At 43.1% G+C, this 70,550-nt stretch overlaps 5 protein-coding genes across 7 annotated transcripts in view; 3 read left to right on the plus strand and 2 right to left on the minus strand.

Annotated features, from left to right (window-relative positions):
- LOC124003042 (ESF1 homolog) overlaps window positions 1-4,549 on the plus strand; it is a 7,930-nt gene extending 3,381 nt beyond the window's left edge. Inside the window, exons 7-14 of the mRNA XM_046311025.1 lie at window positions 248-362; window positions 1,797-1,962; window positions 2,191-2,358; window positions 2,573-2,700; window positions 2,790-2,880; window positions 3,006-3,091; window positions 3,265-3,411; window positions 3,762-4,549. Of these exons, the coding sequence (XP_046166981.1) occupies window positions 248-362; window positions 1,797-1,962; window positions 2,191-2,358; window positions 2,573-2,700; window positions 2,790-2,880; window positions 3,006-3,091; window positions 3,265-3,411; window positions 3,762-4,103 (1,243 nt within the window). The 3' untranslated portion in view covers window positions 4,104-4,549. The remainder of the gene's footprint in view (window positions 1-247; window positions 363-1,796; window positions 1,963-2,190; window positions 2,359-2,572; window positions 2,701-2,789; window positions 2,881-3,005; window positions 3,092-3,264; window positions 3,412-3,761) is intronic.
- A 138-nt stretch (window positions 4,550-4,687) lies between these two features.
- LOC124003043 (BTB/POZ domain-containing protein 3-like) lies at window positions 4,688-9,153 on the minus strand. Of its 2 annotated transcripts, none has more exons than XM_046311027.1 (5): window positions 8,098-9,153; window positions 7,498-7,747; window positions 7,223-7,313; window positions 6,804-6,922; window positions 4,688-6,463 (listed from the first exon to the last, which is right to left on the minus strand). In XM_046311027.1, exons 2-5 carry the CDS (start codon window positions 7,641-7,643, stop codon window positions 5,431-5,433), a joined length of 1,389 nt encoding a protein of 462 aa, XP_046166983.1. In that variant the 5' UTR covers window positions 7,644-7,747; window positions 8,098-9,153; the 3' UTR covers window positions 4,688-5,430. The 2 variants fall into 2 exon arrangements, with proteins under 2 accessions (XP_046166983.1, XP_046166984.1); XM_046311028.1 differs by lacking the exon at window positions 8,098-9,153 and adding an exon at window positions 7,970-8,038.
- Window positions 9,154-18,579: 9,426 nt separating this feature from the next.
- On the plus strand, window positions 18,580-39,865 carry LOC124002864 (ERO1-like protein beta). Of its 2 annotated transcripts, none has more exons than XM_046310623.1 (16): window positions 18,580-19,108; window positions 22,061-22,180; window positions 23,364-23,447; window positions 23,843-23,884; window positions 29,206-29,288; window positions 29,454-29,527; window positions 30,216-30,336; window positions 31,409-31,455; window positions 31,917-31,931; window positions 32,044-32,070; window positions 32,904-32,996; window positions 33,415-33,661; window positions 34,918-34,987; window positions 35,551-35,637; window positions 36,479-36,612; window positions 37,762-39,865. In XM_046310623.1, the coding sequence occupies exons 1-16, from the start codon at window positions 18,938-18,940 to the stop codon at window positions 37,820-37,822; spliced, it is 1,476 nt and encodes a 491-aa protein (XP_046166579.1). In that variant the 5' UTR covers window positions 18,580-18,937; the 3' UTR covers window positions 37,823-39,865. The 2 variants fall into 2 exon arrangements, with proteins under 2 accessions (XP_046166579.1, XP_046166580.1); XM_046310624.1 differs by lacking the exon at window positions 18,580-19,108 and adding an exon at window positions 19,826-20,284.
- Window positions 39,866-40,257: 392 nt separating this feature from the next.
- gpr137bb (G protein-coupled receptor 137Bb) lies at window positions 40,258-50,721 on the minus strand. Its single transcript, XM_046310625.1, has 7 exons — window positions 50,074-50,721; window positions 45,745-45,794; window positions 45,370-45,592; window positions 44,893-45,042; window positions 44,524-44,652; window positions 42,170-42,291; window positions 40,258-41,271 (listed from the first exon to the last, which is right to left on the minus strand). Exons 1-7 carry the CDS (start codon window positions 50,533-50,535, stop codon window positions 41,160-41,162), a joined length of 1,248 nt encoding a protein of 415 aa, XP_046166581.1. The 5' UTR covers window positions 50,536-50,721; the 3' UTR covers window positions 40,258-41,159.
- Window positions 50,722-64,932: 14,211 nt separating this feature from the next.
- On the plus strand, window positions 64,933-67,060 carry LOC124003761. The gene is made up of 2 exons (XM_046312314.1): window positions 64,933-66,335; window positions 66,465-67,060. The coding sequence occupies exons 1-2, from the start codon at window positions 65,685-65,687 to the stop codon at window positions 66,798-66,800; spliced, it is 987 nt and encodes a 328-aa protein (XP_046168270.1). The 5' UTR covers window positions 64,933-65,684; the 3' UTR covers window positions 66,801-67,060.
- The last annotated feature ends 3,490 nt before the right edge of the window (window positions 67,061-70,550 follow it).

The raw sequence follows: 70,550 nt of genomic DNA on the forward strand, positions 1-70,550 counted from the left end.
CATAACGTAAAGCATGGTAAGGAAGCTGTCCTCAAAAGAGAGGTGGTACACAACATCTTATCAATACATAGAATAACATAATGACACACATAGTGAGGAATCTTATCCTTGCTGTATTGCGTTTGTACATGCTAACTACTTATTAGCATGATACCATTATCTGTGCTGCTGGTTCATTCTAAACATTAGGATGTCGCTATACTCCCATGCTAACTGTTGTGGTGGTCCCTCTTTTCTGTGGGAACAGGTTTATCCCTGATGATGTGACGTTTGACGAGGAGCCAAAGGACTTAGCCACAGACGTGGACCTGTCTGCCTACACCCCCAAGCTCTTCACCTCCACAGCAGCAGCCACATCAAAGGTTAGACACACTCTGTCTAATAATCTCTTATGGTCATAGCAATATTTCCTCCATGGTCGGTCCCAGGCTTACCACCTGTGGAGCGATGGTCCTGCAGTACACTGAACAAAAATATAAACGCAACATGCAACAATTTCAAAGATTTTACGGAGTTACACTTCATATAAGGAAATCAGTCAATTTAAATAAATAAATTAGGCCCTCATCTATGGATTTCACATGACTGGGAATACAGATTTGCATCTGTTGGTGACAGATACCTTACAAAATAAAAGTAGTAGCGTGGATCAGATAAGCAGTCAGTATCTGGTTTGACCGCCATTTGCCTGATGGAGCGTGACACATCTACTTCACATAGAGTTGATCAGGCTGTTGATTGTGGCCTGTGGGATGTTGTCCCACTCCTCTTCAATGGCTGTGCGAAGTTACTGGATATTGGCGGGAACTGGAACACACTGTCGTACACATTGATCCAGAGCATCCCAAACAGGCTCAATAGGTGACATGTCTGGTGAGTATGCAGGCCATGGAATAACTGGGAGATTTTCATCTTCCAGGATTTGTGTACAGATCCTTGCGACATGGGGCTGTGCATTATCATGCTAAACATGATGTCATGGTGGCGGATGAATGGCATGACAATGGGCTCAGGATCTCATCATGTTATCTCTGTGTATTCAAATGACCTTCTATAAAATGCAATTGTGTTCATTGTCCGTAGCTTATGCCTGCCCATACCATAGTCCCACTGCCACCATGGGACACTCTGTTCACAACGTTGACATCCGTAAACTGTTCGCCCACACAACGCCATATACGCTGTCGGTCATCAGCCTGGGACAGTTGAAACCGGGATTAATCCGTGAACACACCCATAGTTTCATCAGCTGTCCGAGTTGCTGGTCTTAGACAGTCCTGCAGGTGAAGAAGCCGGATGTCAGTTATCTGGCAACAGCTCTACAAGAAGACCAAGGCCACCCAATTGCACGTTCCCTCAACTTGAGACCAAACTTGTCTGACAATTTTTTGTGTGGCCTTTTATTGTCCCCAGCACAGGGTGCACCTGTGTAATGGTTATGCTGTTTATTCAGCTTCTTGATATGTCACAACTGTTAGGTGGATGGATTATCTTGGCAAAGTAGAAATGCTCACTTACAAGGATATAAACAAATTTGTGCCTAAAATTTTTGTGAATTGAGTTTTGGGGAAATCTTTCATTTTAGCTCATGAAACATGGGACACTTTACATGTTTCATTTTTAAAAATGTTTTTGTTCAGAATAAATATGAATTGTTCAGGTTGAAAGTTTTTGCTGAATATTTGCATCTCGTACATTTCCCTCTAGTCCTATCGTCTTCTTTAGTTGAGAAAGGACTCTGTAGTGATATTTCAGGTTGTTTACATTTATGACCTATTGTGTGTTTTCCACCCCAGGTGGAGTTGACCTGGGACGAGACAGACCATGAGCGTGTCACTGCCATGAACAGGAAGTTCAACAAGGACGAGCTGCTACAGATGGATTTCAACGCCTACCTGGCCTCCTCCAGCGATGATGATGAGGATGGAGTGGAGATGGAGAAGGAAGAGGAGCTTCCAGAGGGTAAGAAGAAAACAACACTTGAAGTGATTTTGATTAGCTTTTATAAAATACCTTTCAAACCTGTATACTCGAAGGACAACCTCACTTTAAGGGTATTATTCTTTGTGCTGGTAGATTATTGCCAACGGGGACAAATCACTATTACTGTAATTTAAAGGAGAGATGTTATTTTATGTATATTGCTTATGTTTGTTGCATTGACTTTTATTTCCCCTTTTGCTCACCTAGTTAAACAGCCAGAAGAGGCCAGCAAGGAGGTGGAGAAGAAGGTCAGGAAAGGGAAGCAGAGCAGCGGTAAGCAGATAGAGAAATACAGAGAGATGCTGAAGAGCATCCAGGAGAAAGACCAGAAGAAGGAGGACAAGGGCATGGAGATGGAGATCACATGGGTGCCAGGTAGGGACAAATAAAAATTCCCCTGTGTCAGGCAGACTTTTTCATTGTCAGTAGTGCAACTTTTCATTATGTCAGTGCGACCTTTCCCCATATGTCAGACAGTGCAACTTTTTGTTGTCAGACTGTGACTTTGACTCTTCAATACAAATTGCATTTAGTTGGCACAACCAACCACTAAGCAGCCTCAATTACACTTCCATCTTCCTCACCTCAGGACTGAAGGAGACAACTGAACAGTTGGTGAAGGAGAAGCTAGAAGGAAAGGACAAGCTGACACCCTGGGAAGAGTTCATTGAGAAGAAGAAGGACAAGAAAAAGCAGAAAAAGACCAACGGAAAGCAGGTGAGATCACCAGATTAAAGAAGGTTGTTAAATGTCTCACACACATTGTATTGGAGGGTGACAGACTTTTTTTCCCCCCTTTCCTTCAGGAATCTGATGATTCGGACCTCAGTGGCGATGAGCTTCCTGCAGACGTCGACTTTGATGACCCGTTCTTTGCTGAAGAGCTTGGTTCTATGGGTGAGTCGCGTCGTGAATCATACTCAATCAGTTGCCACATTTACTCGAGTGCACTGGTAAAACGAATCACAATATGCTTTTATGCATGATTTGGCCATGACTTTGTTTTCTTCCTAATCTCCCAGATCTGAAAAAGAAAGCAAAGAGCAAGAAAAACAAAAAGGTGGAGGAGAGGACACCTGAAGAGGAGGAGGAGTTGGAGAAACAAAAGGTAGGTGTCAGTGACGTGGAGTTGAAAGCACTCGTATACACTAATGCAATGGACTTAATACTGTTACTGGTATTCAGGACGTTGCACATTACGTTTTGTGAGCAGATGCCTTGACACGGTTCGTGAGTAAGCTAAACAAAAGTAACCTATTTTATTTCTCCATAAACCCACAGGCTGAGATGGCCCTGCTCATGGATGACGATGACAAGCACAAACACTTCAACTACGACAAGATCGTAGAGGAGCAGAACCTGAGCAAAAAGAAGAGGAAGAAGCTTCTGAAGAAGGACAACACCAGCCTGGAGGAGGACGACTTCCAGGTCGGAGCAGCCTTTTGGTTTCTTTTCATGGCAAAGAAATAGCTTGTACTCAACAGGCAGTATTTTGAAGTGTTGTTTGTTTTTACCATCGTTTCCCATTGACATCAATGAATGATTTTGTAAAGTCTCAAATCAGAGGCTTCATGAATACACTTATTGATAGGGGAGTGTAGGTTACATTTCCTGGAATAAGGTGGAATTGGTTACACATACAACTTTGCCAAAGTTCATCAACATTAATTAAGGACCATTTTTCTGTTGCCTTAAGATGCACAATTTATTTTACTGTCGAGGATTTTTTTATAGACTTCAATTCACCCCCCCACCCCCCAATCTCTTCTCTCTGACAGGTGGATGTAAAGGACCCTCGTTTCCAGGCCATGTTCACCTCCCACCTCTACAACCTGGACCCGTCCGACCCGGGCTACAAGAAGACCAAGGCCACCCAGAGCATCCAGGTCGAGAAGCAGCGCCGCAGGGAGGAGCGCCAGCGCGACCAGGACGAGGCACTCAAGAGCTCACAGGCCCCGCCCGCACAGGAAGTGGGAGCAAAGAAACAGGAAACAGATGCCAGTGGCCAGGCGGTGGCTGAACCCACCAAGAAAATGGACCCAGGACTGTCCATGCTCATCAAGTCTATTAAGAACAAAACGGAGCAGTTTCAAGCACGAAAGAAACAGAAGACCATGTAGGTCTTTTTAATTGGACTATTGAGGACTATGTTTCTGGGTGAAAAGCTATGGACTGCTCTTAACCAGCAGCTATGTGCAGCGGCCTTACGCTACACTATCTCTTTGTGATGAAGATACTGTTGGTGTGTGTGAGGCCTGAGACAAAAGCCTTGCCCACTTTTATTGTGAACTATCACTCTACAAAAGAGGCCTAATCAGGAACACGAAGTTGAAGATAGAATAGTTTGTGTATTTGAATGTGAAAATATGCTACCGTAATTAACATTGAGACACTTGTATAAACCATGTTCTGAGGGACTGCCAACAGTAAATGGTGGTTTGATACATCTCTGAATAGTATTTTGTTTTACTCTTGATTTACATTATACAAACCTGCTCTATAGCCCCAGTCTGAGCCCTTTTAAAATACTTATTTTATATAAAAAGACACTTCACACAATTTTAAAGAACTGGTTAATTGTATTTTCTATATGCAACAACAGTACACATTCATTGGTCCATTGATACTGTCAACCTCACAGCATGGCAACATTCTCATTGGAATCTCATTCTTCAACAATTCATACTGATTCATTCATTTTTTAAAAAGCCCTAAATTAATGTAAGCGAGATACAAAAAGGCTGTCCCGTTTGAAAAGAGGACCAATAGTAGTGCAACAAAAAGTTAGCTATATGCTGAGATGGCAACATACTCATGTATCTTAAACCTCAGCACAGGTTTACATTGCGTTTTTGTCTGTTCTCAGTTTTATTAATCTCACAGAAAACCCAAGGGGATACTTGGATTGAGGTAACAATATTAACCATACAAAATCTTAGAAATTGCACCATCAAATTTTTTAACTATTTATCGAGTTACAAAGTACAAAAATATTTGATATACATTAAGTATTCTCTATATCAATGTTGAGTTTCTTGCACAGGTTGAAATATTTTGTTTTCAAGTTGTAGTGTTTTCTTTAAAAGGAAATAGGAATGTTTGAAGTTTTAAAAAGATACCTGCAACACACTAATAATCTTGTTAAATGAGAACTGTGCTTCATAAACATTAGAACAAAAATGTGTGAAGTGTTAAATGTGTTATGACCTATCCTTTATTAGAAAATATTTGGTAACTGCAACCCAGTCACACTAGGTTCGACATACTCATAAGGCAATTGTATAGTGAACTAAATAACCACCACAATAAATTGGATATGTTTGTTTTTTCCTAACCAGGTATACTTTTAAAGCCATAGTTAAGAGCTGATGCTTTCTGAACAGCCGGAGGGGTGAATTTACTGTGGCAGTAAAGATGGAGGGTTACGTTTCCCTCACAGTCGACACCTCAAGCGTAAAAGATGAGCTCAGGTATTTGCCCCCCCTGCACACCTGTCCCGTTGGTGCTGTCCGAGGAGCACTGGAACTGGAAGGTGACCTTGCCACACTGCACCTCAGTCATCCCCTCCTGGCCAAAGTAGCTGAGCTCGTTGCCGTCCAGCACAACGCTGGCCGTGTAGAATGTGTCGGGCTCGATCTGCACAGGGTATTCAAACCACACTGGTAATGTGCTGCTGGAGCCATCTGAAAAGTACTTGATGAGGCTCTGGCCCAGCGGCACGCCCTGCCTCTTGAGTTCAATCTTGGCGTTGTACTCTGCTGAGCCACAGCTGGAGCCATACAGGCCAAAGCCGGCAATGAACACTCGCTTGTCCACGGCGAACTGGATGCTGTCGCAGCGGCCCCGGTAGCGCCACTGGTTACTCCGGTAGGCACACGACTGGAAACGGTGGCAGCGCTGCGGCGCCAGGCCCTTGCGCAGCTTGCTGGCAAACAGCAGCTCAGGCTTCTTGGCAGCCGTGTACCACAGGAAGATGTCGTTGGTCTCGTTGAGCGTCAGCACGCCCGACTGTGCCGCACTGTTGGCGAAGTCATCCAGCGTCATGGTGGGAATGCGGATCAGGTAGATGGCCTTGCCTAGCGCCAGCCGTTTGTTCTCAATGGTGGGCGTCAGGTCCTGGCGCTGGCATTCGGCCTCAGCCCAGCTCAATGCCGCCTCGAACACCACCATCTCCTTGGCATTGAGCGTCTCGCGGCGAAGGATACTCTCCAGGGTCACCGAGTCGATGTCTGTGAAGCCCTCGGAGCGCAGCGCCAGCTCGGCTTGGGCGTCGATCACCTCCCAGCAGCGCAGTGTCAGGTCGGGCTCCTCAAACAGGCAGCTCTGGGAGAGCAGAACACAAGCATTCTTGGCGCTCAGGCTCGTCTCCAGGAAGTTGACGCATGCCCGAGCCAGGTGGGGCACGATGTACTTCTTGGCGGCATAGAGCGTAGCCAGGACAGTGTCAGCACACAGGTCGATCTCGTCACAGTAGATGTACCTGCCAGACCAGAGTGGGGAGAGTCAGATTAGAGCTCGACAAGTTCACTTCAACTTCTCATTCATGGGAAGGCTAACTTTATAATTTCACATGCAATTGCATTGTCAGCTGAACATTCAAAGGAACACATTCTAACCTGCATACGTACAAGTAAAACTTTTCATCTGGAAAAAAAACTTGATCCCATCATTCAGTCAGAGGCATTTTTCCTTTATAGCTTACTTGCAAATACCACGAATCAGCCTATATTTCAAATGAACTAAGGTCGCCCTCATTCTGAAATGTACAATGAACACTGGGACTGCATCTAATGAGATGTCAGGAGGAACCGGCCACGTACTTCAGCATGGCTAGGAACGAGGGAGGCTCCACATCAGGGATACGGATCTCTTCCTTGTTCTCTGCCAGTTCACCGTAAAACATGGCATGGAACACATTACTCCCCACAGCCAGCACATACTGAGGGACAACATGGAAGATAGGGAGTCACATGATAAAAGGAAGAGAAGCAAAGAGGGAGCAAGTTATGGTAGGAGGATGTATGAGGGATAGAAGGTGGAGAGAATATACATTTACACATATATAAATGTAGATATTTGCAAAAGGATTTTGCATAAAGAGACTGGTGTGGAGACATCTAATTGCATTTTATTTAACATTTTGGTAATTTAGTAGACTCATCTGTCTGTACATGTTGTGTTTTGTCTTGCGCAGTGAAGTACTCACATATGTTGGACAGGTTTAAAGGGGATTGATTACCTTGTGCCCAGGTACTCGCTGAGTCCCTCCTGGGGGGCCAACAACAAAGTGAACATCTGCCATCAACTCATTGTTGAACATGACTGAATTCCTGTGAAAGCACGAGTCATATGATTAATGGCATCACATTCTGACTTCAGTATCTGCATGTAAGAGCTAGTAGACCCAAGAAATGTGTTTTCTTTGTTCATTTTAAATATATTCAAATGTACACATCCCCCCCTTCAAAATGCAGTAGAATCCCAGTTTAACTACTGCTTACTGGGGTCACCTACCTCTCTCGGATGGTAGGATAGAGCCCTTGCCAGTTGCAGCTGTGAATGGTGTTGTTATTCAGGTTCTGCTGCTGGTATTGCTGCACAGCTGTTTTGGTTGAGGATACTGGGGCCAGCTTCTTGGTTGGAAAGAGCTCTGCAGCCATCTTTACCCCACTATTTTTTGTTAGGGTGATCTCATAGCAGGCGCGAGGCTGCGATTGTTGGGGCAATATTTTAAATTGGCTTTATTTGACGATCGTGGCTGACACTGGAAAGGACAAAGGAAATGTTAGCAACAAAAACAAAGTTCTAACGTTAGCTAACTACTGTAGCTGGCTAATGTTAGCTAGTGTAAAATAGTTCGCAATATAGTCAAACAATACATGCAAAAATACACACGATAAACATCTAACGTTAGCTAGCAAGATTCTAGAGCGTTGTTTAAATCCTCGCTTAATTTGAGACGTATTAGCTAACGTTAGAAATCTACCTTTAGCCAGTTTGCTAACTGCTAGACTGCGGCCAAGACTGGCCAGATGTGATACAGGAAGTGGCTAATAATGAACGCTTGTTTTTTATTTTATTTGGCAAAACTAAGAAAAGTAGCTATCCTCTTACCTGCCGCATTTGACGTCTTGTAGCTATCACCAATCGTAAAGTGGGCGCCCGACGATTGTATGAAACGTTTCCACATCCAAATAGCTTGCTACACAACTCAAGCGTACACAATACACATCTGCCAGGCACTATTGTTTAGGTGTCATACAAATATATATATACAAGTTCATACCACTACGAGTTAAGGAGGGCTGTACTCCTGTTTTTTTGTAGAATGCTGAACAGGAATCCTTTCAAAACGCGTTTGTTCATTTTTGTGACATTGATAAAGAAGAAAAATATTAAAGCAGATTGTCACTTAGATATATTTTTGTAGGTATTGAAGTTATTTCAAAATAAATGTAACACAGTATGTGTGAGTGTTTCTGCTGCCTCTGCCCAGTGTTGTCACGTTAGTACTCTGTCTCGAGACCACGTATTGACCGTCTCGGTGTCATTGACATTTGTACTCGGTCTTGACTCGGTCTCCGACAGTGAGAACTCATAATTTCTTCCCGAGACAAGCGGAGTAAAACAACGAATAATTACCGATTTCCATTCAGTCAACGCATAAAATCCCTTCGCCAGTCATAATCTATACACTCCTTTCTTGAAACATGATTATGTTATTAAGAGCCTGTATATATATTATAGGCATGATTGCGCAGAGACGAACCTATAGGCCTTCATTGTGTGACAGGTTCAAGATTCTGGAAGGACAACAACCGTAATACCAGCGCAATCATGTAGGAAAGTGCACTTTTTGTAAAACACAGGGCCAGTGGTGTAGTGGAGGGTATACGCAGGGTATACGCAACGTATGTATACGAATTTTTTGTCAGTGGTCAGTGCTCATATTAATTTCTTAGTCCCTATTGATGCGTATCAAAGTAGTGTAGTGGAGGTGTACAATTTATCAATGATGTAGTACAATAGAGAAATTATGCACAACATAGGCTACACAATCGCAAAGTACGTGAAATATATTCACATTCGCGCCGTACCTCCTGAGCTCCTGAGTTGGAAAATCTTGTGCAATACACCGACCCATGTCTTGTATTCAAGATCCTAAATGGCCTAGGCTCCCCCGCTACACAGAAAACCCAAACATATGGCAGCTGATCCACAAGGTCTGCCATGAGAGGTGACTGTATAGTTCCCTTAAGGAAAAGCACCTTTAGTCAAACTGCTTTCTCTGTGAGAGCTGCCCATGTTTGGAAGTCATTGCCATCAGACACACACAACTGCACTACCTATTACACTTTCACAAAAAAACATGAATACATCGCTAAAGGCCAATCAAATGTGTGAATATAATCCATAGTTGTGTATTGCCGATTTCAATGTTGTCTGTAGTTTGTGAGGTGTGGGAACACTATGTTGCTTTTATGGATTTTGTCGTGTTGCTTTTATGTGCTATGTTGCTTTGTCTGCATACTACGTCTTGCTTGTCCTGTGTTGCTCTGCGTGTGTTCACTGCTGATTGATTGTCTGTATTGTTTTTGTAATTGTTTTTAATAACCTGACCAGGGACTGCGGTTAAACATTAGCCGGCTGGCTAAAACCGGCACTTTTACTGAAACCTTGATTAATGTCCCAATAAAAATAAACTCAACTCACACAGCCTAGTTTCAACGGGATATAATCTGCAGGCAGCAAGAGTGTGCAGCTCTCAACTGGTTTTATCATTGGTAGGGTAAGAAAGACGTTTCAATTTATGATCTCTACCAGTAAATGCTAACTAAGAAACAATGGGTATGCAAACAAGGTATTGAAGAAGTTTAGTCCGAAGTGTTGGTCAGTGTTGGTTAGTCGGCTATTTGTGATGCGCAATTGTCATCATCCACTGTTTGCATCAGGGGCGTAGACATTGATAGGCCTTTGTGGACAGATGCCCAATCACTGGGAAGCCAGGCCCTGACAGGCCCATCAAATCACATTGATGTGGTTTAAGCATTGTTGTAGATTTAGACCATCACGTTCTATAAAAAATAATGTGTGATTTTGAGAGTGAATATCTTTAAAATGTTTTGGAAAACAAAAAACAACAACAGGAAAACATAGTATTTTTCACACATGGTGCTTTTCCTTCGCTGGGCGGGCCGTTTGGGAACGTTTTGGCAACGTTTGAGTATACCCACTTCTCTAGGCACCACTACACCACCGCATAGGGCCGATGGAAAGACAGCAGTCACACACAGCATGATGTTAAAGGATAAGCAGTCCATAAACTCGGACATAATAAGCCAGTAGGTTCCAATCATAAGTTTACAAAAACACAGCCATTAAGCATTTCACAATCAAAATGTACAACTATTACTTCCCATTGCAAAAAAACATTTCACATTTAGCACACAATAACCGGACCTAAAGTTTAAAGTGGAACATATAGCATTTGAACTACTTTGCAGAAACAAACAGACAATCATAATATCAGTCAAAAATATACAATTTCCAGTTTATTAAGCTACAAAACCAACTTTATACGTAATTTCCAAACATTCTAAGAATGTATGACAACGTGAAAATTACCACATCTAACTGGTTGCTTGTCAGATGATTGTTTTTTTTAAACGGTTTTACAAATAGGTTCTATTTGACTCAACGTTCCATGACTTACACTAAGGCATTGTAGGCTGAATAGATGGATGCCGTTCAATGCATGATTAATATAATTCACCAATACATTTCTTGGTAGTTCAAAAAATATTATTATCAGGTTGTAAATCACAGCTGGCCTGGTACATTGTTTGCTGCCTCCATTTGGGATGTACTGTTTCGGTTTCAATGACTCAATATTCTGGACAAAAACAAATGAATGTAACTGAGGCTGGAAAGGTCAATACAATCAAACTAGCAAGGGCAATGATCACAAGTCAGTCAACGTGGCTAATAGGTTAGAGTATCTATTTATGTAGCAAGCTAAAAACACAGAGCCTAACGTTAGCTAGAGTTGCCAGCTAGCTAGCTAGCTGCTAGGAGGATGTCCTCTCATGCCATTGGAGGAGTGGGTGAGTATGACTTTTTCTCCTCATATAATATTTCGGTGGCTATACACAGCGAGAGATGCAGGTGTTATTTTGTTAGCTAGCAAGAACTATTGTACTGTGATACAATCAACATATTTCTTGCATTCGTAAATTCACACTGACTATATACTCCGACATAGCACTGAACAACTGATGAATTTACAAACGCGCAACACCTGCTGAATATGACCGTGTCAGTAAACATAGGCAAAAAAAACGCTCTACTGTAGATAACATGAAAACAGCCCAACAAGCTCTGCTACGCTGAGTAAAATGGTCAGAGTGAGGTGTTCTCTCATTTGTGTCTGGAAGTAGCTAGTGTTGATAAAAAGGATATGTAGAAGGGTGAGCCGGTCAAGGATCGATTCAGACAAGGTGGTAAAATTGTACGACAAGCGACAGTTTATTCAGAGTGAAGATATCTGGTACAGCGTAATTACGGCCCTTCCGTTAGCCCATAAGACCAGCAGGAAAGAGAGAGTTAACCGTTACACACACAATTTATACAGAACAGAAAGTAGGTTGATTCTAGAAGATCGGTTCTTCGGATTGGTTCAGGCTGGAGGTAGTCTTCTTGCATTGGCTCAGCTGGGCCGTCCGTCACTCTAGAATCCCGCCGTCACACAATGTTCAGCTAAAGGGAGAGATTTGGTGTGTGCGCTGGCCTGGCAGTTAGTGTGTGTGTGTGTGGGAGCTATCCTGTAGGGGACCCAACATGCTTTACTGTGAAAATACGTTGCTATGTGTTGTCTCAGTTATAACAATGCAATAGCAGTAAGCTGGTCACCTGCATAAGAAATAGCACTTCCTTACACTAGCTATCAATTTAGCCGACTCTAGACCGTTAGCTTGGGTGCTTTGTTGGGGCAAGCATGCACTGGCAGGCAAGCTGCAGAAGGACGAGAACACTACAATTCTCCATCGTTTATCAGTGCAATTTTGACGACCAACTAGATTTTAAAAACGTTTCAGAGGGTTTATCTAGTGTTCCTTTGTTAGATTTTAGCTCATATTGTTCTGGCTTGCATTAGATGTTGACCTTGTTGTTGATGTGCATAATTGAGGGAGACAAGAGCCTACCTTGTCATGGTTGTTTGATCAATAGGACTGTAAAGTTCCCAAATGTAAGTGGACTCCCGTGGTGTTTACATTTTTGCAGAAATCCATTCATGTGTAATTTGTGGCTTTTGGTGAATGCATTCTAATGATCTAAAGTTGTGCTACTGCAACTGCCTGTAAAAACACATAGTCCCGTTCAAAGTGAATGATGGCAGGCCCGTGTGGCAAATGGCTTGTTTGTATAAAGGTCTACTGTAGATCTGATTGGCTATAGCGCACCGTCTGTGTAGATTCCAGTCCTGGACAAGATAGATGTTTTTTCCCCCGGTTTTATTTACTGGCGTGGTCTATTAATTCTCCAAATGTTTGGCCTCTTTCCCACTCTATATTGCTATAGAATTTTCACACATGCCTTAATATACGTAATTTCCAAACATTCTAAGAATGTATGACAACGTGAAAATTACCACATCTAACTGGTTGCTTGTCAGATGATTGTTTTTTTTAAACGGTCCTTTTCTTCATGGGGATGTATACAGCACATTCGGAAAGTATTCAGACCCCTTGACTTTGTCCACATTTTGTTACGTTACAGCCTTGTTCTAAATTTGATTAAGTCAACAAATGTCCTCATCAATCTACACACATTGACCCATAACGACAAAGCGGAAAAAGGGTTTTTAGAAATGTTGGCAAATGTATTCAAAATAAAAAACAGAAATACATTATTTACATATGTATTCAGATCCTTTGGTATTACTTGAAATTGAGCTCAGGTGTATCCTGTTTCATTTGATCATCCTTGAGATGTTTCTACAACTTGATTGGAGTCCACCTGTGGTAAATTCAATTGATTGGACATACCTGTCTATATAAGGTCATACCTGTCTATACAATTCCTTCAATCTCAAGGCACGGTTTTTGCTCTGATATGCACTGTCAACTGAGCAAAAACCGTGCCTTGAGGTTGAAGGAATTGTCCGTAAAGCTCCAAAACAGGATTGTGTTGAGACACCTATCTGGGTAAGGGTACCAAATAAATTCTGCAGCATTGAAGGTCTCTAAGAACACTGTGGCCTCCATAATTCTTAAATGGAAGAAGTTTGGAACCCCCAAGACTCTCCCTAGAGCTGGCCGCCCGGCCAACCTGAGCAATCGGAGGGAGAATGGTCTTGGTCAGGGAGGTGTCCAAGAACCCAATGGTCACTCTGACAGAGCCCCAGAGTTCCTCTGTGGAGATGGGAGAACCTTCCAGAAGGACAACCATCTCAGCAGCAATCCACCAATCAGGTCTTTATGGTAGTGGCCAGACGGAAGCCACTCCTCAGTAAAAAGCACATGACAGCCCGCTTGCAGTTTGCTTCCCTACGGTGAAGCATGGTTGTGACAGCATCATGCTGTGGGGATGTTTTTCAGCAGCAGGGACTGGAGACTAGTCAGGATCGAGAAAAAGATGAACAGAACAAAGAGTACAGAAAGATCCTCGATAAAAAACCTGCTCCAGAGCAGCTTAGGACCTCAAACTGGGGCGAGGGTTCACCTTCCAACAGGACAACAATCCTAAGCACACAGCCAGGACAACGCAGGAGTGACTTCGGGACAAGTCTACGAATTTCCTTGAGTGGCCCAGCAAGAGCCCGGATTTGAACCCGATCGAACATCTCTGTAGAGACCTGAAAATACCTGTGCAGCGATGCTCCCTATCCAACCTGACAGAGCTTGAGAGGGTCTGCAGAGAAGACTGAGAGAAACTCCACCAAACACAGGTGTACCAAGCTTGTAGCGGCTGTAATCGCTGCTTCAACAATGTACTGAGTAAATGGTCTGAATACTTACAGTACCAGTCAAAAGTATGGATACACCTTCTCATTCGAGGGTTTTGATTTATTTTTTATTACTTTCTACATTGTAGAATAATAGTGAAGACATGAAAACTATGAAATAACACATGGAATCATGTAGTAACCAAAAAAGTGTTAATAAAATCAAAATATATTTTATATTTGAGATTCTTCAAAGTTGTCACCCTTTGCCTCGATGACAGCATTGCACACTCTTGGCGCATCTCTCAACCAGCTTCATGAGGTAGTTACCTGGAATGCATTTCAATTAATAACAGGTGTGCCTTGTTAAAAGTTAATTTGTGGAATTTCTTTCCTTAATGCATTTGAGACAATCAGTTGTGTTGTTACAAGGTATGGGTGGTATTGAGAAGACAGCCCTATTTGGTAAAAGACCAAGTCCATATTATGGCAAGAACAGCTCAAATAAGCAAAGAGAGAGTCCATCATTAATTTAAGACATGAAGGTCAGTCAATCAGGAAAATTTCAACAACTTTGAAAGTCTCTTCAAATGCAGTCACAAAAAACATCTAGCGTTTTGATGAAACTGGCTCTCATGAGGACCGCCACAGGAAAGGAAGGCCCGGAGTTACCTGCGCTGCAGAGGATAAGTTCATTGGAGTTACCAGCCTCAGAAATTGCAGCCCAAATAAATGCTTCACAGAGTTCAAGTAACAGACACATCTCAACATAAACTGTTCAGGGGAGTCTGTGTGAATCAAATTAAAGCAAATGTTATGTCACATGCGCCGAATACACCATGTGTAGACCTTGCAGTGAAATGGTTACTTACAATCCCTTAACCAACAATGCAGTTTTAAGAAAAAAAAGACCATTTGAAATATAACAAGTAATTAAGGAGCAACAATAAAATGACAGTAGCGAGGCTATATACAGGTGGTTCCGGTACAGAGTCAATGTGGAGGCTATATACAGGGGGAACCGGTACAGAGTCAATGTGGAGGCTATATACAGGGGGAACCGGTACAGAGTCAATGTGGAGGCTATATACAGGGGGTTCCGGTACAGAGTCAATGTGGAGGCTATATACAGGGGGTTCCGGTACAGCGTTGACTTGCAGGGTCACCGGTTAGTCGAGGTAATTGAGGTAATATGTACATGTACAGTTGAAGTCGGAAGTTTACATACCTGACACAAATACATTTAAACTCAGTTTTTCACAATTCCTGACATTTAATCCTAGTAAAGATTCCCTGTTTTAGGTCAGTTAGGATCACCACTTTATTTTAAGAATGGGAAATGTCAGAATAATATTAGAGAAGATTTATTTCAGCTTTCAGTGGGTCTGAAGTTTCCATACACTCAATTTGTATTTGGTAGCGTTGCCTTGAAATAGTTTAACTTGGGTCAAACGTTTTGGGTAGCCTTCCACAAGCTTCCCACAATAAGTTGAATGAATTTTGGCCCATTCCTCCTGACAGAGCTGGTGTAACTGAGTTAGTTTTGTAGGCCTCCTTGCTCGCACATGCTTTTTCAGTTCTGCCCACAAATTTTATATTGGATTGAGGTCAGGGCTTTGTGATGGCCACTCCAATACCTTGACTTTGTTGTCCTTAAGCCATTTTTCCACAACTTTGGAAGTACGCTTGGGGTCATTGTCCATTTGGAAGACCTATTTGCGACCAAGCTTTAACTTCCTGACAGATGTCTTGAGATGTTGCTTCAATATATCCACAATTTTCCTTCTCATGACGCCATCTATTTTGTGAAGTGCACCAGTCACTCCTGCAGAAAAGCAGAAAAGCACATGATGCTGCCACACCCGTGCTTCACGTTTGGGATGGTGTTCTTCGGCTTGCAGGCCTCCCCTTTTTCCTCCAAACATAATGATGGTCATTATGGCCAAACAGTTCTATTTTTGTTTCATCAGACCAGAGGACATTTCTCCAAAAAGTATGATCTTTGTCCCCATGTTCAGTTACAAACCGTAGTCTGGCTTTTTCATGGTGGTTTTGGAGCAGTGGTTTCTTCCTTGCCGAGTGGCCTTTCAGGTTATGTTGATATAGGACTAGTTTTACTGTGGATATAGATACTTTTGTACCTGTTTACTCCAGCATCTTCACAAGGTCCTTTGCTGTTGTTCTGGGATTGATTTGCACTTTTCGCATCAAAGTATGTTCATCCCTAGGAGACAGAATGCATCTCCTTTCTGAGCAGTATGATGGCTGCGTGGTCCCATGGTGTTTATACTTGCGTACTATTGTTTGTACAGATGAATGTGGTACCTTCAGGCGTCTGGAAATTGCTCCCAAGGGTGAACCAGGCTTGTGGAGGTCCACAATTTGGTTTCTGAGGTCTTGGCTGATTTCTTTTGATTTTCCCATGATGTCAAGCAAAGAGGCACTGAGTTTGAAGGTAGGCCTTGAAATACATCCACAGGTACACCTCCAATTGACTCAAATTATGTCAAGTAGCCTATCAGAAGCTTCTAAAGCCATGACATTTTCCAAGCTGTTTATTAAAGGCACAGTCAACTTAGTGTATGTAGACTTCTGACCCACTGGAATTGTGATACAGTGAATTATTAGTGAAATAATCTGTCTGTAAACAATTTTTAGGACATCTACTTTGTGCATGACACAACTGAATTGCCAAAACTATAGTTTGTTAACAAGACATTTGTGGAGTGGTTGAAAAACAAGTTTTAATGACTCCAACCTAAGTGTATGTAAACTTCCGATTTCAACTGTAGGTAGAGGTAAAGTGACTATGCATGGATAATAAACAGAGAGTGGCAGCAGCGTAAAAATGGGGGGTGTGGTGGGGACAATGCAAATACTCCGGGTAGCCATTTGATTAGCTGTTCAAGAGTCTTATGGCGTGGAGGTAGAAGCTGTTAAGAAACCTTTTTTTGACCTAGACTTTGCGCTCCGGAACTTCTTGTGGTGCGGTAGCAGAGAGAACAGTCTATGACTAGGGTGGCTTGAGTCTTTGACAATTTTAGGTCCTTCCTCTGGCACCGCCTGGTATAGATGTCCTGGATGGCAGGAAGCTTGGTCCCAGTGATGTACCGGGCCATATGCACTACCCTCTGTAGTGTCTTGCGGTCAGACGCTGAGCAGTTGCCATACCAGGCAGTGATGCAACCAGGAGGATGCTCTTGATGGTGCAGCTGTATAATTTTTTGAGGATCTGAGGACCCATGCCAAATCTCTTCAGTCTCCTGAGAGGGAATAGACATTTTCAGTCTTGGTGTGTTTGGACCATGTTAGTTTGTTGGTGATGTGGACACCAAGGAATTTGAAGCTCTCAACCTGCTCCCCTACAGCCCCGTCGATGAGAAAAGGTGTGTGCTTGGTCCTCCTTTTTCTGTAGTCCACAATCATCTTCTTTGCCTTGATCACGTTGAGGGAGAGGTTGTTATCCTGTCACCACACTGCCAGGTCTCTGACCTCCTCCCTATAGGCTCTCTCATCATTGTGAGGGATCAGGCATCACTGTTGTGTCATCGGCAAACTTAATGATGGTGTTGGAGTCGTGCTTGGCCATGCAGTCATGTGTGAACAGGGAGTACAGGACGGAACTGAGCATGCACCCCTGAGGGGCCCCTGTGTTGAGAATCAGTGTGGCAGATGTGTTGTTACCTACCCTTACCACCTGGGGGCAGACCGTCAGGAAGTCCTGGATCCAGTTGCAGAGGGAGGTGTTTAGTCCCAGGGTCCTTAGCTTAGTGATGACCTTTGAGGGCACTATAGTGTTGAACGCTGAGCTGTAGTCAAAGAATAGCATTCCTACATAGATGTTCCTTTTGTCCAGGTGTGAAAGGGCACTTTTTTAAAATTATTATGTGCAAGGCAAAATAGAATGCCATTTTATTTTCTCTTGCAGAACAGTTCAAACAACTGCCAGTAGGGCATCCAGCAGCCTGTCCTGGTCCAGGTTCTCCATCCTGGGGGTCTGCTCTGAGGAAGATCTTGTCTTCTTCCTCAGGTAGTTGCGGAACCTCTTCCAGGCAGAGAACTTTGGCTTTGCAGTAGAGAAAGCCTGTTTCCTTGTCATCGGCATCATCATGGTCCTCCACTTCAGCCACTTCAAGCAGAGTGTCCTCTGTGACGAGCTGGTTGGAGAGGGGGAGGCTGACCTGGACTGGCTTCTGTTCTACAGGAACTCATTCCTCCTTCAGAGTGAGGACCTCTTACTCACACCTCGGAAAATTGGCAAAGGACCAGGAAGAGTCTCCATTCTCTGAGGAGGGATCAGCATCTTCCTCCTTTCACCAAACAGACTTGCAGTCAATTAGCCTTTCCCCAAGAGGGTCTGATGCAGAGATCTCAATATTGTCTCTTTGGCCAGCCTCTTCCAACTCAGTGCAAATCATCACTGACAATGTTTAAAGATTAGGGCCTAAGGAAAATCTAACTGGAGACTAGATATGAAAAAAAAATACAGCAGCTAGTGCTGCAAAAATGACACTGCCACAAATTACAGTATATTTTTCATTGGGCTATTATAACTAGTCACCTGAATGCGTTTCACATGTATATACACAGGATGTAAAACACGCAGTAACATTTTATTTTTACCGTACGTCCTTCACCTGTACCCATTTGCTTTCCGTAGCTGATTTTTTTTCAATCGTCTCGGGTCGACAACTGTTTTTTTTTAGATGGCAAAACTTGGGATTTTTGGATTTGTAAACATTATTTACAACGACTACTGGTCATACTAGGCATTATCACAAGTTACTTCTGAAGATACAGTCGTACAGCTGTCAGCTTTGGTTGGAGACTTTCATTTATCATTACGACAAGCGAAGAAGATTTTCTCCGCTGATAGGCAGTGCGCACTAGCAACAACAAACGACGTTAGCTAGCAGCACATCATCATTAGCTAGCCTGTCAACTATCCAGTTACATTTCAAAACTGTCCTTTGTTTTTGTCTTTCGTGGCGCGTTGCATTTGCATCAGTGATGATAAAAAACACGACACAATCCGCAGGACTTCTGGTTTTGTTGTGGTTGTTATTTGGGGACTTTGTCTTTGTTCTGGGTTGGTTTCACAACAGAGTCAAAACGTACAACAACCAATATTCTTCCAAAGAAGATGCTCCTGACAGTCAAGACCAGAGCTGTTTTTGTCACGTAAGTTCACCCAACTTGCAATATCAATGTCCGTTTGGAAAGGTTAAATGACTGCGTTGGAGGAACATTCTTCTAGCGTTTTCTACTGTCACGTTAATTTGACGTCACCATACCGAGATAGCTTACTGGCGCCTTAACACTGACTTATCCAACTTTATGGACAACCGGGCATAACATCGAACCATATGGTTTATTTCGACTTGCACATCGAAACACTACAATGGGTGGATAAAGATACTCTTAGCCAACTATTTGTTTTTGTAATTGCTTGTAATTACTGTACAGTGTAATTTGACACAACCGATATCTCGTGCTTGTGCGCATCTCAACTCAATAACGTTACCCCTGTCATAGTCGAACTTTCCCTTATCATGCGAATATCTGATTTTAATTCACCAAATCTGCCACTTCCAGTATCACGTGTGTGTTGTATGCCTATCTCGTGCAATGTTATATTGCGGTGTATGTTTTCTTGATGTTTGTCATTCATGCCGACGTTCGAAATTAGTCAGCTACTAAGATGAGTGGTTGTGTATGTGATCGACGGCTGATTTGACCCACATACTGCAATCCATTTGTTTTATACTATGGAACGTGCCTTTTATTATTTCTAACAAATTGCACTCACATGAGTAATATGAGAAGACCGAGACGTGGTGTCGTCTGATTGGCCATACTAAAGTTTCCTTCCAATGAGTTTGTGGGACATGTAGTCTTCTCTTCCGTGAGTAATAATTGTTTTAAATGTCCTTGAATCGAAGTAAAGACTACAAACGTCAGGTATAGAGGCGGGACTAAGTTTGACAGCTGCAGACACATCTTGTTTGGAGGCGAGGCCTGGTCAGGAGAATTATGCACGAGGAAAATAAGTGGTCTGAAATGACAGCTCATCCCCAGGTTAGGTCAGAGTCTTCCCATCAACTCTGGCAAACTCTCACCTGTCTGTTGAAGTAGGATACAGCAGTCCCTAAGGCTGTTCTTATTTTTGTAATTTAAAACTATTGTTAAAGATAGCAGCTCCTCAGAGAAATAGGCAAATTAAACTATATTTTTAATTAACAACAACCAGGGAAACCACTCAATGGTTTTGAATTCACCAGCATGCTCAGAGGACTTTGTTACTTATGGATGGCTTCACTACTTCCCATCACATTCTCTGGACAGCTACACTCAGAGGTCAGATATATGGTTATGTATCTTGCTGTGGGCTATATGATGATGATTGTATCAATGTGCAACTGTTAGTTACATTTCTGACATATTGTCACAATGACATAGAATAAATTGAAAGAGTAACTTCTTTCTGCTCTTTGTATAGTAGCCAGCTTGTGAAACTAGTTGTCAGTAACAGCTGGTGAGAGGCTAGTCGGTTTTCTCCTCATCATGACACACAACCACTGATGTGAAAGTGACTGAATAGTCTACACAGTGCTAAGATAACTTAATTTCATAGAATTCTTGCAACATGCAGTCTTGTGCAACTTGTTCTTCTAAAATAGTGTATGTCTCTGCTTTGGTGACAGTGACCCACATACCTTTCATACGACTGTAGTTAGAATGTACTCCTGAAATGAGTTTTTAACAAATATTTTCTGTAACACCATTTGCATTGATTGGCTCTAGACCTGAATACTTTATGATGAGAGAGAGAGAGAGAGAGAGGGAAGACTTAGGTGTCTTCTGGACCAGACCAACACAGTTGGTCTATTTCATTATGCATGGGGGAGTTAAGCCGGTTGTCTGCAGGTATCAAATGTATGAAAAGGTGGAGGGAGAATGGTACATGTTTTGGTAACCAAATTTTGGCCAACAACCTCAACCTGGCAGCTGGGACAAATGTCGTCATGCTGCTTAAGTGTTTTGTGGTGTTTGAGAGTATGGGGCAGTTTTAAAGTACCGGTAGGCTAAATGTGTGTAAGAGGAAGTTAACATTTGCAGGCCAGCTTTTGCCCTTGTTCTGTCCTTCTATCTCTGCCCCCCACCCCCACCCCCCCCTCCTTTGGCTGAATCCCATATCACCCACTTCCCATCGCCCCACGGCCCTCCATTTTCACCAAAGTGTCCCAAAGCTGAAGGGGGGGAATATTATGGAGGGTTTGGGGCCTAATTAGACCACTTTGACATGTCAACGCTGCTTCAGAGCGGAGTGTTATCCCATAACGCGCTGCATTATTTTATTTTCTGCAATTTCACCCCAACAAGGTGTAGCCTAAACAAATGGTTAACAGTCCGGTCTGCAAGTAGCCTAGTTTTAAAACAGCCCGTGGTGTGATTTATGAATGTAAAATACGGCCCGCCAATGCACGATTGAACATAATAGCGCGGCTATTATGGATCATTTATTTTGAGCGGTAATGGCTAGAAACAAGCTAGACTAGTTTTACTATTAAACTTAATGCTGCTATTGTTTTGTAAAGCAGCATGTGTTTCTTAACCAGGCAAAGGGTGTCTGGTGGTGACTGGTTAGCTACAGAGAAACAAAAGAGTCACCTGTGCAATGTGTTTAATTGGCAGTGGCGCTTGAGCAGAACCAGTCTGCCTAACCTGCCCACACTCATCGTTTTTTCCCCCTGCAGCTCACCAGCTGATGTAGGCTAGGCTGTGTGTGGCGGGTTCTTCGCACTGCTGAACAAAGCCGTGCTGCGCTTCTAATACTGTTAGTATTAATTGTGCTTATCACTGAAAAGCTCTCAATCTCTCCTAAAACGCTTGTCCAGCCCACCTAGTAGTCTGATTTTATCTACAGAGACAATTTAGTCCTGTCTCGTTTTAGTCAACTGAAATGAACTATCTTTTTTGTTTAGTTATTGTTTTTCCTGGGTCTATTTAGTCAGTTATGGTGTAGTCAATTGCCACTGAAAAATCGTTGTTTGACACACTATTTTTGTGACTAAAATGAACACGGGTGTACAACCTTCATTCTTAAGGCGTTCTCCGTGTTGTTTCCCTCAGTTGACAGGCGTCTTGGATGACTGCTTCTGTGACATCGAGAGCATCGATGTCTTCAACAACTTCAAGATCTACCCCCGCATTCAGAAGCTGACCGAGAGAGACTACTTCAGGTACTACAGGGTAAGTACTAAATAGACTTGCAGAGGTGACTAAACATCCCCCTCTGCATCTTGATCCTGGACTTACTGACGGGCCACCCCTAGGTGGTAAGGGTAGATAACAACACATCCGCCATGTGCCCCCTTCACGATTGTCTTGGTGTGCTTGGACCATGTTAGTTTGTTTGTGATGTGGACACCAAGGAACTTGAAGCTCTCAACCTGCTCCACTACAGCCCCGTCGATGAGAATGGGGGCGTGCTCGGTCCTCCTTTTCCTGTAGTCCACAATCATCTCCTTTGTCTTGATCATGTTGAAGGAGAGGTTGTTGCAGTAGGTCAAGTCCAGTGCTGACAAACCTTGTCATCCCTCTTTCCCAATCATCCTTTTGCTTCTCTAGACAGTGTTACGAGTTGCCCATATGTAGAACCTGATGCAAATATATAATTCTCTCTGATAACAGGGGACAGAGTGCTGGTACATTTGTATAACTGCTCAAATGCTTTCCCAACACCTAAGGAAGGAAACATTGAGGCCCATCGAGTCACTTAATCTTTTCACAAAGACAGTAAAAAAAAAAAAATCGCTGTGTGAGTCCAGCTGTTGCGTTCATACACACCAAGCCCCCTCATTCTAAAGGCAGAGTGTATTGCCCTTTTCCCACTGTGAACATCCCATCAGGAACTCTGAAAAGGAAGAATGGACTCATAGGAACATCCATTAATATTTTCAGAATACTCATCTGGCCCCTAGTGTGATAATCCGAATAATTTTCTGTCTGCCGCTGGTTAGTAATCTGCTCTACTAGTCACCATCCCATTGACCGAGCGATACTTTTGAACCCGCAGACAGCGTGCCACCTTTTTCTAATTATGAAGTATTCTCCTCACACTGTCGCCTTCGTATGAGGTTGACGTCTCCAATGACGAGCACAACTGGGGAAAAGGGTCACCAGCTGCGACTATTCCCTGTGGCGTTTACGACGAAGCTCGTCTCTGGAACGTGTCAACGGAAAGAGAATCTGAGTCATTTGGTAACATCATTATTTGAGACGCTTATGCTCATACATATAGGTCTAAATTGGGAAAACAGTGAATTTAGTCCAGCTGTTCTGTCTTGCCTGTCTCCAACACATCACATCTCTGTGTGACGCAGTCACTTTCATAGCATATACCATGCCATCCCAACTCTTCTCTTCTCCACAGGTCAACCTGAATAGGCCCTGTCCCTTCTGGGCTGATGATGGCCACTGCTCCATCAAGGACTGCCAAGTGGAGCCCTGTCCAGAGGTCAGTTCAACCAACCCACAATGATCTACTTTGGTCCCCAAATCGACTTCTAGTATTCATTACCCACAGGCACCTCCTGTAGGTCTGAAATGGTTAAATAAGTATTGGCAATGTGGTGAAAATTCCACGTAGGCTACAACAAGGTGGATCTATTATTAGTATATTGCTAATCACTCTAATTATTTTAGTTCTAGGCCTACAAGAAGAGACCGGGGCAAGGGCCCCTAACCCTTAGTGGGTTAATTTACAATTGTTAATATACTGTTTCCCGAGTCTTTGTATTCTAATCTGCGTTTTCTGTTAGTTATAGCTTAGCCTCTGTGACCTGCGTTCTGCGTTGTTGACAGTGATCTTCACCAGTCCCATCGGTTTTCTTTGTGTGTGTTTGTTTACAGAGCAAGATTCCAGTGGGAATTAAGTCTGGAAACTACAATAGGGTAAGGCGGTCACTCCCCAGACAGACAGGCAACGTTCACTCAGCCATTCAACTGTAATGAATACAAACACACTCTACAAACACGTTAAAATGAAAGGGAAAGAGAGTGTACCATACGCACTCTCTATTTTCATGCAATATGGCAAAGAAACAGGAGTGTGCTTAACTATGTTTTAAAGGGAATTAGGGCAAAGGAGTATGTTAAACAGATAATACTGTGTAAATTGATGGCTCGAAGGATTTCTAATAGTTGGATATGTTCTATTTTATATCTGATTTTACCTGAGCGTCTCTGGAGTGTTATGTACATGTAGGCTAGGCTACCTCTAGAGAGCAGACAGAAATAGGAAAGAGAAGCAAGCGTTTGTTTGCCTTGTCACGGTGTGGCCAGGTAAATAGTGTGTGCTTGTTCCAGCACTTTCTGACTAGGTTAGGTCCAAAATGGCACTCTATTCCTTATATAATACTCTACTTTTGACCAGAACCCTTTGGGCCTAGGTTATTTGGGACGCAGTCTCTGTCTGTCTTGGCTGCTGATTCCGTACTTGGTGGCCACTGAAATCGCTCATTACTCTCTGCTTGTTTTTGTTCTCTTCTGCAAAGTTTTTTTTTTACGTGCCCTAATGAACACAACTCTGGCGTAGGGCCTTCTGTTTATCTTTTATTGACCCACCAGTGTTTGTTGGACATCTGGACTGATTGCCAGTCAAGGTCAAATCCGGCTATAGCTTTAGTTAGTGGGAATAGTTGATGTTTGGACACATCGGTTGAGCTTTTCAATGGGCTCCTAGTTTGGTGTATTTAGTCCCATGGCTCTTTCACACATTCCACTCCAGCAGGGTCTGTACACATGATAGGGCTAGTAACATGGCTGTAGGCTACATTATGTACAGGGCAAGGTTTATTGTTTTTCACCTTTTAATGAAATCAAACCCATCTCATATATTTTCGACCAACAGCGTTAAGCCAGACAGCTCTTCAAAACTTACAGTAGTTTATTAGCTACATCTGGTTTGACCTCCTGAGGTCTCTGGTCTCTTATTGTGTGGTCTGTTGTATGAGGATTTCTGCCACATCACCCCCAGTGTTAGGGGTTAGCGTTAAGTGTGCTACTGGAGACGTGTGAGGAAAAAGGCTGATTAAATTCACAGTTAGAGCTGTGGTGGTGCTCTCCCACAGCTGAAGGCACAGAGGGAGAACTGTCTAGCATATTCTAGGCAGCGTTGTCTAGAGACGCTATGTGGCTGTCGACGTGGCCATGCCGCAGGTTGTGACGAAACATTAGCTGACTGTGCACATTAGAGTTGTTTATTTAGCTTTTAATGCTTCGTTGCTAGTGGCATTAGCTTAACTTATTTGTTTAGCCCCTCAGACATTTATTTTCTTAATTGACTTTCTATTTGAAAAGTGTAGTCCTATTGCAGACAGTGTGTGAAGAACTCAAGTTGAAGTCTGCAGAGTCGGGAGCCCTATATGAAGGATTTAGCCTAGCCTAATTGATATGAAAGACTGGTCGTTCCATTTGATTTCAATCACCGTTTGACTGCACCCCTTTTGATTTTAACGAAATGTTTAATACATATTTATGGTAGTGGTCAAAAAGTAGCTTTTTGGGCTTGAATGCCAAAACATTTAGGAGATAGAGGTGCTCAAAGATGACCCATTTTGCATACCCCTCCCTACCATGAGACATCCATGTCTTCATCACTGGAAAAGATAGGTTGAGTTTGATATAAGCTTTTAAATTATGCAAACATTTACTACTAGGACAGACAACCCAGCTCAAAGTTATGCAAGCATCGCAAAACACAGTTTGTAGCACACACAAAACAAATATTAGGCAGCAGTGATCTTAATACAAGAGGTGATGTTCTCTGCTGCTCCAAGAAGCTTGATCTTGCAAGCTAACATTAGCAAGTTATCAAAATGAACAAGTTAGTAAAAACCCAGCTGGAGAGAATTTATTTATAGATAACTTAATAGTAATAGGATATATAGCTGGCAAACAGTAGTGAATTTCATACAAGTGTAACTTGATCACCTCACTTAAGTTGTGCTGCAGGAGTGACTCACCCATGTTGCTCGTTGTGCTTCTTTGTAAATAAACATGATTGGCTCAAACTGCTGTTTTTGGGGAACTAGTACCGGTAAGCTTCATAATGAATAAATCATTTTTTAATGGCCGAAATGATGAACGCAATCTGGCTTATCTGTTACCTAGTGGACAAGTGTGTGTGTATATATATATATATATATATATATATATATATATATAACATCACTTACCAGTATGCTAACAAGTATTAAGGGATCAAATGTATTTATATAGCCCTTCGTACATCAGCTGAGATCTCAAAAATGCTGTACAGAAACCCAGCCTAAAACCCCAAACAGCAAGCAATGCCTCCCTAGAAAGGCCAAAACCTAAGAAGAAACCTAGAGAGGAACCAGGCTATGAGGGGTGGCCAGTCCTCTTCTGACTGTGCCGGGTGGAGATTATAACAGAACATGGCCAAGATGTTCAAATGTTCATAAATGACCAGCATGGTCAAATAATAGGTCTGGGACAGGTAGCACGTCCGGTGAACAGGTCAGAATTCCATAGCCGCAGGCAGAACAGTTGAAACTGGAGCAGCAGCATGGCCAGGTGGACTGGGGACAGCAAGGAGTCATCATGCCAGGTAGTCCTGAGTCATGGTACTAGGGCTCAGGTCCTCCTCCTCCGAGAGAGAGAATTAGAGAGAGCATACTTAAATTCACACAGGACACCGGATAAGACAGGAGAAGTACTCCAGATATAACAAACTGGCCCTAGCCTCTCGACACATAAACTACTGCAGCATAAATACTGGAGGCTGAGACAGGAGGGGTCAGGAGACACTGTGGCCCCATCTGACGATACCCCCCGGACGGGGCCAAACAGGAAGGATATAAACCCACCCACTTTGGGCACAACCCAAGGGGGATCCTCATAAAGAATGCTAACGAGCATATTTTGTACAGTTTCCTACCTAAACTATACAAGTAACTCGAAAATGTTACTCTGTTTGTTGCATGCAGGGCCAACACTTTAGTTTTAGAAGTGGGGGGGTGGGGGGCATAACCTGGTGAATTTGTTTGGGGCATCTAAAGCTAAATGCCTGCATTTTTACACAATTCAATGTCATTTCCATTTAGAACAAAAAGTCAGCATAAATGCCCACAGTCGTCAAGCTAGGTAGGAGATCATAATTACATTTAAGTGAATAATAAGACTGGAGCGAAATAACAACACAATGTCAAATACAGGTAGCCTAGTCAAATCATTTACATCCAATCACATTACTCTCTCGGGGGAATTCGACATACGTATGTAGCCAAACGTAGCTGCTGCTCATGTTGGTATCTGTACTGATGGCGCAAAAGCCATGACAGGGAGACATAGTGGAGTGGTAATGCAGTTGCTCCTGATGCCACTTGGGTATACTGCAGCATCCACCGAGAGGCTCTTGCTTCCAAGGGAATGCCTGAAAGCTTGAAAGACGTTTTGGACACTATAGTGAAAATGCTTAACTTTGTTAAAGCAAGGCCCCTTAACTCTCGTGTATTTTCTGCACTATGCAATGATATGGGCAGCGACCATGTAACGCTTTTACAACATACATAAGTGTGCTGGTTATCAAGGGCAAAGTATTGACACGTTTTTTAAAATTAAGTGACGAGCTTAAAGTTTCCTTTACTGACCATTTCCACTTGTCTAACCGCTTGCATGATGACGAGTTTCTCACATGACTGGCCTATCTGGGTGATTGATTTTTCTCGCCTGAATGATCTGAATCTAGGATTACAGGGACTCTCCGCAACTATATTCAATGTGCGGGACAAAATTGAGGCCATGATTAAGAAGTTGGAGCTCTTCTCTGTCTGCATTAAGGACAACACACAGGTCTTCCCATCATTGTATGATTTCTTTGTGTGCAAATGAACTCAAGCTTACGGACAATGTCAAATGTGATATAGTGAAGTTCCAAAAACCATGGGGGAAAAAAAGTTCCTGTGGCCTTCTTTTCAAATTGTCATGTTTTGTTTCTAAATGTCTGCGCAAGAGTGACTGTTTCCTGTGAGAGAGGTTAATGTGATGGTCAATGTGATTGGATGTACATTTTTTGACTAGGCTACCTGTATTTGACATCTTGTTGTTATTTCGTTGGACACTAGATGGTTTGATTTTATTTTTCGGCAGTGAAACGAGACAACTCGGGTGAGGGGGGGGGGACTTCACCCAAATGTATAGCCGTGTTGGAAAATATAAATGTACTGTTTGAAAATGTGAAGTTTTTTTAAAAATTAAATGTGAATCACATTTTTATTTGGTGTACCCTTGACGGCATTGCACATATCCCAGTTTGGGAATACCTGTCCTAACGTATTGCACAAGTTGACTACAGGTATTTACTCAAAACGTAGCCAAAGTCTACGGAGGAGTGGGGTGATATGGGAGAACTTGGGAAGGTTGAACACCAGACAGGCTGCAGTGTTCTGGATAAGTTGCATGGGTTTGATGGCATAAGCCGGGATCCCAACTGACAATTGCAGTAGTCCAGACGGGATAGGACGATGGCCTGGATTAGGACTTGCACTGCTTCCTGTGTGAGGAAGGGTTGTACTCTACAGATGTTGCAGAGCATGAACCTGCAGGAGCGAGTCACTATTTTGATGTTTGCAGAGAAAGGCAGGGTGTTGTCCAGGGTAATGCCAAAGTTCTGTGCACTCTAGGAGGGGGACACTGTGGAGTTGTCGACCATGATTGAGTCGTCTTGGAGCGGGCAGGTTTTCCCCGAAAGTAAGAGCAGCTCTGTCTTGTCAAAGTTGAGTTTGAGGCGGTGGGCTAACATCCAAACTGAGATATCTGCCAAGCAGGCAGAGATGCGTGTCGCCACCTGGGTGTCAGAAGGGAGGAATGAGAAAAGTAGTTAAGTGTTATCTGCATAGCAATGATAGAAGAGGCCATAAGAGGATATGATGGAGCCGAGTGACTTGGTGTATGGAGAGAAAAGAGGATGGGGCCTAGAACCGAGCCCTGGGTGTCACCAGTAGTGAGAGCATGCAAAGTGGTTCAACATTGAGCATGTCTATCTGTTTTGGCATTCAGGTCCAAAAAGTAACCATGGGCAAATATGTATGGAAGGTTTGGTTCAAATCAGAAGGGGTGCCATCAAAAAGTGATATAAATCCAATTAAACGACCCAGCTGGAGTATTTTTCTTAGGCTACAGATTTTTTCTTTAAAGTTCTCTTATTTCTTCTAGTTAATGCTATTTTCTCTTTCTATCCTTGTGGCCAGTACTCCCAGGTGACCAACGCCAACACAGACATAGTAGATTGTGAACAAGCCCAAGACCTGGGGGCCATTAACAGCACCCTGAGGTAAGAGCACACGCATGCTACTTCCCTAAAAGGCCTCATACATACATGGGCATCTGTTTTGATAAGAAATTACTAAACCAACACTGCAAAACATGGTGGTTATTTCCGATGAATGAAAGCATTGTCCGAGAGTGGTTTTCTGTACTACTTTTCCTCCTCCTATAGTAACTATCGTAAAGAGGCCTTTGAGGACTGGGCTCGGCACGATGACGCACAGGACCACTTCTGTGAGCTAGATGGTAAGGCCCACTCTTCTTCCACTTCAATTCTCCACCTAGGAGACTTATTGACTTTTTAGACGGTGCCTATCTTTTCCATTTGTATGGGATCGAGGTTGGTGTATTTCTTCTAAGACTGGAAGGGGAACTTTTGGCCAATGTGTGAGAACCGCTTTTATCAATTGTTCTTGGGCGTGAGCTACGCTACAAATCTTGGAAATAGTACCAGAACTTAATTATATGCTCAGTAATCTTTGATGGCAAACGCATGTAACTGTTTGAGAGTATCTGTTTAGAGAGGTGGAGACTTCTCTAGTCTCGTTAGAATACTTTCTAACACCTCTCCCCCCCAGAACATAATCAAGCATCTGATGAAATTACGGAAGTATTTAGTTCTGGGTGTCTGAGATTATACGCTCAGCAACGCGAGCCTCTCGTGAAGCCGTGCGTCTTAGATCCAGGTTTCATTCAAATTAGTAGGAGCGTCTCATGATCTGCAAATAGTGTGCATTTAGTGTAACAGTCACTTTTTGAGGTGTGAAAACATCGGACACATTTTGTTATTGGTGTCAAATACCCCTTTAACATTGACAAGAGATTTGACAAGAGATTTTATAAGGTGTATCTCAATAGTGAAAGTGATTTATCTATCCATCCATCCATCCATCCCAATGTTGTCTCATTCTTCCTCATACCTTTCTTCTGTCAGATGAGACGTCACCAGATGCAGACTATGTGGACCTGCTCCTAAACCCAGAGCGCTACACTGGCTACAAGGGCCCCTCAGCCTGGAGAGTGTGGAACAGCATCTACGAGGAAAACTGCTTCAAGTGAGACACACACACACACACACACACACACACACACACACACACACACACACACACACACAAAAAAACTTGTGCACATGCCTCCGAATGCAGCTTTACACACACATTAACTCAATCTCTCACATGCCTACTTGCGCACGGTCCACTCACACACACCACAAGGGACATGTTCCCTAATCTGTAGCTATCTGAAATATTTCAGCTTCCCTCTTTTCGATGGGCTGATGTACAGTCAGGTCCATAATTATTGGCATGTGTGCATCAAAGATCCACCACCATATTTTACTGCAGTTCTGTTTTCATGTCATCTGACCATAGCACAGGTTCCTATCAAACTCTAGGGGGCGCTATGGTCAGATGACATGAAAATAGAGTTTGTTTGCCACACACACCAGTGCTGGGTTTGGCATCAAAAAAGGGAAGCATATGCAATGAAGTACCTCATACCTATGGTAAAATATGGTGGTGCATCTTTGTTGTTATGGGGCTGTTTTGCTTCGACTTGTCCTGGGGCCCTTGTTAAGGTCAACGGCATCATGAACTTTACCAAGTACCAGGACATTTTTGCCTAAAATCCTGTTTGCCTCTGCCTTGGCTTCAAGTGGACTTTCCAGCAAGACAATAACCCGAAGCACTAATCAAAATCCGCAAGGTAATGGTTAGCCACAGAATCAACATTTTGCAATGGTCATCGGTCTCCAGACTTGAACCCCATTGAAAACATGGGGTTTGAATTGAAGAGGGCAAGTCCATAAGCACAGGAGAATGATATGGAATGGTCTAATATCCCTGCTACTGTGTTATCTAATCTCAAAGAATTTTAGAAGGGGATGGTGCTATAGTATTAAAAACAGGGGTGCCAATCATCAATTGTATTAGTGTAAAATAATATAATTTCCCAATTACTTTGAAGATACAATATATCTCACTATTTGTATAATTTATTTTATAGTATTTTATTTCCTATTTTTTTGCTCGTCTTTGTCAAGTGTACCAATAATCATGGACCTGACTGTATGTCTTGTGATTAATCCAGTATAGGGTCTGATTGCACATTGTTTGTGGTTTGCAGGCCCAGATCAGTGTACCGGCCCCTTAACCCACTGGTTCCGGCCAGAGGTAAGGGATGCTCTTCTTGGACTGTCTTGTCTCCATTGTCCTTGTCAGGGTGGCTTGTATTTTACACACTTAAACCGACAGCTATTTTTGATTTACATTTGCCCTGTGTATTCACATGCTTTCACTTCGCTATTAGGTTATAATAATAGTTTTTATACTGTTTCCAGAATCCTTTCTAGAAATGTGTGTGTGCATATTCAGCTTCTGTGTAATAGATGATGTCCTCTCTCTATCAGCTTACCTGCTGGTAATAGATTGTTGATGGTGATAATTAAAGCAGGGTTTTTGTTCGTTTGCCTTGTAGTGTTACTTGAGTTATTTATAAGTAACTGTAGAGTTTTCTCCTCCAGATGTCTGTGTGTGAACGCGTGTCCTCATGCATGTGTAATATTAATAGCCCACAGTACGTGTGTAACATGCCTTTGTCCTCCTCTCTCTTTTGTATGTTTTCATTCCCATAGGAGGAGATGATGACGGTAAGTTGTAATTTATGCATGTTAATCTATGCATATTGAATTGTGCTGTTTATAATATGCTTTAATGAATGCAAAATGACACAAGGCCTATTGTCGTCTTGTATCCATGCAGGCGAAGGTTTCTACAACTGGCTGGAAGGTAACTTTAAAAATGTATTTTTATCTCATCAAATTATTTTAAAAATTAGCTTCAAATTAGCATTATTTTCACTTCAAACACACAATATATTTTGGAATGAAGCAGTGGTACAACCTACAATCATTTCCCTGTAATTTACACCACAGGACAGGTAGAAACTTCTAAATGAATTCCACTAGAATGGGGTTATTTGTAATTTAGTCCGTTTCAGAATCAATTGAATGTTACGTGTCATCATCGAATGCCCCTTAACCACACCACTCGAACAGCCACTCGCATCCAAACGAATTCAGCCGAGACTCTCCCACTTTTTCTCTTGACAATGGGTTTTCAACATCTCTCAGGTTGCATCCCAAATGTCATATTTTCACTATGTCATGCTGCACTACATTTGAGGTCTCTGGTCAAAAGTAGTGCACAATATAGGGAAAAGGGTGCCAAAAAAGAAAGTTCCCACTTTGTATGCCTTCATTAAGTTTTTTTTTTTTTTTACCAGGCAGACAGTAGTGATGGAAACCTATTGGGGTGGGCTACAAAGAAACCAAACACAGTTCTATTCCTTGGCTCTAGTATAGCGAAGACTATGAAATAAGCCTTTGTTGTGAATGTCCTGTGACGTGCAGACACACTTACTGGACCAAGAGAGGGGACTCTAGTCACTCAAATGCGATGAGTCGACAACACACATACAGTGATGGCAGAATTTTTCTGAACTAGGGGTGTGTGCATGTCTCAAGCTTTCTTTTTTTTCTCCTCTTTCTCCCACCCCACCCCCCTCTCTCTTCCCATCACCCCTCTACACACTCTCTCTCTCACCCCATCCTCCCTTCTAGGTCTGTGTTTGGAGAAGAGGGTGTTCTACCGGCTCATCTCTGGTCTCCACAGCAGCATCAACATCCACCTGTGTGCAGAGTACCTATTGGACGGTAGGAAAAACAAACCACTCCCTCTCCATAGATGTCAAAACAGTCACCAGCTTTATATGGTCATAGAATTATAATTCTTAGACTCAAGGTGCTTCTTCTATTCTATGGCAATTTTGATGATGAACCGTGGCAATTTGGGTGGCGGATTCTATCTCTGGTTGTAGTAATGTGTGTGTTTGTGTGAAACCAATTGAGCATTTTCTGTATATTTACTCTACTTTTGTATGTGTTCTTGTATTGGGATACCTTCATATGGGTCTGTTTTATCCTTGTATAACTGATTCACTGTGTTTACTTCTTCGTAACGTCACTGCATAAAGGTTTGAAAATCAGTGGTCCCAATTGTTCACCCTTACATCATAACGTTGCGCCAACGGCAATGTAACCCTCACTATTCACTCACTCCTGCTCTCGTCAGAGGGCTGGGGCAAGTCCCTGTGGGGCCCCAATGTGCAGGAGTTCCGCCAGCGCTTCGACCCGGCCGAGACCAAGGGCGAGGGTACGCGGCGCCTCAAGAACCTCTACTTTCTCTACCTGATCGAGCTACGCGCCCTCTCCAAGGTGGCGCCCTACTTTGATCGAGCCTTCGTCAACCTGTACACTGGTGACCGTCAAGAGGACCGAGCTACCAAAGAGTTACTGCTGCAGTTCTTCAACGAGACCAAGTTAGTTTTTTGTTATTTATTTATGTATTTATTATTCATTTATACGCTACTGTTGAAAAGTTTGGGGTCACTTTGAAATGTCCTTGTTTTTGAGAGAAAAGCAATTTTTTAAACTTAACATCAAATTGATCAGAAATACAGTGTAGACATGGTTAATGTTGTAAATGACTATTGTAGCTGGAAACAGCAGCAGAAGGCCAGCATCCCGGACTCTTCGCTGTTGACGTTGAAACTAGTGTTTTGCGGGTACTATTTAATGAGGCTGCCAGTTGAGGACTTGTGAGGCGTCTTTCTCAAACTAGACACTCTAATGTACTTGTCCTCTTGCTCAGTTGTGCACCGGGACCTCCCACTCCTCTTTCTATTCTGGTTAGGGCCAGTTTGTGCTGTTCTGTGAAGGGAGTAGTACACAGCGTTGTATGAGATCTTCAGTTTCTTGGCAATTTCTGGCATGGAATAGCCTTCACTTCTCAGAACAAGAATAGACTGACGAGTTTCAGAAGAAAGTTCTTTGTTTCTGGCCATTTGGAGCCTGTATTCAAACCTACAAATGCTGATGCTCCAGATACTCAACTAGTCTAGAGGCCAGTTTTTTTGCTTCTTTAATCAGATCAGCAGTTTTCAGCTGTGCTAACATAATTGCAAAAGGATTTCTAATCATCAATTAGCCTTTTAAAATTATAAACTTGGATTAGCTAGCACAACGTGCCATTGGAACACAGGAGTGATTGTTGCTGATAATGGGCCTCTGTACGCCTATGTAGATATTCCATTAAATATCTGGCATTTCCAGCTACAATAGTACTTTACAACATTAACAATGTCTACACTGTATTTCTGATCAATTTGATTATATTTTAATGTACAAAAAATGAGCTTTTCTTTCAAAAACAAGGACATTTAAGTGACCCCAAACTTTTGAACAGTAGTGTATATTTTATAAAGGAATTAAAAATATATATTTATAGAAGAGATAGTGAGAGAGGAGGGTGACAGTGAAGAGATCGAGAAATGGTGGATACATTTGCAGTAGGCTTGGATTCAAACCCATGCCAACACTGTAGACATATGCCAGAGGCTGCAGCATTACAGCTAGACCAACCAGGCCACAAGACTAATTGAGTCTTAAGGATCTTTCGCCCTACTGAACTCCAGGGTTTCAATGAGACCATGAGTTTCAGTTCAAGTGGTTGGATTTGACTGTGAATTAGGATATTGTCTTGGCTTTGAAATAACCATCTATTCTCGTCTCCCAGAGCTTTCCCAATGCACTTTGACGAGAAGTCCATGTTTGCTGGGCAGAAGATCGAAGCAAAAACGTTGAAGGTGAGTCTACGCATCTCACTTTCATTTCACTATTAGTAACATGCTTAACTAACATGCTTATATTTGCCATAAGCAAATCGTAGAATAGTTTTGACCCCGTATCTCAATGGTTTGGTCCCTACCATAGTGTTGTACAGTGGGACTTAATTTGGACTGTGGAGAGCAGATGTGTCTATACAGACGTTTGTGCTATCTCACTGCGCAAGCAGCTAACTAAATGAGCCTGTATTCGGTCAGACAGTTTTTTTTAATGCACTGTATAATGATTTTGACGCGTCCATTGAACTTGATTTTACACATTCATGATACGGCCTAGTAGACCTACATAATGTACATTTAGGCTGACATGAAGTCATAATAGCTAGGCTAATGACAACTGACTTGTGTGTGTGTGTGTGTGTGTGTTTAATTCCTCAGCCTCACTGATTATGACTAAATCTGTTCAAATTACACTGAATTAATGCAGGTGTTTGCAGGCTATTTATCCACATTGAGCCTAGCTCATACCCCCACAGGACGCAAAGCCTGAAACATTCCTGTCTCTCTCGCCCCATTTTTACCAGGAGGAATTCCGGCTACATTTTAAAAACATCTCCCGGATCATGGACTGTGTGGGCTGCAGTAAATGTCGACTGTGGGGGAAGCTACAGGTACGCCATTTTGTCACCTGTGGACACATGGTTATTTGTTAGCGGTAGTTACCCATTATCCATTGTGCTGGGCTGTAGTTGGCTGTTATGCAATGAGTGCTATTTGTAGATGCGATCAGACAATTTTTCCTTTATTTCTCTTCATATCAGGGTTATTTAGTTACTTTGCAAATTACAGTGCAACTTGCTTCAGTTTAATACATACTGTGGAAAATACATCTTAAATTGTTGATGTATGAAGGCTTAATTAAAAGGATACTTTTCTGAATTCAAACTGATCCCGGCACATAACATGGGCACAAATTATAAGCAGTAACAATACCCTTAGGACAATAACCAAAACCAATGAATTTTGAGTAAAGTCCAGAGGAAGAAGCCATATGGAATTGTACCCTATATCGTGGGACAGTGTTAGATCTGATTATGTATAGGAAAATATTACACACCAGTATCCACATCCAACGTTTGAGCAATTTACTGGATATCAAATATGTTCATATGGTAAAAAGAGACTCTGAACATTGAAATCTACGCTCCCATTGTGGTTCATGGGCGACAACGTTTCAACCCTTTTGGCAGTGTCTCAATCCTGGTCCTGGGGGGCCCAGGGTACATTTTAGTTTTTGCCTTAATAAGATAAGATGACTTGGGTTCCACTAATCATATACATGATGATTATTTGAATCAAAAGTGTGCAGGACCAGGATTGAGAAACGTTAAAATAATTATACGCTCATGAAACCTTATCACCAGTAAACCACGTGGGATCATGGATTGGCGTGTGTGAGATCTCAGGCTTTCTCACATGATAAACCCATTGCTCCCCAACACCCCATTGCAGACCCAAGGGCTGGGCACAGCGTTGAAGATCCTCTTCTCTGAGAAGGAGATCAAGAACCTACCGGAACACAGCCCCTCTAAGGGCTTCCAGCTGACACGCCAGGAGATAGTGGCCTTGCTCAACGGCTTTGGGAGGTTGATACCACTTTTATACACGTAGTGTCTTTATGGCTGGTACTACTGCCTTGGAAACTGGGTGGTGTTCATTAGGGCACACAATGGAAAATGTTTTAAAATGGAAAACAAAAATGATAATTTCATGCTGGAAAAATACAGATAGTCCTTTGGTTTGTCTGTTTTGTTCCCTTTGGTGCGTAATGAACACAGTTGGCCTCATGACAGGGGATTCATATTATTTTCCACTAATCCTACCACCCCTCCCCTAATTGGATTAAACTAAAACAATAACACTTAGGCTTCTACTTCCATCTTATACACACTATATACATTTTACGGACACAATCCATTTTACAATAGTTATATTTAGTTTGTTTTTAGTCCTGTCCTTTACCCTCAACCTCATCTATTTTAGATTTCTATTTGCCATATTTTTAACTGTGCTGTTTCACAACAGTTCTGAACCTATATACATTTTACAGACACAGAATATTTAGCATTTGTTGTGTTATTATTAGTCCCACCCTTCTGCTCCATTCAACTCCTCCGTCTATCTCTTAACACCATCCATATTGGATTTCTATTTGTCATATTTTTCAACTGTGCTGTGATGCTTCACAAAAGTTTTGAACCTTTCTATTCTTATAGTTTCTACAGATTGTAAATTTAAAGAAACGTTTTTGCTAAAAGTATAATATAATACTTTTTGCAAAAAATGTTTATTTTTTTTTATTATTATTATTATTATAGAATTATTATTGATTGATTGACTATGACTTTTCAAATCACTAAGTATTGCTATCTGCAGCGTTAGTGCCAGGTAAATGTTGCAATTCTTCAACCATTACTGGACCTGTGACCAAAAACAAGCTACATATGGACAGTCCCCCATATATTACATTCTATTGGTTGCAAGAATTTAAAAATTAGAAGTTTTGATTCCAATATCGTTTTGTGTATCAGTTCATAAACCATGTGCTGTGGAATTGGTACATTCAAGTAGTGTTAGCATCTCTCTTTCTCGCGCTTTCTCTGTCTTGCCATTTCAAATTACTATTAGCATGACATACATTTAGTAAATATTGCCAAATATTGCATACATTATCATAAATAGTTTCTTAATCTATTTCTCTCCCCATCTCCTCCCCCCTTCTGTTTTCTCTCTAGGCTCTCCACAAGCATCCACCAGCTCCATAGTTTCCGTGCCTTGCTGAAGGAGAAGAGGTAACACCCTTCAACAGCACTACCACCTCCTAGCCACTAGGTGGAGCAAGCCCAGAGGGAACTGCAATAGTCTTATTCCTCCCCAGAATAAGATCAAGTTCAGGGACTTCAGGATAGACACTGAACACCCATCCACTCCTCCCTCTGTATAACTCTCCTTCTCTCCCCTTCCTTCTAAATCTAGGTCTCGTCTTTCCATAGAGCATAGCGCTCAATGTGAGAAATCTGTACCTCCATTTCGTTGTTTTTAAATGTTTGTTTTTACTATTGTGGGTGAAAGTGTTCACCATTTCAGGCATACTAGTTGTGAGCTAGACCCATCAGTGTGTGTGTTTTTGGTGTTTTGTGTGTGTTTGTGAGAGGGAGTACTTGTTTGTTGGTGATCGCCAGTTGCAGCTAAATGATACCGAAAATTAGGATTCATTCCATACTTTTACGACCACAAACTTGATAAGCATACTGCGTTTTGCTATCCTAGAGGTGTAACCTTTTCCCCGTGTGAGTGAGTGCATGTATTGATTGAACGTCTATGTGAGCAACTGTGTCTGCTGTTGCTTTTGTCTGCGCATTTAGCTGTTTAGGGGTGTTAACATCTCCACGTGGCAATCCAGTCTTTCTGCACATCACAAATGTATTATATAAAGCCTCGTTTAAATGTGAAAAAGGAACAATTTGCGGATTGTGCATCTGTTGACAACGATAAGCTTGCGTCACTTCTCTCATACCTATTCTATTTGGTGGCAGAACGGTTCCTGGTGTTTTTATTCTTATCCTATTATTTTATTGGTTTTATGAAAGATGAGACTTGCCAGGGTGACTGCAATCCCAAATGTGTAAGAGGTGTTTTCATGGCAATTTAAAAGCGAAACCAGTATTTGTTTCATAGTTCACTTAAATAAGCTGTCATCCTGTGAAACTGCCATGTTGGAGAAGAGTACTGTTAAAGTATAATGGAGAATGCAGCCAATGGTGTGAAAAGAAGCAAATCGAAACGAGCGGTGGGATTTGTTCTCCCATGATGGTCAAGTTCACTGTGGTGTCTTGGTGAGCTTGCCGTGTAAATCAATTCAAAATGCATACGCGTAATGGCATTTAACGTCGCGCAACCTTTTTAAACCGTCATACCCTTTAGGGCTGGGACGATACCAGTATCGTGATACTCGTTAGTATCGTGGCGAGGAAACAAAACACAAAGCGGAATTAACTTCTTTAGGAAAACAGCCCTAATGTTCCACACACTATACGTGTTTTATTTCTGTCTGAAGTAGGTATTTCACCATGTGGACCAAAGATTTTACGTTGCCTTTTTTTCTTTATGTCAAAGCACCTTGAGTTTTTCCACCATATATGTTTTTAGTTTGTGCATCCTCGTCCCCTTGAGTAACATTAGTTAGAAAATGTCACAAGCAAAGATTGCCTTATGTGCAAAGATCAAACAATCGGTAGCCAGACAATACCTGTGTAATACTTTGTTTGATTGAATAGAGATCTTTCTTTTACAAAGGTAGACATGGGGTCCAGTAAGTAGGAATTGAGTCAGTGGTAGCTGTCGGATGCTTATGCTAACATAAACAGCAACGCTAATGTCGCCTTGAATGTGAACGCTATGGAGATTGAACAAGCTGTTCCTTCTTTGCTTAAAATGAAGGAAATAGACTAGATAAAATATTATCTTTGAGGAAAAGCGTGCGTGTCTGTCTGAGCCTTGCATGCTTTCAAAAACACCAGAACGTCCTGTGCAATCCACTTGTCTGCCTTAAGTTCCAAAAAAGTGTTTAAAAATAATAATGATTAAAAAAAGCTTGAGCCTGCTTTCTTGGATGAAATCCACCATTTTGTCTCCAATGATCTCTACGCTCTTCTGCTAGCTCTGCCTTTGTAACATATTCAGATGACCCAGGAAGTTGTACTATTTGTAAAAGGAAAATTACTGAACTTTTTTCAAATCTATATGAATATATATATAGTTGCACCTGTATTGATGTGTATTCTTATTTGATTATATTTATTTGAACAGAGGAATAAAAATGTCTGGTTGTCACTCAAACCTTTTGTGCATCTTTTCAGATTTGTACCATGATCTATTATGTACAAGCACTTTCGGAACAATACTATTTGACCTCGCCGTAACAGAAAGGTATACTTTATACCCCTCAAAGCAAGTTCCACTGTGTTGTTTTGTCATTGTTCCCCTTTAATCAGGGACATATTTAGACCTTGGTCACTAGGTGGGTGCAATTGAATTATCAGGTAGAACAAAAACCAGCAGGTTTTACCCCTGCTCTATACGCTTAAATATTAAATGAAGTCATTTTTAGCAATAAACCCTGAAAAGGATTCTGTTGTGTTATTTGGACTTGTTCTGACCTCAAATGAAATTGTAGACAATGTTGCGGTCAATTCTGTTTCAGTTAGTGACTAAATCAAGAACTGTAAGTAGGCTGTCAACACAAATGTCCTTTTATTCATGTTTGTGTCAATACCGACCACGATACAGACAGAAAAGCGGACACAAAATAGAGCGTCTGATCAGTGAAACTTTCTTCATTACAAATTACATTAAAAAAACAACTTCCTGTTAGAAATATAGAATCCAATTTTTTTTCACCATTACATCACCAATAAATTAATGTATGTTCATAGTCATATTTACTGCAGATATAGATATGACATGATTTTGTTTCTGTATTTGTATCATTGTTATATACAGGCTTTTGAATATTGATATTGTCTAAGGTCAACTACCTTGATGTATATGTTTGTGCATGACTTAGTGCTAGCTTATAGTATGGGTTTATTTCACACGTTTTCTAGATGACTTTCTAAAATGTCTATCAGTGGTTCCCAAACTGTGGGGCGGTCGATAGGGGGACACAGAGTTGTTGTTGTTGAGGAACTCAGTCAGGCTTACAACTTACTCTTGAAAGTTGTAATAGTAGAATGCACAAGGCACAATTATGTGTAGTGTATCATCCGTTTTCCTCTTGTCATTAATTGCATACCTTAGAGCTATTTAAAACTCGTCAGAAATGTCCAGATCAATGAGCCCATGTCAGCTAACGGGAGGTTCCCCAATGATGGAACGGGGCCCCGAGTGAAATAGTTTTGGAACCACTGGTCTACATTATCACTAAGTGACTAATGCAGTACGTTGGCTGATGGACAAAATACGGATGCTGTCAAAGTTTACAAAGTGCATTGCGGTGCTGTACAGTGCAGTGGACTGGTTCAAAGTTGGTCAATTCCATTTTTTTTTTGCTTTTCAATTAGGAGAATTTGAATTTTTGCTTCCTGCTTTGAATGAATTGAAATGGAATTGACCCCGACCCTGGACTTATGTCTCAGTATGGACGAAGCTCTCCGGTCACTGGTGCCAACCGTTGTTCGTCCGTCCCTGTTTGGACAGTGAAACTGCTGTTGTGGCTGCCCCAGTCGTAGCAGTCTGTAATTAGGCTATAGAAACCAAAAGATAAACATACTTTAGTTTAAAAATAAAAACCAAACAATTAAATTGATTTTACTGCGTTACAGTTCATATGAGAATCAGTCAATTTAAATAAATTCATTAGGCCCTAATCTAACGATATCATATGACTGAGAATACAGATATGCATCTGTTGGTCACTGATAACTTTAAAAAAAAATGGGCCTCACAATGGGCCTCAATATCTGTTTTTTTGTCCATTCAAATTGCCATCTATAAAATGCAATTGTGTTCGTTATCCGTAGCTTATGCCTGCCCGTACCATAACCCCACTGCCATTATGGTGCACTGTTTACAATGTTGACATCAGCAAACCGCTCACCCACACAACGCCATACACGTGGTCTGCGGTTGTGAGGCCTGTTGGACATACTGACACATTTTCAAAAATTACGTTGGGTGTGGCTTATGGTAGAGAAATGAACATTCATTCTCTGGCAACAGTTCTGGTGGATGTTCCTGCAGTCAGCATGCCAATTGCATGCTCCCTCAACTTGAGACATCTGTGGCATAGTGTTGTGTGAGTAAACGCCACATTTTAGAGTGCATTTTATTGTCCCCAGCAAAAGGTGCACCTGTGTAATGATCATGCTGTTTAGTCATATTCTTGATATGCCACACCTGTCAGTTGGATGGATTATCTTGGCAATGGGGAAATGCTCACTAACAGGCATGTAAACAAATTTGTGCACAACATTTGAAATAAGTATGGAACATTTCTGGGATATTTTAGTTCAGCTCATGAAACATTGAACTAACACTTTACCTGTTGTGTTTATATTTTTGTTCAGTGTAGTTATTTCAGTATATCTTTTAAATCTATAAAATACTGAAAAGTAGCCTATCCCTGTCTTAACTGTACTGTACCTTGTGGAGTTGTTCTGAGGAGGGATGCTCCACGCCAGGTCATCGTCGCTATCGTACCGACGGGGGTTGTCAAAGAAGTAACCTCTGGACGAGAGCACGTGGTTTGGGATCCCTGATCCACTCTGCAAAGACAGCATACCGAATAAGCTAAAGAAATCGGTAACGCTTTGTTTAAGAGTCCAGTTTAAGCTGGTACTTCCCTCAGAATTTAACACAATTAGTAACTACCTGGCATCAAATGGTATTGGCTTACAGTGACATTAGCGTCAATGAATCCGAGTCAAACCGATGTGTAGAAGGTTCCTGGTTTGGGGCGGCAGATATCCTAGTGGTTAGAGCATTGGGCCAGTAACCCAAAGGTTGCTGGATCGAATCCCTGAGCTGACAAGGTAAATAAAATCTTGCCGTTCTGCCCCTGAACAAGGCAGTTAACCCGCTGTTCCCCGGTAGGCCGCCATTGTATCCTGGAAGAATATTGACCTCATCCCATCGGTTGAGGATGCCTGGTCATTCTTTAAAAGTAATTTCCTCACCATATTAGATAAGCATGCCCTGTTCAATGCAGAACTAAGAACAGATATAGTCATTGGTTCACTCCAGACCTGACTGCCCTTGACCAGCACAAAAACATCCTGTGGCGGACTGCCATAGCATCGAATAGTCCCCACGATATGCAACTGTTCAGGAAAGTCATGAACCAACACACGCAGTCATTCAGGAAAGCAAAGGCTAGCTTTTTCAAGCAGAAATTCGCATCCTGTAGCTCTAACTCCCAAAAGTTTTGGGACACTAAAGTCCACGGAGAACAAAAGCACCTCCTCCCAGCAGCCCACTGCACTGAGGCTAGGTAACACGGTCACCACTGATAAATCTGTGATTATAGAAAATTTCAATAAGCATTTCAACGGCTGGCCATGCCTTCCTGGCTACTCCAACCCCGGCCAACAGCTCCACCCCCCCGCAGCTTCTCGCCGAAGCCTCCCCAGCTTCTCCTTCACCCATATCCAGACAGCAGATGTTCTGAAGGAGCTGCAAAACCTGGACCAGTACAAATCAGCTGGGCTAGACAATCTGGACCCTCTCTTTCTAAAACTATCCACCTGCCCAACTAGCATCCCCACCCTGGGCGGTTCCGACCTAGAATATGTGGACTACTAGGTGCCTGGCTAGACTGTAAACTCTCCTTCCAGACTCATATTAAACATCTCCAATCCAAAATCAAATCTAGAATTGGCGTTCTATTTCGCAACAAAACCTCCTTCACTCACGCCGCCAAACTTACCCTAGTAAAACTGACTATCTTACCGATCCTCGACTTCGGCAATGTCATCTACAAAATAGCTTCCAACACTCTACTCTGCAAACTGGATGCAGTCTATCACAGTGCCATCCGTTTTGTTACCAAATCACCTTATACCACCCACCACTGCGACCTGTATGCTCTAGTAGGCTGGACCTCGCTACATATTCGTTGCCAGACCACTGGCTCCAGGTCATCTATAAATCAAGGCGGAGCTTTACCTAGCATAATCTCAGTTCACTGGTCACGATAACAACACCCACCCGTAGCACACGTTCCAATAGGTATATCTCACTGATCCTCCCCAAAGCCAACACCTCATTTGGCTGCCTTTCCTTCCAGTTCTCTGCTACCAGTGACTGGAATGAATTGCAAAATTCGCTGAAGTTGGAGACTCTTATTTCCCTCACCAACTTTAAACATTAACTATCTGAGCAGCTTGGCGTCCTGCAGCTGCAGCTGTACATAGTCCATCTGTAAATAGCCCACCCAATTTACCTACCTCATCCCCATACTGTTTTTATTTTATTTACTTTTCTGCTCTTTTACACACCAGTATCTCTACTTGCACATCATCATCTGCTCATTTATCACTCCAGTGTTAATCTTCTAAATTGTAATTATTCACTCCTATGGCCTATTTATTGCCTACCTCCTCATGCCTTTTCCACACACTGTATATAGACTTTCTTTTCTCTACTGTGTCATTGACTTGTTTATGTTATTGGCTTGTTTATTGTTTACTCCATGTGTAACTCTGTGTTGTTGTCTGTGTCACACTGCTTTGCTTTATCTTGGCCAGGTCGCAGTTGCAAATGAGAACTTGTTCTCGGCTAGTCTACCTGGTTAAATAAAGGTGGGGGAAAAAATGGTAAATAAGAATGTTCTTAACTTACTTGCCAGGCTAAATAAAGGTTCAAATGATAAGTGCGAAACAATTATTAGGTATTTACTGTTTAAACAACTAACTAGCTGGTTAAATTAAAGAGTTTTACAAATCAGACATTTCCAAGCTTCTCTTTCCTTGTGATTTGAATTCTGGACACACACTCACCCTGTCCTGTGGCAGCCTGCGGACCCTGAAGAAGAAGACCACCAGGGAGGTTGGCAGCAGTTCCCAGACAAAAAGGATCACCCCGAACACGATGTAGCCAGCGTCTCCCAGAGTGGACCTCAAGTCAGCCTGCACACAGAGAGAGAGAGAGAGAGAGAGTGCATTTGTGTTTATCCCTCCAGAGGGTCTTCATTTGTGGCTTGTTGGTGTTAGGCTGTGTTTGAGTGTGTTTGTCTGGCGAAATGTATTTGACTTGTCCCACATATACTGTGTTTGTGTCTGCCTGTCTCGGTGTGTCTGTCACATTCTTTTTTTCTCTGTCGCTCTCTTCTCCCTCATTCTGTGTCTGGGATAGCGTGTCATCCTTACCTGGTCGGACACATTGTACCAGTCGTAGTCGAAAGAGTTGATGGACTCAATGTCGGTCAGAGCAAGCACCACCAGGTTGTAGCAGGCCCGTGATGCGTACAGCAGAACCACCAGGACGCCAATCAAAGTCACCTGACACACCGACGTTCCCTGCAACCAATGTTGAGGGAGGTCATGAACTACCAATCAGCATTAGTATTTCCGAGGGCTCACAATTTCCCACCTCCAAAATAAATAAAGACGTTCAATTAAATTGAATTTACCTTCTTAAGTTGACCTTAAATCTCATACGTCGTGTCCTACTTTCAGAAAACCATGGAGCAGACAATCTTAAGTATGTAGCTGTATGTATCAAGTGTCTCAGAGAAGGAGTGCCGATTTAGGATCACATGGACAGGCAAGACCTGATCCTGGATCAGCAATCCTACTCTGAGATGCTTGATACAGCCCTGTATCTACAAGTCCTGAAGGTCCTACCTTGGACTCGAGGTATATGCTGGCCAGGGACATCTTAGCCACTTTGTAAAGGCAGATGGACAGTGAGACGGCGCAGAGCACGAAGAGCGTATCGTTGATGGTGACTCTGACCAGGACAATGGTCTTGACATCGGTGGCGGTCATCTTAACCAGCAGGGCACAGGCCAGGTTGACCACCAGGAAGAGAAGACTGACCGCCAAGAAGACCAGGTAGAGAGGGAGCCTGCAGAAGGAAAGATATGGGAGGGGGTCTAAAACACTGCCAATACATACCACATGAAATGTATAAAATGTCTGGGCCCTAGTGATAGCCTTTGAGCTATGTGAGGGTCCTGTATATGGAGAGGAAGAGAGAGGAAAACTCAGCCTACTTACTTGTATTTAAGGAGCTCTGGGGTATACTTGGACTTTGCCTTGAAGTAAACCTGTTTTGGGTGACATCAGAAAACAAGTTATAATATAATATAATAAATATAAACAAGCTTTTATACTTACAGTTTTGCATACATTCTACGTATGGGTGGTCCCGGGATTTTGCCAATGCTCTACCAACTGAGCTACAGATATTTTGGATATTTTGCCAATGTTCTTTTAAGAATTTGCTCCCAAGAAAACAACAAACAATCAACAATGTGGCCTCTCAGCTGAAGAACCAGGTAATTAACTGATTCTGTCTCCAGATCAGATATATTTCAATGGGATCCCGAAGAAATCCAAATAAATTGGACCCCTGTAGACTGAGCTCTTATCAGTTACTGTAAATAGCGCCAAAAGAAACCCATGACGTGATGTCAACAGCAGACAAACAAGGCCCTATATTATATTTAATAGTCATGTGTGAAGGGAAACAAATGCTGCGAATAGATGTAGCATTGTGTCTAACTGGCTATACAGAACAGTGGGCATGAGAATGTCAAGCAAGTGTGTGATTGCTGGTGTCTGCAGACAAGGGCTGTGTTAAGTCTCTATTGTGGGCCACCCCTCTGAGCCGGGTTCCTCTTTAGGTTTCCTTCCTCCTAGGGAGTTTTTCCTGCCCTGTGCTTTCGCTTCTGCTTTGCTTGCTCTTTGGGGTTTAAGCCGAGTAAATGGAAAGCACTTTGTGATAACTGCTGATGTGAAGAATCTATATGAAATTATTTATAAAACACTAGATCCTCTATTTAAGTCTATTACAATTTAATGACGTGCTTCTGATAATGATTCATCATCTACACTGAACATGTAAAGTGTTGGTCCCATGTTTCATCAGCTGAAATAAAATATCCCAGAAATGTTTAGCACATAATGCATATTTGTCTTAGATTTTGTGCACAAATTTGTTTACTTTCATGTTAGTGAGAATTTCTCCTTTGCCAAGATGATCCATCCAACTGACAGGTGTGGCATATCAAGAAGCTGATTAAACAGCATCATCATTACACAGGTGCACCTTGTGCTGTGGGGGGGGGGCAATAATAAGGTAACTAAAATGTGCAGTTTTGTCAAACCCCACAATGCCATAGATGTCTCAAGTTGAGAGAGAGTGTGCAATTGGCATGCTGACAGCAGTAATGTCCACCAGAGCTGTTGCCAGAAAATTCAATGATAATTTCTCTACAATAAGCCACCTCCAATGTCGTTTTCGAGAATTTGGCCGTACGTCCAAACGGCCTCACAACTACAGACCACATGTAATCACGCCAGCCCAGGTCTTCCACATCTGGCTTCTTCAGCTGCGGGATGGTCTCAAAAGCTCATCTGCGTGCTCATCGTCAACACCGGGGTCTTGACCTGACTGCAGTTCGAAGTCGTAACCGACTCCAGTGTGAAAGCTCTCACCTTCGATGGCCACTGGCACACTGGGTAAGTGTGCTCTTCACGGATGAATCCCGGTTTCAACTGTACCGGGCAGATGGCGTCTTATGGGCGAGCGGTTTGCTGTTGTCAACGTTGTGAACAGAGTGCCCCATGGTGGCAGTGGAGTTATTATATGGGCAGGCAAAAACATCAAACACAATGGAATGTTATCGATGGCAATTTGAATGCACAGAGATAACGGGACGAGATCCTGAGGCACATTGTTGTGCCATTCATTCATCATCACCTCCGGTTTCAGCATGATAATGCTTGGATGGCCCCATGTCGCAATGATCTGTACACAATTCCTGGAAGCTTAAAATGTCCCAGTTCTTCCATGGCCTGCATACTCAACAGACATGCCACCCACTGAGCATGTTTAGGATGCGTTGGATCGATGTGTACAACAGCGTTTCCAGTTCCCACCAATATCCAGCATCTTCACACAGCCATTGAAGAGGAGTGAGACATAATCCACAGGCCACAATCAACAGCCTGATCAACTCTGTGCAAAGGGGGTGTGTCTCACTGCATGAGGCAAACGGTGGTTACACCAGACATTGACTGGTTCTCTCATCCACGCCCCTACCTTTTTTTTAAAGGAATTTGTGACCAACGGATGGATATATACTCCCAGCCATGTGAAATCCATAGATTAGGGCCTAATGAATTTATTTAAATTGACTGATTTCCTGTAACTCAGTCAAATATTTGAAATTGTTGCATGTTGCGTTCACTGCTCAAAAAAATAAAGGAAACACTAAAATAACACATCCTAGATCTGAATGAATTAAATATTCTTATTGAATACTTTTTTCTTTACATAGTTGAATGTGCTGACAACAAAATCATGCAAAAAGTATCAATGGAAATCAAATTTATCAACCCATGGAGGTCTGGATTTGGAGTCACAAAACTCAAAATTAAAGTGGAAAACCATACTACAGGCTGATCCAACTTTGATGTAATGTCCTTAAAACAAGTCAAAATGAGGCTCAGTAGTGTGTGTTGCCTCCATGTGCCTGTATGACCTCCCTACAACGCCTGGGCATGCTCCTGATGAGGTGGCGGATGGTCTCCTGAGGGATCTCCTCCCAGACCTGGACTAAAGCATCCGACAACTCCTGGACAGTCTGTGGTGCAACGTGGCATTGGTGGATGGAGCGAGACATGATGTCCCAGATGCGCTCAATTGGATTCAGGTCTGGGGAACGGGCGGGCCAGTCCATAGCATCAATGCCTTCCTCTTGCAGGAACTGCTGACACACTCCAGCCACATGAGGTCTAGCATTGTCTTGCATTAGGAGGAACCCAGGGCCAACCACACCAGCATATGGTCTCACAAGGGGTCTGAGGATCTCATCTCGGTACCTAATGGCAGTCAGGCTACCTCTGGCGAGCACATGGAGGGCTGTGCGGCCCCCCAAAGAAATGCCACCCCATACCATGACTGATCCACCTCCAAACCGGTCATGCTGGAGGATGTTGCAGGCAGCAGAACATTCTCCACGGCGTCTCCAGACTGTCACGTGCTCAGTGTGAACCTGCTTTCATCTGTGAAGAGCACAGGGCGCCAGTGGCGAATTTGCCAATCTTGGTGTTCTCTGGCAAATGCCAAATGTCCTGCACGGTGTTGAGCTGTAAGCACAACCCCCACCTGTGGACGTCGGGCCCTCATACCACCCTCATGGAGTCGGTTTCTGACCGTTTGAGCAGACACATGCACATTTGTGGCCTGCTAGAGGTAATTTTGCAGGGCTCTGGCAGTGCTCCTCCTGCTCCTCCTTGCACAAAAGCGGAGGTAGCCGCCCTGCTGCTGGGTTGTTGCCCTCCTACGGCCTCCTCCACGTCTCCTGATGTACTGGCCTGTCTCCTGGTAGCGCCTCCATGCTCTGGACACTACGCTGACAGACACAGCAAACCTTCTTGGCACATCTCGCATTGATGTGCCATCCTGGATGAGCTGCACTACCTGAGCCACTTGTGTGAGTTGTAGACTCAGTCTCATGCTACCACTAGAGTGAAAGCACCGCCAGCATTCAAAAGTGACCAAAACATCAGCCAGGAAGCATAGGAACTAAGAAGTGGTCTGTGGTCACCACCTGCAGAACCACTCCTTTATTGGGGGTGTCTTGATAAATGCCTATAATTTCCACCTGTTGTCTATTCCATTTGCACAGCAGCATGTGCAATGTATTGTCAATCAGTGTTGCTTCCTAAGTGGACAGTTTGATTTCACAGAAGTGTGATTGACTTGGAGTTACATTGTGTTGTTTAAGTGTTCCCTTTATTTTTTTTGAGCAGTGTATATTTTTGTTCAGTGCATCTAAAAGCAGCATGACTGCCCACACCTCACCACGACACCCGCTATGATATATTGTAAATAACTAGCTGTATGACTATATAATTGCCAAATGCTGTGTGCACATTGCACAATGAGGTGGCTGTGCTAAGCCACTAAATAAGGAAAATGTTGCTAATCTTCCTTTGCAGGAAGACCGCCCCCTCCTTCACACTGCCTTCACGACCCTTCCACCACGTACCTCTTCTAAGGGGAGCTTTCCCCATAGGATTGTATATCCCAGCTATTGGGGATGCCACCATTTCAACAATATCGGAAATAACAGTCCATAGCTATTCTGTATACACAACACTCACACATCAATGTATAATTATATTAATACTCTGAACTACTTCCTAGACACTGAGGCTGAAAAAAAGGACAGATTGGTATTTACAACATATAGCATCCAACCGTAATCCACATTTTGGATCCCAATGGACCCTCACGATGGCCCCAATATGGCTCTTGTGGCTTCCTGAGACCCCCCCATTCCCTAAATGTGGCCCCTGGGAGTGCATCCTCACCTGGGCGCAGTAGAGGTTCATGAGGCTCAGCGTGAAGAACTGCAGGCAGACGGGGAAGCAGTAGAGCAGCCAGAAGGCGAAGGGCCCCAGCGTGTTGGCCGTGACGCAGTCGCGGAAGTAGAAGGAGAAGAGGAGGGCGCGCAGCGCGGCCCACAGCAGACACAGGAAGAGGAAGGCCGTCTGGTAGCTGAAGCGCTTGTGTCGGTATCGGAGCACCAGCCACAGCTGGGCATAGATGAAGGCAAAGAGGAGGGAGTAGAAGACAGTGTAGGCCACAGTGAGGCCAAGCTTGACGTAGGGTGGGATGGCCGGGGCCATGGTGGGCGGAGGAGGCAGGGAGCCGTTACCGGGTGCTGCCGTCGTGAATGCGGGCTCTGGTGCCGCTGAAAGCCCCCCGACGGTGCTTTTCTCCACCACCGGGGATGATGACTCCAGGGACATGTCCATCGCTTCTCCATTCATCCTGTTCCTCAACGAGGGAGAGAAAGAAGGGAATTCTTCTTTTTTCTTCTCTCTCAGGCAATGTGTGTCTGGTAGAGACGATATCTCCTCTCCATGGAGCCTTTGCTTCAGACTCACAGCTCTGCTGTCTGACTCAGAGGGAGGGAGACAAAGGAGGGAGGAGAGGGGGAAAAGAGACACCCCCCTCTTTTTGCCGGTGCTCCGGAGAGTGGTTGGAGGTAGTGTCACATGACCGTGGCTCGGGGTGTTTCATTGGCCGGGGGCTCGGCAGGAGGCTGTGATGCATTTGAAGAGGATGGAGGGAGGGTACAAATGGATCAAGAAAAAGAGAGCGAGAGAGAGAGAGAGAGTAAGCGAGAGGTGCACTGACTGTACCTTAGACCACGTGCTGGAGGGACCTGTCTTCTGCTCCCGCCTCCCTCTTCTGTCATAGACAGCATCATCATGCAGCCTGTGCCAACTGTTTAACACCCCTCCCCCATTTGTTTCTCCTCATTTCTAATTTCATCCATCCATACTGAAGGTTGTGTAATGGATGTATCACAGTGATGGTGGGTGCTTTAACATACAGTGGGGAGAACAAGTATTTGATAACCTGCAACATCGGCAGTGTTTCCTACTTACAAAGCATGTAGAGGTCTGTAATTTTTATCATAGGTACACTTCAACTGTGAGAGACGGAATCTAAAACAAAAATCCAGAAAATCACATTGTATGATTTTTAGGTAATTAATTTGCATTTTATTGCATGACATAAGTATTTGATACATCAGAAAAGCAGAACTTAATTTGATACAGAAACCTTTGTTTGCAATTACAGAGATCATACGTTTCCTGTAGTTCTTGCACACACTGCAGTAGGGATTTTGGCACACTCCTCCATACAGACCTTCTCCAGATCCTTCAGGTTTCGGGGCTGTTGCTGGGCAATACGGACCTCCAAAGATTTTCTATTGGGTTCAGTTCTGGAGACTGGCTAGGCCACTCCAGGACCTTGAGATGCTTCTTACGGAGCCACTCCTTAGTTGGCCTGGCTGTATGTTTCGGGTTGTTGTCATGCTGGAAGACCCAGCCACGACCCATCTTCAATGCTCTTACTGAGGGAAGTAGGTTGTTGGCCAAGATCTCGCGATACATGGCCCCATCCATCCTTCCCTCAATACGGTGCTGTCGACCTGTCCCCTTTTCAGAAAAGCATCCCCAAAGAATGATGTCTCCACCTCCATGCTTCACAGTTGGGATGGTTTTCTTGGGGATGTACTCATCCTTTTTCTTCCTCCAAACACAGCGAGTGGAGTTTAGACCAAAAAGCTCTATTTCTGTCTCATCAGACCACGTGACCTTCTCCCATTCCTCCTCTGGATCATTCAGATGGTCATTGGAAAACTTCAGACGGGCCTGGACATGCGCTGGCTTGAGCAGGGGGACCATGATGGTGTAGTGTGTTAATAATGGTTTTCTTTGAAACTGTGGTCCCAGCTCTCTTCAGGTCATTGACCAGGTCCTGCCGTGTAGTTCTGGGCTGATCCCTCACCTTCCTCATGATCATTCATGCCCCACTAGGTGAGATCTTGTATGGAGCCCCAGACCGAGGGTGATTGACCGTCATCTTGAACTTCTTCCATTTTCAAATAATTGCGCCAACATTTGTTGCCTTCTCACCAAGCTGCTTGCCTATTGTCCTGTAGTCCATCCCAGCCTTGTGCAGGTCTACAATTTTATCCCTGATGTCCTTACACAGCTCTCTGGTCTTGGCCATTTTGGAGAGATTGGAGTCTGTTTGATTGAGTGTGTGGACAGGTGTCTTTTATACAGGTAATAAGTTCAAACAGGTGCAGTTAATACAGGTAATGAGTGGAGAACAGGCGGGCTTCTTAAAGAAAAACTAACAAGTCTGTGAGAGCCGGAATTCTTACTGGTTGGTAGGTGATCAAATACCTATGTCATGCAATAAAATGCAAATTAATTACTTAAAAATCATACAATGTGATTTTCTGGATTTTTTTTTGATTCCGTCTCTCCCAGATCGAGGGAGATTATCAGTGGTCTTGTTGTCACGGGATACTAGGATTGGTGGGTTGGATCAGGTGCAGAGAGCAGAGTTCAGTATATCTTAAATGTATTCTCCGGCGAACAAAACGGTCACGTCAACATACAGCATACAATAGACCAGCCCAAACACAGGACCAAATAGTCCGGAGAATACACATATGAAAACCACCATCCGACAGAGTAACAAAAAACAATCCCGCACAAAACAAGGGCGGGACAACCTACTATATAATAACAAGTTCAAACAGGTGCCATTAATACAGGTAACGAGTGGAGGACAGAGGAGCCTCTTAAAGAAGAAGTTACAGGTCTGTGAGAGCCAGAAATCTTGCTTGTTTGTGGGTGACTGTCACGACTTCTGCCGAAGTCGTTGCCTCTCCTTGTTCGGGCGGTGCTCGGCGTTCGACGCCACCGGTCTTCTAGCCATCATTGATCCTTTTTTCATTTTCCATTGGTTTTGTCTCGTCTTCCCACACACCTGTTTTCAATCCCATTCATTACCTGTTGTGTATTTAACCCTCTGTTTCCCCTCATGTCTTTGTCAGAGATTGATTTGTTGTCAGTGTAGTGTGATTTGTTTGTATAGGTGCGTGTCTCTCATCAGGCCTCTCTCATCTTTTTTAAGTGGGAGAACTTGCACAATTGGTGGCTGACTAAATACTTTTTTGCCCCACTGTATGTAGAACCCATTTGCACAGGGTTCTACCTAGAACCCTCTGTATATGGTTGTTCATAGTAGCCCCTGTATAATTACATACCATAAGGACTTTCTTTGAGGGCCTAGTTATAACTTAACACAGGGGTGTTAGGAAACTCCAGGTCTGTAGCATACAATTAATCAGCCAATCAACGTACATGCAAAAATACAGATATTACAACTAACAAAGAAAACACCCTGCTATGGAGCATGCTGGAAAATATGATATGGCTCTATATAGAACCATTTTTGCTTTCCAAAGAACCCATCCTGCCTTCCAAAAGAAACATCAAAGAATAATTTCTTCCAAAAACAGTTCTGATCCCAGATCTGTTTATGCTGTTTTGCCATGTCCTACTGTGTGATTGTTGTCGTGCCATGTTACCATAGGAGTTGGCTATCTGGCACAAATAGACCACGCTTACATTTGGCTTTTTGTCAGAACAGAAAAATGTGGAACTTTAATTTACTGGATGACTAGTGTAGAAATTGTTGACTTTGTTACAGGAGAAGTAGGAGGCGGTTGTTTGTGTAGCACCTGAATGTAAGGGCAAGTGGTTATGCATCGTAAGGGACTGAAAATGTTCTAGGTTGTGGAACTCCAGTGAGTGCGAATCATTGCGGAAGTAGGCACTAGTAAAGGTAGCTATCATTGAGGTCTAAACTGATGCTCTGTTTAGGGAATAGGGTGCCATTTGGAAATCAGCCCTAGCATAGAAAAGCAGTCCTAGATTTGGAAAGCAGCCCTAGCATAGAAAAGCAGTCCTAGATTTGGAAAGCAGCCCTAGCATAGAAAAGCAGTCCTAGATTTGGAAAGCAGCCCTAGCATAGAAAAGCAGTCCTAGATTTGGAAAGCAGCCCTAGCATAGAAAAGCAGTCCTAGATTTGGAAAGCAGCCCTAGCATAGAAAAGCAGTCCTAGATTTGGAAAGCAGCCCTAGCATAGAAAAGCAGTCCTAGATTTGGAAAGCAGCCCTAGCATTGAAAGATGATAAAGGATTATCCCTCCAGAAATTGTCTGTTCACGGAACAATACCGTGGGCCACTAAAATAGCTGTAACTTATTCACAGTAAAAGGTATTTCTATTCTGATTTCAGATTGTTAAGCCTAACAGAATAAGGAAGACTCAATATCCTCTAAATTTGTCTCTATTTTCATTAGAATCTTGTGTAAATGTTAATTGTTTGGGGGAAAAGCAGCGATTTTCATATAAAATACAAATGTTCACAGGTGTTTTTTTTCTTGACTGATCACAATTTGATTGCTGGGGTGCTATTGTATGTCCTATCATTTGAAAGAGCTCTTTCTCAACTTTCAAAAATTCTGAATGTATCATGTTTTCATATATAGTTTGTCGCCAGCAAATTATACTCAGTAATGCACACAGAGGTAATGAACCAGCAAAAAAATGTAACATTCTGATCAGGCAGAAAAGGGTTGGAGACTACATTTTACAGAGTGCAAGAACCATTGGTGGGAACTGTACTTTTCATTTTGGTCACACACCAATCAAATGCAATTGACCAATCATATGTGTACAATCATTTACCGGGCCAATCAGATCTCAACACCAATTTACCTCTTCAGCCACATGTCCAGCAATAACCTTCATTTTTACCATTGAACATGCCTATAGTTAGTCTGGGTTCCAGTCTTTTTAGGTCATTACTGTAGGCCTGCCTGGTTGCCGTCTCTGTTCAGCTAATACAATCCACTCCTTTCATTTGTCAAAGATTCAAAAAAGGAATGACAGGAGTGGAATGTAATAGCTGAATAGATGGCAACCAGGCTAGCCTACAGTAGTGACCTTTACAAAATAATGGCAAAACAGATTAACAGGTAGGGTCTTAACCCAAACATAGTCTTGATTTCACTTAAGAAATGCAGTTGTGAAAATACAAGAACAACCAAATGTTGATAAAGGACTGGTCAATTTGACCCTTTGTCAACCCCCGCCCTGGAAGTTTCGGCAACCAATTGCAGTGCTCCAATGGATGGCAACTGTTGTCAAGTCAGACACTCCGGACAAGCTCACGTGTAAGAGTTGGAGATCTGGCGAGAAGCACGGATGACGACCCAGGAGAGATGTCAAAAGTGGATTATGAAGTGGATTCTGAATACAATGGCGGTAGAATCAAGGAGAATTGGAGCAATGTTCAAAAGAATGGAAAACGGAGCAAATTAGTGTACAGTGATGAGAATGAACCTTCATATCTTGTAGGAGTATGGTTTGTTAATGAGGAGCAGCTGGGCAGAGTACCAATCTTGAAGAAACCATTTGAGTTATCCAAACTGGTGGAGAGAGTGCTGGGTAAAGTGAATGCTGTGAGGATCACGAGAGGCGGGCTTGGTTAGATTTTTGTTGTGCTTCTGTGGATCAGCAGGAACGTGCGTTCTGTCTTAACCGATTTGATCAGTTTGAAGTGTCGTGTGTCTCTCTTCGGGGAATAGGGCACCCCTCAAAGGGGTTATATCTGGTGTCTCGTGGGAAGTTGATTTTGAAGAGATTACAAATATTCCTGGAGTGATTGGAGCACATCGGATGAATCTTACAGTGAAAATGTAGAGTCTATCTGTTCTTTAAAACAAATTATATGCAGTCTCTCCCTACTCAAGTGCAGTTAGTTTATAATAACTACAGAGTCAGAGAATTTATCGCATCGACCAATGCAGTGATCATTTTAAAGCTTTTGGTCATGTATCAGGTGTTTGCAGAAGGGAGAAGCCGAGATGTGCAAGTTGTGGAAAAGATCATACTTTGTGTTATAAAAGTGATGAATACGTGACATGTTGCAATTGCGGTGGGAACCATGAAGCCGCGTCTTTCGAATGCCCCACAAGGGTGAAATGAGAATGAGGTTGCCAAAGTCAGGGATGTCCAGTGCATTTCATACGCAGCAGCTGTGAAAGGAGTTGAGGGTTTGAATTGTGCACCAGAAGAGGCCATGGTGGTGGTTAGGCCTACATTGCAGGCTGCAGGGGTTGCCTTTCACCAGCAGGATCAGGACATTTTAAAGGTTAAGAAGGTGGACAATGTGGCCTTTATAGCTATGTTAATTAATGGCAGTGCCAAGGTGGAGAGGAGATCCAGGAAGATAGAAATCATAGTGGAAGCGGCGGAGCGGTTCCTGGGTCTGAAAGATTTCTCAGCGAAGGAGTTACATGGAATATTGGAACAAGTCGTTCCACCCTCTCAGGTCCAAGCGCCTGAGAAGGGAGATATGGAGAATTAAAAGAAGGAAGAAGTGGGAGTTTTGTTTGTTTTGGCAATGTACTATTTTTATTGGGGAGGATTAAGTTAGTTTCACGATTACGTATGGATTTATTTCTTGGGGGGTTTCAAGTTGTCCAGTTTGTGGCGGCAATACACCTTTTGGGGTTGTAGTCCGCTATAAACAGCAAAGAAGAAGAAGCTCACATGTAAAAAGCATGAAAGCCAGTGAGGAACATGTGTATATGGTTAAATAATTCAACAGTGCACCAGCGGTACTTGCTACTGTGGTTCCTGAAATTCAGAGCCTGTTGGGAGTATTTTGTTCCATAGGTTGCTGGCTCAGCTGGTTAGCTAGCGCAGTCACATTAACCATCATAAAATGTTGCTAACGCTAGCTAACTAGCAACTAAATACAACTTAAACAAGTCTCTAAATGTATGTTAGCTAAGTTATCCATGTTATTAATACAACTCCCATCTGCTGTTGACATCAGGATATGATGAGAGCACTAGTTTGTTCCAAAAGTGGTTATAGCTTTAACTGCATGCTGCTCTGTGTGAATTCAGAGACATTTGGTGTCTAGCCAAACTGCAAACATAATTTTACCAGGTCACCGTGAAGCAATTGTAATGACTTTAACTGAGCACCGTGTTACCAACTCGCCTTCCTAACGCTCTATTCCCAGCCCATTGTTCTACGTCACAAAGCCTGTATTCCCAGCCCATTGTTCTACATCACAAAGCCTGCATTCCCAGCCCATTGTTCTACGTCACAGAGCCTGTATTCCCAGCCCATTGTTCTACGTCACAAAGCCTGTATTCCAGCCCATTGTTCTACGTCACAAAGCCTGCATTCCAGCCCATTGTTCTAAGTCATAAAGCCTGCTTCCTCGAAGTCTTACCTCATGTGATGATGATGATTATTATTATTATCAAGGTTTACATTTACATTACATTTAAGTCATTTAGCAGACGCTCTTATCCAGAGCGACTTACAAATTGGTGCATTCACCTTATGACATCCAGTGGAACAGCCACTTTACAATAGTGCATCTAAATATTTTAAGGGGGGGGGGCTGAGAAGGATTACTTTATCCTATCCTAGGTATTCCTTAAAGAGGTGGGGTTTCAGGTGTCTCCGGAAGGTGGTGATTGACTCCGCTGTCCTGGCGTCGTGAGGGAGTTTGTTCCACCATTGGGGAGCCAGAGCAGCGAACAGTTTTGACTGGGCTGAGCGGGAACTGTACTTCCTCAGTGGTAGGGAAGCGAGCAGGCCAGAGGTGGATGAACGCAGTGCCCTTATTTGGGTGTAGGGCCTGATCAGAGCCTGGAGGTACTGAGGTGCCGTTCCCCTCACAGCTCCGTAGGCAAGCACCATGGTCTTGTAGCGGATGCGAGCTTCAACTGGAAGCCAGTGGAGAGAGCGGAGGAGCGGGGTGACGTGAGAGAACTTGGGAAGGTTGAACACTAGACGGGCTGCGGCGTTCTGGATGAGTTGTAGGGGTTTAATGGCACAGGCAGGGAGCCCAGCCAACAGCGAGTTGCAGTAATCCAGACGGGAGATGACAAGTGCCTGGATTAGGACCTGTGCCGCTTCTTGTGTGAGGCAGGGTCGTACTCTGCGGATGTTGTAGAGCATGAACCTACAGGAACGGGCCACCGCCTTGATGTTAGTTGAGAACGACAGGGTGTTGTCCAGGATCACGCCAAGGTTCTTGGCGCTCTGGGAGGAGGACACAATGGAGTTGTCAACCGTGATGGCGAGATCATGGAACGGGCAGTCCTTCCCCGGGAGGAAGAGCAGCTCCGTCTTGCCGAAGTTCAGCTTGAGGTGGTGATCCGTCATCCACACTGATATGTCTGCCAGACATGCAGAGATGCGATTCGCCACCTGGTCATCAGAAGGGGGAAAGGATAAGATTAATTGTGTGTCGTCTGCATAGCAATGATAGGAGAGACCATGTGAGGTTATGACAGAGCCAAGTGACTTGGTGTATAGCGAGAATAGGAGAGGGCCTAGAACAGAGCCCTGGGGGACACCAGTGGTGAGAGCGCGTGGTGAGGAGACAGATTCTCGCCACGCCACCTGGTAGGAGCGACCTGTCAGGTAGGACGCAATCCAAGCGTGGGCCGCGCCGGAGATGCCCAACTCGGAGAGGGTGGAGAGGAGGATCTGATGGTTCACAGTATCGAAGGCAGCCGATAGGTCTAGAAGGATGAGAGCAGAGGAGAGAGAGTTAGCTTTAGCGGTGCGGAGCGCCTCCGTGATACAGAGAAGAGCAGTCTCAGTTGAATGACTAGTCTTGAAACCTGACTGATTTGGATCAAGAAGGTCATTCTGAGAGAGATAGCGGGAGAGCTGACCAAGGACGGCACGTTCAAGAGTTTTGGAGAGAAAAGAAAGAAGGGATACTGGTCTGTAGTTGTTGACATCGGAGGGATCGAGTGTAGGTTTTTTCAGAAGGGGTGCAACTCTCGCTCTCTTGAAGACGGAAGGGACGTAGCCAGCGGTCAGGGATAAGTTGATGAGCGAGGTGAGGTAAGGGAGAAGGTCTCCGGAAATGGTCTGGAGAAGAGAGGAGGGGATAGGGTCGAGCGGGCAGGTTGTTGGGCGGCCGGCCGTCACAAGACGCGAGATTTCATCTGGAGAGAGAGGGGAGAAAGAGGTCAGAGCACAGGGTAGGGCAGTGTGAGCAGAACCAGCGGTGTTGTTTGACTTAGCAAACGAGGATCGGATGTCGTCGACCTTCTTTTCAAAATGGTTGACGAAGTCATCTGCAGAGAGGGAGGGGGGGGGGGAGGATTCAGGAGGGAGGAGAAGGTGGCAAAGAGCTTCCTAGGGTTATAGGCAGATGCTTGGAATTTAGAGTGGTAGAAAGTGGCTTTAGCAGCAGAGACAGAGGAGGAAAATGTAGAGAGGAGGGAGTGAAAGGATGCCAGGTCCGCAGGGAGGCGAGTTTTCCTCCATTTCCGCTCGGCTGCCCGGAGCCCTGTTCTGTGAGCTCGCAATGAGTCGTCAAACCACGGAGCGGGAGGGGAGGACCGAGCTGGCCTGGAAGATAGGGGACATAGAGAGTCAAAGGATGCAGAAAGGGAGGAGAGGAGGGTTGAGGAGGCAGAATCAGGAGATAGGTTGGAGAAGGTTTGAGCAGAGGGAAGAGATGATAGGATGGAAGAGGAGAGAGTAGCGGGGGAGAGAGAGCGAAGGTTGGGACGGCGCGATACCATCCGAGTAGGGGCAGTGTGGGAAGTGTTGGATGAGAGCGAGAGGGAAAAGGATACAAGGTAGTGGTCGGAGACTTGGAGGGGAGTTGCAATGAGGTTAGTGGAAGAACAGCATCTAGTAAAGATGAGGTCGAGCGTATTGCCTGCCTTGTGAGTAGGGGGGGAAGGTGAGAGGGTGAGGTCAAAAGAGGAGAGGAGTGGAAAGAAGGAGGCAGAGAGGAATGAGTCAAAGGTAGACGTGGGGAGGTTAAAGTCGCCCAGAACTGTGAGAGGTGAGCCGTCCTCAGGAAAGGAGCTTATCAAGGCATCAAGCTCATTGATGAACTCTCCGAGGGGACCTGGAGGGCGATAAATGATAAGGATGTTAAGCTTGAAAGGGCTGGTAACTGTGACAGCATGAAATTCAAAGGAGGCGATAGACAGATGGGTAAGGGGAGAAAGAGAGAATGACCACTTGGGAGAGATGAGGATCCCGATGCCACCACCCCGCTGACCAGAAGCTCTCGGGGTGTGCGAGAACACGTGGGCGGACGAAGAGAGAGCAGTAGGAGTAGCAGTGTTATCTGTGGTGATCCATGTTTCTGTCAGTGCCAAGAAGTCGAGGGACTGGAGGGAGGCATAGGCTGAGATGAACTCTGCCTTGTTGGCTGCAGATCGGCAGTTCCAGAGGCTACCGGAGACCTGGAACTCCACGTGGGTCGTGCGCGCTGGGACCACCAGATTAGGGTGGCAGCGGCCATGCGGTGTGGAGCGTTTGTATGGTCTGTACAGATTACGGCTACCTTGTGCACAAGCTCACTGTTCGCCTGGCTACACGTTTTTGTGTCCCACAGCGTTTACAATGACATGGTTAACCATCTTTTTTTTTTCAGAAATAGGTGTAAACCTGAACAAAATGCATGTCCCTGTCCTCTTTTTCACGATGTGGCCGATTTAAACAGCCAGACTACATTTTTAAATTAAGAAATAACTTTTTTGTTTGTTTTTGTTTTACTATTTGTTGCTTCTAAGTGGCTGCTGGGTAATTTGATATGCGTCGAAATATGTTTGTTCATACGCATCAAATTGAACGAATACTGCGCAGGTTCACTGAATTGCAAACAAAATGGATAGGTCTAGCTCGTTGATTGGTAGATCACGCAGTTGCTACTTCCAGATTATGAACCTATCAATGTCACGAATGAGTTATGTAGGACCCACAGAAGGCCACAGGGAGGCGCAAGAGAGCTATAAACCCATACTGTTTTTTTTGCCTTAAAAACCCTAACCCTCGTAGGTATAACCTATTTTTAGGTATAACCTATTTTAACCCTAACCCTAAACCCTAACCCTGACTTGTAACACGATGCACCTATAGCTGTAATGGTCACCATTTTTCTAAAAGGCACATCTCAATAGATGGTCCAGGTATGTGTGTGGTGGGGAGAAGGGGGGGGTGGCGTTGCTATTTTGTTCTCTATTGCTCCTCTATGGTTCCTCAAGATAGGAGGGAGGCCGATGACGTCAGAGGATTCCCAACAGGACCAACTCTTTGAATGCCCTACTCCAGAGGTTTCAAATTCATACAATGGAGGACATAGTGTCTGCAGGTTTTTGGTTTTTCCTTTGAAATAAGGCCTAGACAAACAGGTGTGGGGAGTTACTAATTTGTGACCTTAATTCATAAGTCAAGTATAAGGGAAAAGCGAAAAACCCACAGGCACATGGCTCTCCGGGAATGAGTTTGACACCTGTGCCCTACTCCATTGAAGTTGTGTCTAAAAAACACTATTTTGCTCAAAATGTTTTTGTTTTTTTACACTTTAGTGTGCTCACTTTTCTATATTTATACTTGGGATATTGTGTTTCAACAGTACAATTTCAAAAATAGCTGGAGAACCTCTTTAAATACAAAGAGGAGGAGGAGAACATTGTGGATTTAGTTAATAAGCAGGTTATGGAAAATACAGCTTTCATCCAGAGTGTTCAATGTTCTCCTTTCTAATTAAAGCATCGACTACCACCTGCTGACTTTTACTACATCCAGAGTTAATATATTTTTGAACACTTATCCTTTAATGTGGATGTTACCATGATAACAGAAAATCATAGCCTCCTGAGTGGTAAAGCGGTCTAAGGCACTGCATCTCAGTGCTAGTGGTGTCACTACAGACCCTGGTTCGATCCTGGGCTGTGACCGGAGTCTCATAAGTATGTACACAATTGACCCAGCGTCATTAGGGTTTGGCTGGGGTATGCCGTCATTGAAAATAGGAATTTGGTTTTAACTGCTTAAAAAAAAGGTTAAATAAACATAAATACAAAAATGAATGAATAATGGTGAGTGAGAAAGTTACAGAGATGTAAATATTATAACCCCACCAAAATGCTGGCCTCCCATGTTAATGGTGATAGGTTATCTTGTCTTGGGTTCATGATCTTTGTGCATCTGTAACTTTCTCACTCAGGTAAATGGAACAAAATACTAAACTTTTGACAAAATGTCATACACTCTAAGTAAATTTGTCCTAGTGGCCTACTAGACACATTAAATGGGGGGACTGGATAGATAAAGTGCATTAATTTCTAAATTGCATTCATGTAGCCTTATATAAAAACATTTGATATCATATCCAAAATGCTGGAGTATAGAGGCAAATGAAACATTTTAGCTTCACTGTCCAAATGAACATGTAGAGGGGTGTGTCTATCTCAGACTTAAGCTATATGCTGGTCATTAGCATGTCCATACCAGAATATTCTGTTGATGTGATGTTTCCTGTGGTGGAGATAAGGGAAGAGAGGAGGAAGAGGGCAGGTGAGAAGGGGTGGTGATAAAAACTATAATGGCTCAGTAGGCTGATTGCCTTTCATTCATTCATTCAAACCCACTGTAGTCCATTACAAAGCCATTGGAGACTCTTTCAGCTGCCCATACATGGCTTGAATGGATGGAATTTGGTTAGTGATAAGAGAACTAGATTTGTTTAGTTGGTATAAGTAATGGACAGTGCACTCTTAGAAACTAGTTTTACCTCGTGAGGTTTGCAGAACCATATTTTGGGGGAAAATAAATACTTTAATTAGAATACCATCAGTCATCTTTATAATGGGGGGTACAGTATTAACTCTGAATGTCATAGAAGTCAGCAGGTGGTAGTCTATGTGTAACGGATGTGAAACGGCTAGCTTAGTTAGCGGTGTGCGCTAAATAGCGTTTCAATCGGTTACGTCACTTGCTCTGAGACCTTGAAGTAGTAGTTCCCCTTGCTCTGCAAGGGCCGTGGCTTTTGTGGAGCAATGGGTAATGATGCTTCGAGGTTGACTGTTGTCAATGTGTGCAGAAGGTCCCTGGTTCGCGCCCGGGTATGGGCGAGGGGACGGTTTAAAATTATACTGTTACATATGCTTTAATTAGAAAGGAGAACATTGAACCCTCTGGATGAAAGCTGTATTTGCCTTAACCTGCTTATTAACTAAATCCCCAATGTTCTCCTCTTCCTCTTTGTTTTTAAAGGGGTCCTATAGCTATTTATAAATGTTTCCTGTTGAAATGCAAATTTAAATATCTTAGAGTGAGCACACTAAAGTGTAAAAAACAACAATATTTTGAGCAAAATAGTGTTTTTTTTAGACACAACTGCAAACTTTATTGGAGTAGGGCACAGCTGCCTAAGTACTAATTTCAGGCAAAGCTGGAAGGGTTATTTATGACCAACCAAAATCTGTAAGGTGGTTGGTTGTTGACTGAATGTTGGCTGTTGACATATTCGTCGCCAGACCCACTGGCTCCAGGTCATCTACAAGTCCATGCTAGGTAAAGCTCCACCTTATCTCAGTTCACGATGGCAACACCCATCCGTAGCACGTGCTCCAGCAGGTGTATCTCACTGATCATCCCTAAAGCCAACACCTCATTTGGCCGCCTTTCGTTCCAGTACTCTGCTGCCTGTGACTGGAACGAATTGCAAAAAAATCGCTAAAGTTGGAGACTTTTATCTCCCTCACCAACTTCAAACATCTGCTATCTGAGCAGCTAACCGATCACTGCAGCTGTACATAGTCTATTGGTAAATAGCCCACCCATTTTCACCTACCTCATCCCCATACTGTTTTTATTTATTTACTTTTCTGCTCTTTTGCACACCAATATCTCTACCTGTACATGACCATCTGATCATTTACCACTCCAGTGTTAATCTGCAAAATTGTAATTATTCGCCTACCTCCTCATGCCTTTTGCACTGGAACTTTCCTTTTGAGTCTTTGTTTGCAGGTGGCGATAAGCAAAATGGCGTCGTTGTCAGATTTCCTGAAAGGAGGACGAGAGACGGCCTTACCTGTTTCTAAAAGACATTTAGCAGGAGTCAAGCCTGCAATTTACACGGGCAGGACAGTCAATGTGTTGGTAATCATTCTGGAGCGCAGACCTCAAATGACCTTTATAGTTTTCAAGATAAAGGATTTTCATAAGCAAAGTGTCATGATGATGTGGCAAGTGAAACTTTACTTCTTGAAAGTCCAATATCTGCAAAACGTGACTGCTGACGTGCAAAACATTTTGGGGCTGTATCAACAGTGGTATAATGATAAAAAATACCAAAAGATAGTTTTTGCATGGAGTTTTCCTTCAATGTTCAGTTAGGCTATACGTTTTAGTAGGCATACAGACAATATCATTGCGATAAAATCTATTTCAATATCTGCCCAAATACAGAAAAAGATCAGTGGACAAATGGAAAAAAATACCTAAATCTATATTTTCGGCTGCTTTTACTCCTTAGTATTGTCTCGGGCGTCGTCGTGGAAATGACCGGACCAATGTGCAGCGTGGTGAGCGTACATTTTCCTTTATTTATGTAAATGTCGCCAACAAAACAAAAACCCAAAGAAACGACCGTGACGCCTACTTGGGCTATAACGCCACTAACAAAGATAACTACCCACAAAATACAAAGGAAAAAATGCTGCCTAAGTATGATTCCCAATCAGAGACAAGGATAGACAGCTGTGCCTGATTGAGAACCATACCCAGCCTTTCTCCCCACACCTAATAATATCACATTGAGGAGTGCTGGCCACTGTCTGATGGCTATAGGTGAGAGTCATTAACAATATCAACAATCCATTACTAATTATCCATCCTTAATGTAAATGAAGACGTGGGCGGGGCAATCAATTGTGGGGCAGTAGTTTAATTATAATATCTAAACTGAAGTGGGTCTGGGTATGGTGTATAAAGTCCCCTCTGGTGGGATAGAATTCAGACGAGTCTTTCTGCAGGAGAAGACCTGTAAAAAAGAAGCGTGCGTAATTTACAATGGCGAAATGGGAAATGCGAATGGACGTTCTAAAATGTTTGGCGGTGCTTGAGCTGGATGACATGGATTCAGACGCAAGGGGAGAACTTGATGAGATGTATCAAGAGATCTATGATGATAAATATGGCATTTTTTCAGTAGATTCCGATTCTGACAGTGAGACGTATGGGATCCTTCCCAGGGTTCCAGTGGCACCACAACGCAATCAGCAAAACTCCCGCAGTTGCTACAGTCAACATGGGCGCAAAAAAGCCCCTACGTTGCCCACTGTGAAGCCGTCATCAACTGAGATGGAGAGAGATAATACGGGGGTGGACGGCACCGTTTGGGTGAAACAGCCTGTTGGTAAAGCCACGGGTCGATTATTAACACAGAACGACACCAGAGTGGAATCAGGCCCTACACCATATGCAAAAGATAGAATCGACGGTGCCTACGCCAGCTTTCATTGTTTGTGTGACATGGAGATGTTGCAGCGCATCAGGGACTGTACTGTGGCTGAGGCGCACCGGGTGCAAGGAAAAAACAAAACATGGGACTTGTCTGTGGAGGAATTGGAAGCATTCATTGCGGTCCTGTATGTCCGTGGGCTACACGGCAATAGACTAGCGTCTTTGGATGTCTACTAGTCATGTTTAGAATTAGATTTCTTTCGAGACACCATGCCAATGGACCGCTTCACAGAAATCTTGCGGTACCTGCGTTTTGACACCAGAGAGATCAGACGCCCCCGGACATATTCGAACAAATTCGCCGTGGTCTCAGAAGTTTGGAACGCGTTTGTACGGAACTGCATTGCATGTTACAAGCCAGGTTTGAACATCACTGTTGAGGAGCAATGGTGCCTTTCAAGTGGAGAGGTCATCAAGTTTGCGTTGACCGCTGACGTAGACAGCAAGTACGTGCTAAATGTCATTCCTTATGTCGTTCCTTATTCGGGGGAAGATGAATCTCAGAAGCCTGAAAATGTGGCATTGAAGCTTGTGGAACCTTACCTCGGTGCGGGGAGAACGGTCACTACGGACAAGTTCTGCACATCCCTGCCATTAGCAAATAAGTTGATTGCCAACAAAACCAACTTGGTCGGGGCAGTGAGTCATTGCGGACGAGAGCTGCCTCCGGTGATGCGTAATCAGGCACAGACAAAGCTATACTCCACTACCGTGCTAAAGCATGACAAAGCAACCCTTACGGTTTACAGAAGTAACCCAAGAAAGAACGTCTGTATTCTGAGCACTATACACCCGACTGTCACCACCGGGAACGACCGAACGAGAGAACCGGAGACCGTGACCTTCTATAATAGCAACAAGGTGGGTTTCACATTACGATATTTTAAACATCATGCACATCATACACGCGTCATGCACTTGCAGACTACCAAATGGGTTGTTGTTTTTCATTTGGGGATGTAATGCTAATCAATTGTATTCTACCCACAGGTTGATGTAAATACGATGACAAGAGAGCGTACGGTGGAGGTTGTGACAGGGTTGGAGAAAGGAGGTTCACACCGCTGGCCCCTTGCGGTATTCTTCAACCTTCTTGACCTGGCTGCAATCAACGCATATGTTTTGTTCACGCAATGCACCGCTAAGACAGTGCCAACGACAGATTTCATCATGGATCTGGCATTCGAGCTTCGCGAGAAGCACATGAGGGCCAATGCCGCACCGCCTCCTCCCCTCCCACCCATCCAGGACACAGTCTGTGAAACGAAGACCCACAGCAAGGTGCGCAGATCGACACGGAACAAGGCTCCTAAAAGCTGTGGGTAGTGCAACGGATTTGCTTGTGGCTCTTGCGCACGCAAATATCCAGAACAACAGAAGACGAGATTCATGCTTAGGCAAAAGGCGCATATCCCAAAGGCACAAGATACAGTCTCCCAGTGAATTAACAACCGAGTCTTTGTTATAGCATGGATGTATTGCCACTAATTCTCCTGTATGCATGTAACGTTTCAACATTGTGTTTTGCACCCTACCAATTGTGTTACAAATAAAATACAGAAACTTGATAACATTGTGTTTTTTTTATTCAAAGAATCATAACACAAAACAGGTTTTACATGAGTTGTCTATTATCAATTGATAACCACGTATTATGCCAACACGTGTAACCGCTGAAAAGTTGGGTGTTTTAGTGTACTGTAATTCCTCTTCAACGTTTAGTAAATGATTACACCCTATATTATTATACATTAATTGATAAATATATCGGCTAGGCTATGACAAGAGTATGCTGCATGTGCAACAGCTATGCCACAGAGTCTATGTATTTTTTAAAAATAAAAACGTGTGGTAAAATGGCATATCGTTTTCTATTACTAAACTAGATATGCTGTTACCTCAAGCATGTAATAATAATATGATAGTAAAACTAGAAAGGTACTAGAAAACATAATGACTTTGAATTGACAAGCTACATATGATGATCTCTCCTATGTAGCCTATCTTGTTTGTCTTTAATGAAAGCTCTTTGTAATTTACACAGTCACTACATTCAGAAGTTACGTGCCATCCCATTCCTATCAGGGCCTGGCCAATTTGACTTACGGTGCTTCTGACTATATCAATAGAAACATATACAGTGTGTATATTTATATACACTGCTCAAAAAAATGAAGAAAACACTAAAATAACACATCCTAGATCTGAATGAATTAAATATTCTTATTAAATACTTTTTTTCTTTACATACTTGAATGTGCTGACAACAAAATCACACAAAAAGTAACAATGGAAATGTATCAACCCATGTAGGACTTGGAGTCACACTCAAAATTAAAGTGGAAAACCACACTACAGGCTGATCCAATTTTGATGTAATGTCCTTCAAACAAGTCAAAATGAGGCTCCGTAGTGTGTGTGGCCTCCACGTGCCTGCATGACCTCCCTACAATGCCTGGGCATGCTAATGATTTACATTTACATTTACATTTAAGTCATTTAGCAGACGCTCTTATCCAGAGCGACTTAATGATGAGGTGGCGGATGGTCTCCTGAGGGATCTACTCCCAGACCTGGACTAAATCATCCGCCAACTCCTGGACAGTCTGTGGTGCAACGTGGCGTTGGTGGATGGAGCGAGACATGATGTCCCAGATGCGCTCAATTGGATTCAGGTCTGGGGAACGGGCGGGCCAGTCCATAGCATCAATGCCTTCCTCTTGCAGGAACCGCTGACACACTCCAGCAACATGAGGTCTAGCATTGTCTTGCATTAGGGGGAATCCAGGGCCAACCACACCAGCATATGGTCTCACAAGGGGTCTGAGGATCTCATCTCGGTACCTGGTCATTAGCATGTCCATACCAGAAAACTCTGTGTCAATGTGATGTTTCATGTGGTGGAGATAAGGGAAAGAGAGGAAAAAGAGAGTGCAGGGGGAGTTGACCAATCAAGTTCAGGTGAATAAATGTTTCATATCCACTTCTACATCCACTGTCAAAACATGTTCTGCAGTTGGTTGAGAAATGGGTTCATGTGATTAATGATTCATTGACATTTGTCCATCCGGTTTAAGGTCAACCCTGTGACGTGAGCTGAACTCTCGTTTTAATATGGAAATACAATTACATTTGTAATTATTTTACCCCCAAAGAAACATTGAACATCTAGTCAAAATAAATTGTAAAAGCAGGTGAACTGGTTCTGCTCTGATGTTTGTGCAGTGTTTTACCATTTGCATGTTATTTGAGCAAATTGAGTGTGAGACTGCATTGAAATCACTGACCCAGTTGATTGTGCAAATACATGTAGATCTTTTACAGCTCTGCTGTTTATCAATGATCCTTTTCAGGGTAAGACATTATCACCTAAATGCTCAGTATGAAAGAGCTGTGAATTTAACTCTGATGGCTCCAGTCCACCACCAGTGTTCCTTTGATTTTTAAGCACCACAGAACATAATGCAGCCATTGTCTGAAATGTGTTCACATGTACACCACATTGGGAGAGGGTGTGGCATGCACAGGGGAGGACCAAGAGGTTAAACTCAGTCAAACAATGGAGCTGAATGTCAAGTGGTACTCCAGTCTCCTATTCACGTCATCTCCACACCTGGTTTACTTAACAAAAGGCACATCTCAATAGATGGTCCAGGTATGTGTGTGGTAGGGAGAAGGGGGGGGGTGGCGTTGCTATTTTGTTCTCTATTGCTCCTCTATGGTTCCTCAAGATAGGAGGGAGGCCGATGACGTCAGAGGATTCCCAACAGGACCAACTCTTTGAATGCCCTACTCCAGAGGTTTCAAATTCATACAATGGAGGACATAGTGTCTGCAGGTTTTTGGTTTTTCCTTTGAAATAAGGCCTAGACAAACAGGTGTGGGGAGTTACTAATTTGTGACCTTAATTCATAAGTCAAGTATAAGGGAAAAGCGAAAAACCCACAGGCACATGGCTCTCCGGGAATGAGTTTGACACCTGTGCCCTACTCCATTGAAGTTGTGTCTAAAAAACACTATTTTGCTCAAAATGTTTTTGTTTTTTTACACTTTAGTGTGCTCACTTTTCTATATTTATACTTGGGATATTGTGTTTCAACAGTACAATTTCAAAAATAGCTGGAGAACCTCTTTAAATACAAAGAGGAGGAGGAGAACATTGTGGATTTAGTTAATAAGCAGGTTATGGAAAATACAGCTTTCATCCAGAGTGTTCAATGTTCTCCTTTCTAATTAAAGCATAGACTACCACCTGCTGACTTTTACTACATCCAGAGTTAATATATTTTTGAACACTTATCCTTTAATGTGGATGTTACCATGATAACAGAAAATCATAGCCTCCTGAGTGGTAAAGCGGTCTAAGGCACTGCATCTCAGTGCTAGTGGTGTCACTACAGACCCTGGTTCGATCCTGGGCTGTGACCGGAGTCTCATAAGTATGTACACAATTGACCCAGCGTCATTAGGGTTTGGCTGGGGTATGCCGTCATTGAAAATAGGAATTTGGTTTTAACTGCTTAAAAAAAAGGTTAAATAAACATAAATACAAAAATGAATGAATAATGGTGAGTGAGAAAGTTACAGAGATGTAAATATTATAACCCCACCAAAATGCTGGCCTCCCATGTTAATGGTGATAGGTTATCTTGTCTTGGGTTCATGATCTTTGTGCATCTGTAACTTTCTCACTCAGGTAAATGGAACAAAATACTAAACTTTTGACAAAATGTCATACACTCTAAGTAAATTTGTCCTAGTGGCCTACTAGACACATTAAATGGGGGGACTGGATAGATAAAGTGCATTAATTTCTAAATTGCATTCATGTAGCCTTATATAAAAACATTTGATATCATATCCAAAATGCTGGAGTATAGAGGCAAATGAAACATTTTAGCTTCACTGTCCAAATGAACATGTAGAGGGGTGTGTCTATCTCAGACTTAAGCTATATGCTGGTCATTAGCATGTCCATACCAGAATATTCTGTTGATGTGATGTTTCCTGTGGTGGAGATAAGGGAAGAGAGGAGGAAGAGGGCAGGTGAGAAGGGGTGGTGATAAAAACTATAAT

This window comes from Oncorhynchus gorbuscha, linkage group LG18 (assembly GCF_021184085.1).
Source record: "Oncorhynchus gorbuscha isolate QuinsamMale2020 ecotype Even-year linkage group LG18, OgorEven_v1.0, whole genome shotgun sequence".
Classification (NCBI taxonomy): Eukaryota; Metazoa; Chordata; class Actinopteri; order Salmoniformes; family Salmonidae; genus Oncorhynchus; species Oncorhynchus gorbuscha.

Excerpts from the sequence above, each read along its gene's own strand:
- gpr137bb (XM_046310625.1), bottom strand. The coding sequence starts at position 50,535 with ATGAATGGAGAAGCGATGGACATGTCCCTGGAGTCATCATCCCCGGTG. Across the intron at positions 45,795-50,073 it reads TGAACCTCTACTGCGCCCAG|GTTTACTTCAAGGCAAAGTC; the intron begins GTGAGGATGCAC and ends CACCCAAAACAG. Across the intron at positions 45,593-45,744 it reads CCAGAGCTCCTTAAATACAA|GCTCCCTCTCTACCTGGTCT; the intron begins GTAAGTAGGCTG and ends TTCCTTCTGCAG.
- LOC124003761 (XM_046312314.1), top strand. The coding sequence starts at position 65,685 with ATGCCAATGGACCGCTTCACAGAAATCTTGCGGTACCTGCGTTTTGAC. Across the intron at positions 66,336-66,464 it reads CCTTCTATAATAGCAACAAG|GTTGATGTAAATACGATGAC; the intron begins GTGGGTTTCACA and ends TTCTACCCACAG.
- LOC124003043 (XM_046311027.1), bottom strand. The coding sequence starts at position 7,643 with ATGGCTGCAGAGCTCTTTCCAACCAAGAAGCTGGCCCCAGTATCCTCA. Across the intron at positions 7,314-7,497 it reads TATCCTACCATCCGAGAGAG|GAATTCAGTCATGTTCAACA; the intron begins GTAGGTGACCCC and ends GTGCTTTCACAG. Across the intron at positions 6,464-6,803 it reads TCGTTCCTAGCCATGCTGAA|GTACATCTACTGTGACGAGA; the intron begins GTACGTGGCCGG and ends CTGGTCTGGCAG.
- LOC124002864 (XM_046310623.1), top strand. The coding sequence starts at position 18,938 with ATGATAAAAAACACGACACAATCCGCAGGACTTCTGGTTTTGTTGTGG. Across the intron at positions 19,109-22,060 it reads ACCAGAGCTGTTTTTGTCAC|TTGACAGGCGTCTTGGATGA; the intron begins GTAAGTTCACCC and ends TGTTTCCCTCAG. Across the intron at positions 32,071-32,903 it reads TTTCTACAACTGGCTGGAAG|GTCTGTGTTTGGAGAAGAGG; the intron begins GTAACTTTAAAA and ends CCTCCCTTCTAG.